The sequence below is a fragment of the Pristiophorus japonicus genome, chromosome 9 (genome assembly GCF_044704955.1).
Source record: "Pristiophorus japonicus isolate sPriJap1 chromosome 9, sPriJap1.hap1, whole genome shotgun sequence".
NCBI classification, from domain to species: Eukaryota; Metazoa; Chordata; class Chondrichthyes; family Pristiophoridae; genus Pristiophorus; species Pristiophorus japonicus.
In genome coordinates, this window is record NC_091985.1 from 179,182,855 (window position 1) to 179,254,943 (window position 72,089).

Below are 72,089 nucleotides of genomic sequence, written 5' to 3' on the forward strand. Positions count from 1 at the left end.
ATCATCAATGGATTGTGAAAGTGAGTGGACAGGGACCATCAATTGATTGGGAAAGTGAATGGAAAGATACCATCAACGTATTGGAAAAGTGAATGGACAGGGACCATCAATGGAATGGGAAAGTGATTGGACAGGGACCATCAATGGATTGGGAAAGTAAATTGACAGGTACCATCAATGGATTGAGAAAGTAAATGGACAGATATCAATGGATAGGGAAAGTTGATGGACAGATACCATCAATGGATTGGGAAAGTGAATGGACAGATACCAGCAATGCATTGGGAAAGAGAATGGACTGGCACCATCAATGGATTGGGAAAGTGAATGAACAGATATCATCAATGGATTGGAAAAGTGAATGGACAGGGACCATCAATTGGTTGGGAAAATGAATGGACAGGCACCATCAATGGATTGGGAAAGTGAATGAACAGATACCATCAATGGATTGGGAAAATGAATGGTCAGATACCATCAATGGATTGGGAAAGTGAATGGACAGGGACTATAAATGGATTGGGAAGGTGAATGGACAGGCACAATCAATGGATTGGGAAAGTGAATGGACAGATACCATCAATGGCTTGGGACAGTGAATGGACAGGGACCATCAATGGAATGGGAAAGTGATTGGACAAGGATCATCAATGGATTGGGAAAGTGAATGGACAGGTACCATCAATGGATTGGGAAATTAAATGGAGAGGGTCCACGAATGGATTGGGAAAGTGAATGGACAGCGACCATCAATGTATTGGGAAAGTGAATGGACAGCGATCATCAATGGATTGTGAAAGTGAGTGGACAGGGACCATCAATTGATTGGGAAAGTGAATGGAAAGATACCATCAACGTATTGGAAAAGTGAATGGACAGGGACCATCAATGGAATGGGAAAGTGATTGGACAGGGACCATCAATGGATTGGGAAAGTAAATCGACAGGTACCATCAAAGGATTGAGAAAGTAAATGGACAGATACCATCAATGGATAGGGAAAGTGAATGGACAGATACCATCAATGGATTGGGAAAGTGAATAGACAGATACCAGCAATGCATTGGGAAAGAGAATGGACATGGACCGTCAATGGATTGGGAAATTGAATGGACAGATACCATCAATGCATTGGGAAAATGAATGGACAGGCACCATCAATGGATTGGGAAAGTGAATGAACAGATAGCATCAATGGATTGGAAAAATGAATGGACAGGGACCATCAATTGATTGGGAAAATGAATGGACAGGCACCATCAATGGATTGGGAAAGTGAATGAACAGATACCATCAATGGATTGGGAAAATGAATGGTCAGATACCATCAATGGATTGGGAAAGTGAATGGACAGGGACTATAAAAGGATTGGGAAAGTGAATGCACAGGGACCATCAATGGAATTGGAAAGTGAATGGACAGGGAACATCAATGGATTGGGAAAGTGAATGGACAGGGTCCATCAATGGAATGGGAAAGTGAATGGACAGGGACCATCAATGGATTGGGAAAGTGAATCCACAGGTACCATCAATGGATTGGGAAATTGAATGGACAGGCACCATCACAGGATTGGGAAAGAGAATGGACAGTGGCCATCAATGTATTGGGAAAGTGAATGGACAGATACCATCAATGGATAAGGAAAGTGAATGGACAGATACCATTTATGGAATGGGGAAGTGAATGGACAGGGACCATCAATGGATTGGGAAAGTGAATGGACAGATACCATCAATGGATTGGAATAGTGATGTGACAGGGACTATCAATGGATTGGGAAAGTGAATTGACAGGGACCATCAATGAATTGGGAAAGTGAATGGACAGCGATCAGCAATGGATTGGGAAAGTGATTAGGACAGGGACCATCAATGTATTGCGAAAGTGAATGGACAGGTACCATCAATGGATTGGGAAAGTAAATGGACAGGGACCATCAATGGAATGGGAAAGTGAATGGACAGGCACCATCAATGGTTTTGGAAAGTGAAAGGCCAGGTACCATCAATTGATTGGGAAAGTGAATGGACAGATACCATCAATGGATTGGAATAGTGATGTGACAGGGACCATCAATGGAATGGGAAAGTGATTGGACAGGGAACATCAATGGATTGGGAAAGTGAATGGACAGGTACCATCAATGGATTGGGAAAGTAAATGGACAGGGACCATCAATGGAATGGGAAAGTGAATGGACAGGCACCATCAATGGTTTGGGAAAGTGAAAGGCCAGGTACCATCAATTGTTTGGGACAGTGAATTGACAGGTACCATCAATGGATTGAGAAAGTAAATGGACAGATACAATCAATGGATAGGGAAAGTGAATGGACAGATACCATCAATGGATTGGGAAAGTGAATGGACAGATACCAGCAATGAATTGGGAAAGTGAATGGACAGGGACCGTCAATGGATTGGGAAATTGAATGGACAGATACCATCAATGGATTGGGAAAGCGAATGGACAGATACCATCAATGGATTGGGAAAGTGAATGGACAGGGGCCATCAAAGGATTGGGAAAATGAATGGACAGGCACCATCAATGGATTGGGATAGTGAATGGACAGATACCATCAATGGATTGGGAAAATGAATGGAAAGGCACCATCAAAGGATTGGGAAAGTGAATGGACAGTGACCATCAATGGAATGGGAAAGTGAATGGACAGTTACCATCAATGGATTGGCAAAATGAATGGACAGGGTCCATTATGGATTGGGAAAGTGAATTGACAGAGACCATCAATGAATTGGGAAAGTGAATGGACAGCAACCAGCAATGGATTGGGATAGTGATTAGAACAGGGACAATCAATGGATTTGTAAAGTGAAAAGACAGGTAACATCAATGGATTGGGAAAGTGAATGGACAGGGACCATCAATGGATTCGGAACGTCAATGGACAGGGACCATCAATGGATTTGGAAAGTGAATGGACAGATACCGTCAATGGATTGAGAAAGTGAACCGACGGATACCATCAATACATTGTCAAAGTGAATGCACAGGGACCATCAATGGAATGGGAAAGTGAATGGAGAGGGATCATGAATGGATTGGGAAAGTGAATGGACAGGTACCATCAATGGATTGGAAAAGTAAATGGACAGATACCATCAATGGATTGGGAAAGTGAATGGACAGGCACCATCAATGGATTGGTAACGTGAATAGACAGGGACCATCAATGGAATGGGAAAGTGAATGGACAGGCACCATCAATGGTTTGGGAAAGTGAATGGACAGGTACCATCAATGGTTTGGGAAAGTGAATTGACAGGTATCATGAATGGATTGAGAAAGTAAATGGACAGAGACCATCAATGGATAGGGAAAGTGAATGGACAGATACCATCAATGGTTTGGGAAAGTGAATGGACAGATACCAGCAATGCATTCGGAAAGTGAATGGACAGGGACCGTCAATGGACTGGGAAATTGAATGGACAGATACCATCAATGGATTGGTAAAGTGAATGGACAGGGACCATCAATGGATTGGGAAAGTAAATGGACATGGACCATCAATGGATTGGGATAATGAATGGACAGGCACCATCAATGGATTGGGAAAGTGAATGGACAGATACCATCAATGGATTGGGAAAATGAATGGACAGATACCATCAATGGATTGGGAAAGTGAATGGACAGGGACCATCAACGGATAGGGAACGTGAATGGACAGGGACCATCAATGGAATGGGAAAGTGAATGGACAGGCAGCATCAATAGATTGGGAATGTGAATGGACAGATATCATCAATGGATTGGGAAAATGAATGGTCAGATACCATCAATGGATTGGAAAAGCAAATGGACAGATAGCAACAATGGATTGGGAAAGTGAATGGACAGGCACCATCAATGGATTGGTAACGTGAATAGACAGGGACCATCAATGGATTGGGAAAGTGAATGGACAGGGATCATCAATGGATTGTGAAAGTGAATGGACAAATACCATCAATGGAAAGGGAAAGTGAATGGACCGATACCATCAATGGATTGGGAAAGTGAATGGACAGGGACCATCAATGGATTGGGAAATTGAATGGACAGATACCATTAATGGAATGGCAAAGTGAATGGACAGATTCCATTCATGGATTGGGGAAGTGAATGGACAGGGACCATCAATGGATTGGGAAAGTGAATGGACAGATATCATCAATAGATTGGTAAAGAGAATTACAGATTCCATTCATGGATTGGGGAAGTGAATGGGCAGGGACCATCAATGGATTGGCAAAGTGAATGGACAGATTCCATTCATGGATTGGGGAAGTGAATGGACAGGGACCATCAATGGATTGGGAAAGTGAATGGACAGGGACCATCAATTGATTGGGAAAGTGAATGGACAGATACCATCAATGGTTTGGGACAGTGAATGGACAGGCACCATCAAAGGATTGGGAAAGAGAATGGACAGTGACCATCAATGGATTGGGAAGGTGAATGGACAGGCACAATCAATGGATTGGGAAAGTGAATGGACAGATATCATCAATAGATTGGTAAAGTGAATTACAGATTCCATTCATGGATTGGGGAAGTGAATGGACAGGGACCATCAATGGATTGGGACAGTGAATGGACAGGGACCATCAATGGAATGGGAAAGTTATTGGACAAGGATCATCAATGGATTGGGAAAGTGAATGGACAGGTACCATCAATGGATTGGGAATTTAAATGGACAGATATCATCAACAGATTGCGAAAGTGAATGGACAGATTCCATTCAAGGATTGGGGAAGTGAATGGACGGGGACCATCAATGGATTGGGAAGGTGAATGGACAGGCACAATCAATGGATTGGGAAAGTGAATGGACAGATATCATCAATAGATTGGGAAAGTGAATTACAGATTCCATTCATGGATTGGGGAAGTGAATGGACAGGGACCATCAATGGATTGGGAAAGTGAATGGACAGGGACCATCAATTGATTGCGAAAGTGAATGGACAGATACCATCAATGGTTTGGGACAGTGAATGGACAGGGACCATCAATGGAATGGGAAAGTGATTGGACAAGGATCATCAATGGATTGGGAAAGTGAATGGACAGGTACCATCAATGGATTGGGAATTTAAATGGAGAGGGTCCATCAATGGATTGGGAAAGTGAATGGACAGCGACCATCAATGTATTGTGAAAGTGAATGGACAGATACCACCAATGGAAAGGGAAAGTGAATGGACAGATACCATCAATGGATTGGGAAAGTGAGTGGACTTGGACCATCAATTGATTGGGAAAGTGAATGGAAAAATACCATCAATGGATTGAAAAGTGAATGGACAGTGACCATCAATGGAATGGGAAAGTGATTGGACAGGGACCATCAATGGATTGAGAAAGTAAATGGACAGATATCAATGGATAGGGAAAGTGAATGGACAGATACCATCAATGGATTGGGAAAGTGAATGGACAGATACCAGCAATGCATTGGGAAAATGAATGGACTGGCACCATCAATGGATTGGGAAAGTGAATGAACAGATATCATCAATGGATTGGAAAAGTGAATGGACAGGGACCATCAATTGATTGGGAAAATGAATGGACAGGCACCATCAATGGATTTGGGAAAGTGAATGAACAGATACCATCAATGGATTTGGAAAATGAATGGTCAGATACCATCAATGGATTGGGAAAGTGAATGGACAGGGACTATAAATGGATTGGGAAGTTGAATGGACAGGCACAATCAATGGATTGGGAAAGTGAATGGACAGATACCATCAATGGCTTGGGACAGTGAATGGACAGGGACCATCATTGGAATGGGAATGTGATTGGACAAGGATCATCAATGGATTGGGAAAGTGAATGGACAGGTACCATCAATGGATTGGGAAATTAAATGGAGAGGGTCCATGAATGGATTGGGAAAGTGAATGGACAGCGACCATCAATGTATTGGGAAAGTGAATGGACAGCGATCATCAATGGATTGTGAAAGTGAGTGGACAGGGACCATCAATTGATTGGGAAAGTGAATGGAAAGATACCATCAACGTATTGGAAAAGTGAATGGACAGGGACCATCAATGGAATGGGAAAGTGATTGGACAGGGACCATCAATGGATTGGGAAAGTAAATTGACAGGTACCATCAATGGATTGAGAAAGTAAATGGACAGATATCAATGGATAGGGAAAGTTGATGGGCAGATACCATCAATGGAATGGGAAAGTGAATGGACAGATACCAGCAATGCATTGGGAAAGAGAATGGACATGGACCGTCAATGGATTGGGAAATTGAATGGACAGATACCATCAATGCATTGGGAAAATGAATGGACTGGCACCATCAATGGATTGGGAAAGTGAATGAACAGATATCATCAATGGATTGGAAAAGTGAATGGACAGGGACCATCAATTGATTGGGAAAATGAATGGACAGGCACCATCAATGGATTGGGAAAGTGAATGAACAGATACCATCAATGGATTGGGAAAATGAATGGTCAGATACCATCAATGGATTGGGAAAGTGAATGGACAGGGACTATAAATGGATTGGGAAGGTGAATGGACAGGCACAATCAATGGATTGGGAAAGTGAATGGACAGATACCATCAATGGCTTGGGACAGTGAATGGACAGGGACCATCAATGGAATGGGAAAGTGATTGGACAAGGATCATCAATGGATTGGGAAAGTGAATGGACAGGTACCATCAATGGATTGGGAAATTAAATGGAGAGGGTCCACGAATGGATTGGGAAAGTGAATGGACAGCGACCATCAATGTATTGGGAAAGTGAATGGACAGCGATCATCAATGGATTGTGAAAGTGAATGGACAGGGACTATAAAAGGATTGGGAAAGTGAATGCACAGGGATCATCAATGGATTGGGAAAGTGAATGGACAGGTACCATCAATGGATTGGGAATTTAAATGGAGAGGGTCCATCAATGGATTGGGAAAGTGAATGGACAGCGACCATCAATGTATTGTGAAAGTGAATGGACAGATACCACCAATGGAAAGGGAAAGTGAATGGACAGATACCATCAATGGATTGGGAAAGTGAGTGGACTTGGACCATCAATTGATTGGGAAAGTGAATGGAAAAATACCATCAATGGATTGAAAAGTGAATGGACAGTGACCATCAATGGAATGGGAAAGTGATTGGACAGGGACCATCAATGGATTGAGAAAGTAAATGGACAGATATCAATGGATAGGGAAAGTGAATGGACAGATACCATCAATGGATTGGGAAAGTGAATGGACAGATACCAGCAATGCATTGGGAAAATGAATGGACTGGCACCATCAATGGATTGGGAAAGTGAATGAACAGATATCATCAATGGATTGGAAAAATGAATGGACAGGGACCATCAATTGATTGGGAAAATGAATGGACAGGCACCATCAATGGATTTGGGAAAGTGAATGAACAGATACCATCAATGGATTTGGAAAATGAATGGTCAGATACCATCAATGGATTGGGAAAGTGAATGGACAGGGACTATAAATGGATTGGGAAGGTGAATGGACAGGCACAATCAATGGATTGGGAAAGTGAATGGACAGATACCATCAATGGCTTGGGACAGTGAATGGACAGGGACCATCATTGGAATGGGAATGTGATTGGACAAGGATCATCAATGGATTGGGAAAGTGAATGGACAGGTACCATCAATGGATTGGGAAATTAAATGGAGAGGGTCCATGAATGGATTGGGAAAGTGAATGGACAGCGACCATCAATGTATTGGGAAAGTGAATGGACAGCGATCATCAATGGATTGTGAAAGTGAGTGGACAGGGATCATCACTTGATTGGGAAAATGAATGGACAGGCACCATCAATGGATTGGGAAAGTGAATGAACAGATACCATCAATGGATTGGGAAAATGAATGGTCAGATACCATCAATGGATTGGGAAAGTGAATGGACAGGGACTATAAAAGGATTGGGAAAGTGAATGCACAGGGACCATCAATGGAATTGGAAAGTGAATGGACAGGGAACATCAATGGATTGGGAAAGTGAATGGACAGGGTCCATCAATGGAATGGGAAAGTGAATGGACAGGGACCATCAATGGATTGGGAAAGTGAATGCACAGGTACCATCAATGGATTGGGAAATTGAATGGACAGGCACCATCAAAGGATTGGGAAAGAGAATGGACAGTGACCATCAATGTATTGGGAAAGTGAATGGACAGATACCATCAATGGATAAGGAAAGTGAATGGACAGATACCATTTATGGAATGGGGAAGTGAATGGACAGGGACCATCAATGGATTGGGAAAGTGAATGGACAGATACCATCAATGGATTGGAATAGTGATGTGACAGGGACTATCAATGGATTGGGAAAGTGAATTGACAGGGACCATCAATGAATTGGGAAAGTGAATGGACAGCGATCAGCAATGGATTGGGAAAGTGATTAGGACAGGGACCATCAATGTATTGCGAAAGTGAATGGACAGGTACCATCAATGGATTGGGAAAGTAAATGGACAGGGACCATCAATGGAATGGGAAAGTGAATGGACAGGCACCATCAATGGTTTTGGAAAGTGAAAGGCCAGGTACCATCAATTGATTGGGAAAGTGAATGGACAGATACCATCAATGGATTGGAATAGTGATGTGACAGGGACCATCAATGGAATGGGAAAGTGATTGGACAGGGAACATCAATGGATTGGGAAAGTGAATGGACAGGTACCATCAATGGATTGGGAAAGTAAATGGACAGGGACCATCAATGGAATGGGAAAGTGAATGGACAGGCACCATCAATGGTTTGGGAAAGTGAAAGGCCAGGTACCATCAATTGTTTGGGACAGTGAATTGACAGGTACCATCAATGGATTGAGAAAGTAAATGGACAGATACAATCAATGGATAGGGAAAGTGAATGGACAGATACCATCAATGGATTGGGAAAGTGAATGGACAGATACCAGCAATGAATTGGGAAAGTGAATGGACAGGGACCGTCAATGGATTGGGAAATTGAATGGACAGATACCATCAATGGATTGGGAAAGCGAATGGACAGATACCATCAATGGATTGGGAAAGTGAATGGACAGGGGCCATCAAAGGATTGGGAAAATGAATGGACAGGCACCATCAATGGATTGGGATAGTGAATGGACAGATACCATCAATGGATTGGGAAAATGAATGGAAAGGCACCATCAAAGGATTGGGAAAGTGAATGGACAGTGACCATCAATGGAATGGGAAAGTGAATGGACAGTTACCATCAATGGATTGGCAAAGTGAATGGACAGGGTCCATTATGGATTGGGAAAGTGAATTGACAGAGACCATCAATGAATTGGGAAAGTGAATGGACAGCAACCAGCAATGGATTGGGATAGTGATTAGAACAGGGACAATCAATGGATTTGTAAAGTGAAAAGACAGGTAACATCAATGGATTGGGAAAGTGAATGGACAGGGACCATCAATGGATTCGGAACGTCAATGGACAGGGACCATCAATGGATTTGGAAAGTGAATGGACAGATACCGTCAATGGATTGAGAAAGTGAACCGACGGATACCATCAATACATTGTCAAAGTGAATGCACAGGGACCATCAATGGAATGGGAAAGTGAATGGAGAGGGATCATGAATGGATTGGGAAAGTGAATGGACAGGTACCATCAATGGATTGGAAAAGTAAATGGACAGATACCATCAATGGATTGGGAAAGTGAATGGACAGGCACCATCAATGGATTGGTAACGTGAATAGACAGGGACCATCAATGGAATGGGAAAGTGAATGGACAGGCACCATCAATGGTTTGGGAAAGTGAATGGACAGGTACCATCAATGGTTTGGGAAAGTGAATTGACAGGTATCATGAATGGATTGAGAAAGTAAATGGACAGAGACCATCAATGGATAGGGAAAGTGAATGGACAGATACCATCAATGGTTTGGGAAAGTGAATGGACAGATACCAGCAATGCATTAGGAAAGTGAATGGACAGGGACCGTCAATGGACTGGGAAATTGAATGGACAGATACCATCAATGGATTGGTAAAGTGAATGGACAGGGACCATCAATGGATTGGGAAAGTAAATGGACATGGACCATCAATGGATTGGGATAATGAATGGACAGGCACCATCAATGGATTGGGAAAGTGAATGGACAGATACCATCAATGGATTGGGAAAATGAATGGACAGATACCATCAATGGATTGGGAAAGTGAATGGACAGGGACCATCAACGGATAGGGAACGTGAATGGACAGGGACCATCAATGGAATGGGAAAGTGAATGGACAGGCAGCATCAATGGATTGGGAATGTGAATGGACAGATATCATCAATGGATTGGGAAAATGAATGGTCAGATACCATCAATGGATTGGAAAAGCAAATGGACAGATAGCAACAATGGATTGGGAAAGTGAATGGACAGGCACCATCAATGGATTGGTAACGTGAATAGACAGGGACCATCAATGGATTGGGAAAGTGAATGGACAGGGATCATCAATGGATTGTGAAAGTGAATGGACAAATACCATCAATGGAAAGGGAAAGTGAATGGACCGATACCATCAATGGATTGGGAAAGTGAATGGACAGGGACCATCAATGGATTGGGAAATTGAATGGACAGATACCATTAATGGATTGGCAAAGTGAATGGACAGATTCCATTCATGGATTGGGGAAGTGAATGGACAGGGACCATCAATGGATTGGGAAAGTGAATGGACAGATATCATCAATAGATTGGTAAAGAGAATTACAGATTCCATTCATGGATTGGGGAAGTGAATGGGCAGGGACCATCAATGGATTGGCAAAGTGAATGGACAGATTCCATTCATGGATTGGGGAAGTGAATGGACAGGGACCATCAATGGATTGGGAAAGTGAATGGACAGGGACCATCAATTGATTGGGAAAGTGAATGGACAGATACCATCAATGGTTTGGGACAGTGAATGGACAGGCACCATCAAAGGATTGGGAAAGAGAATGGACAGTGACCATCAATGGATTGGGAAGGTGAATGGACAGGCACAATCAATGGATTGGGAAAGTGAATGGACAGATATCATCAATAGATTGGTAAAGTGAATTACAGATTCCATTCATGGATTGGGGAAGTGAATGGACAGGGACCATCAATGGATTGGGACAGTGAATGGACAGGGACCATCAATGGAATGGGAAAGTTATTGGACAAGGATCATCAATGGATTGGGAAAGTGAATGGACAGGTACCATCAATGGATTGGGAATTTAAATGGACAGATATCATCAACAGATTGCGAAAGTGAATGGACAGATTCCATTCAAGGATTGGGGAAGTGAATGGACGGGGACCATCAATGGATTGGGAAGGTGAATGGACAGGCACAATCAATGGATTGGGAAAGTGAATGGACAGATATCATCAATAGATTGGGAAAGTGAATTACAGATTCCATTCATGGATTGGGGAAGTGAATGGACAGGGACCATCAATGGATTGGGAAAGTGAATGGACAGGGACCATCAATTGATTGCGAAAGTGAATGGACAGATACCATCAATGGTTTGGGACAGTGAATGGACAGGGACCATCAATGGAATGGGAAAGTGATTGGACAAGGATCATCAATGGATTGGGAAAGTGAATGGACAGGTACCATCAATGGATTGGGAATTTAAATGGAGAGGGTCCATCAATGGATTGGGAAAGTGAATGGACAGCGACCATCAATGTATTGTGAAAGTGAATGGACAGATACCACCAATGGAAAGGGAAAGTGAATGGACAGATACCATCAATGGATTGGGAAAGTGAGTGGACTTGGACCATCAATTGATTGGGAAAGTGAATGGAAAAATACCATCAATGGATTGAAAAGTGAATGGACAGTGACCATCAATGGAATGGGAAAGTGATTGGACAGGGACCATCAATGGATTGAGAAAGTAAATGGACAGATATCAATGGATAGGGAAAGTGAATGGACAGATACCATCAATGGATTGGGAAAGTGAATGGACAGATACCAGCAATGCATTGGGAAAATGAATGGACTGGCACCATCAATGGATTGGGAAAGTGAATGAACAGATATCATCAATGGATTGGAAAAGTGAATGGACAGGGACCATCAATTGATTGGGAAAATGAATGGACAGGCACCATCAATGGATTTGGGAAAGTGAATGAACAGATACCATCAATGGATTTGGAAAATGAATGGTCAGATACCATCAATGGATTGGGAAAGTGAATGGACAGGGACTATAAATGGATTGGGAAGGTGAATGGACAGGCACAATCAATGGATTGGGAAAGTGAATGGACAGATACCATCAATGGCTTGGGACAGTGAATGGACAGGGACCATCATTGGAATGGGAATGTGATTGGACAAGGATCATCAATGGATTGGGAAAGTGAATGGACAGGTACCATCAATGGATTGGGAAATTAAATGGAGAGGGTCCATGAATGGATTGGGAAAGTGAATGGACAGCGACCATCAATGTATTGGGAAAGTGAATGGACAGCGATCATCAATGGATTGTGAAAGTGAGTGGACAGGGACCATCAATTGATTGGGAAAGTGAATGGAAAGATACCATCAACGTATTGGAAAAGTGAATGGACAGGGACCATCAATGGAATGGGAAAGTGATTGGACAGGGACCATCAATGGATTGGGAAAGTAAATTGACAGGTACCATCAATGGATTGAGAAAGTAAATGGACAGATATCAATGGATAGGGAAAGTTGATGGGCAGATACCATCAATGGATTGGGAAAGTGAATGGACAGATACCAGCAATGCATTGGGAAAGAGAATGGACATGGACCGTCAATGGATTGGGAAATTGAATGGACAGATACCATCAATGCATTGGCAAAATGAATGGACTGGCACCATCAATGGATTGGGAAAGTGAATGAACAGATATCATCAATGGATTGGAAAAGTGAATGGACAGGGACCATCAATTGATTGGGAAAATGAATGGACAGGCACCATCAATGGATTGGGAAAGTGAATGAACAGATACCATCAATGGATTGGGAAAATGAATGGTCAGATACCATCAATGGATTGGGAAAGTGAATGGACAGGGACTATAAATGGATTGGGAAGGTGAATGGACAGGCACAATCAATGGATTGGGAAAGTGAATGGACAGACACCATCAATGGCTTGGGACAGTGAATGGACAGGGACCATCAATGGAATGGGAAAGTGATTGGACAAGGATCATCAATGGATTGGGAAAGTGAATGGACAGGTACCATCAATGGATTGGGAAATTAAATGGAGAGGGTCCACGAATGGATTGGGAAAGTGAATGGACAGCGACCATCAATGTATTGGGAAAGTGAATGGACAGGGACTATAAAAGGATTGGGAAAGTGAATGCACAGGGACCATCAATGGATTGGGAAAGTGAATGGACAGGGACCATCAATGGATTGGGAATTTAAATGGAGAGGGTCCATCAATGGATTGGGAAAGTGAATGGACAGCGACCATCAATGTATTGTGAAAGTGAATGGACAGATACCACCAATGGAAAGGGAAAGTGAATGGACAGATACCATCAATGGATTGGGAAAGTGAGTGGACAGGGACCATCAATTGATTGGGAAAGTGAATGGAAAAATACCATCAATGGATTGAAAAGTGAATGGACAGTGACCATCAATGGAATGGGAAAGTGATTGGACAGGGACCATCAATGGATTGAGAAAGTAAATGGACAGATATCAATGGATAGGGAAAGTGAATGGACAGATACCATCAATGGATTGGGAAAGTGAATGGACAGATACCAGCAATGCATTGGGAAAATGAATGGACTGGCACCAACAATGGATTGGGAAAGTGAATGAACAGATATCATCAATGGATTGGAAAAGTGAATGGACAGGGACCATCAATTGATTGGGAAAATGAATGGACAGGCACCATCAATGGATTGGGAAAGTGAATGAACAGATACCATCAATGGATTGGGAAAATGAATGGTCAGATACCATCAATGGATTGGGAAAGTGAATGGACAGGGACTATAAATGGATTGGGAAGGTGAATGGACAGGCACAATCAATGGATTGGGAAAGTGAATGGACAGATACCATCAATGGCTTGGGACAGTGAATGGACAGGGACCATCAATGGAATGGGAATGTGATTGGACAAGGATCATCAATGGATTGGGAAAGTGAATGGACAGGTACCATCAATGGATTGGGAAATTAAATGCAGAGGGTCCATGAATGGATTGGGAAAGTGAATGGACAGCGACCATCAATGTATTGGGAAAGTGAATGGACAGCGATCATCAATGGATTGTGAAAGTGAGTGGACAGGGACCATCAATTGATTGGGAAAGTGAATGGAAAGATACCATCAACGTATTGGAAAAGTGAATGGACAGGGACCATCAATGGAATGGGAAAGTGATTGGACAGGGACCATCAATGGATTGGGAAAGTAAATTGACAGGTACCATCAATGGATTGAGAAAGTAAATGGACAGATATCAATGGATAGGGAAAGTTGATGGACAGATACCATCAATGGATTGGGAAAGTGAATGGACAGATACCAGCAATGCATTGGGAAAGAGAATGGACTGGCACCATCAATGGATTGGGAAAGTGAATGAACAGATATCATCAATGGATTGGAAAAGTGAATGGACAGGGACCATCAATTGATTGGGAAAATGAATGGACAGGCACCATCAATGGATTGGGAAAGTGAATGAACAGATACCATCAATGGATTGGGAAAATGAATGGTCAGATACCATCAATGGATTGGGAAAGTGAATGGACAGGGACTATAAATGGATTGGGAAGGTGAATGGACAGGCACAATCAATGGATTGGGAAAGTGAATGGACAGATACCATCAATGGCTTGGGACAGTGAATGGACAGGGACCATCAATGGAATGGGAAAGTGATTGGACAAGGATCATCAATGGATTGGGAAAGTGAATGGACAGGTACCATCAATGGATTGGGAAATTAAATGGAGAGGGTCCACGAATGGATTGGGAAAGTGAATGGACAGCGACCATCAATGTATTGGGAAAGTGAATGGACAGCGATCATCAATGGATTGTGAAAGTGAGTGGACAGGGACCATCAATTGATTGGGAAAGTGAATGGAAAGATACCATCAACGTATTGGAAAAGTGAATGGACAGGGACCATCAATGGAATGGGAAAGTGATTGGACAGGGACCATCAATGGATTGGGAAAGTAAATCGACAGGTACCATCAAAGGATTGAGAAAGTAAATGGACAGATACCATCAATGGATAGGGAAAGTGAATGGACAGATACCATCAATGGATTGGGAAAGTGAATAGACAGATACCAGCAATGCATTGGGAAAGAGAATGGACATGGACCGTCAATGGATTGGGAAATTGAATGGACAGATACCATCAATGCATTGGGAAAATGAATGGACAGGCACCATCAATGGATTGGGAAAGTGAATGAACAGATAGCATCAATGGATTGGAAAAATGAATGGACAGGGACCATCAATTGATTGGGAAAATGAATGGACAGGCACCATCAATGGATTGGGAAAGTGAATGAACAGATACCATCAATGGATTGGGAAAATGAATGGTCAGATACCATCAATGGATTGGGAAAGTGAATGGACAGGGACTATAAAAGGATTGGGAAAGTGAATGCACAGGGACCATCAATGGAATTGGAAAGTGAATGGACAGGGAACATCAATGGATTGGGAAAGTGAATGGACAGGGTCCATCAATGGAATGGGAAAGTGAATGGACAGGGACCATCAATGGATTGGGAAAGTGAATGCACAGGTACCATCAATGGATTGGGAAATTGAATGGACAGGCACCATCACAGGATTGGGAAAGAGAATGGACAGTGGCCATCAATGTATTGGGAAAGTGAATGGACAGATACCATCAATGGATAAGGAAAGTGAATGGACAGATACCATTTATGGAATGGGGAAGTGAATGGACAGGGACCATCAATGGATTGGGAAAGTGAATGGACAGATACCATCAATGGATTGGAATAGTGATGTGACAGGGACTATCAATGGATTGGGAAAGTGAATTGACAGGGACCATCAATGAATTGGGAAAGTGAATGGACAGCGATCAGCAATGGATTGGGAAAGTGATTAGGACAGGGATCATCAATGTATTGCGAAAGTGAATGGACAGGTACCATCAATGGATTGGGAAAGTAAATGGACAGGGACCATCAATGGATTGGGAAAGTGAATTGACAGGGACCATCAATGAATTGGGAAAGTGAATGGACAGCGATCAGCAATGGATTGGGAAAGTGATTAGGACAGGGACCATCAATGTATTGCGAAAGTGAATGGACAGGTACCATCAATGGATTGGGAAAGTAAATGGACAGGGACCATCAATGGAATGGGAAAGTGAATGGACAGGCACCATCAATGGTTTTGGAAAGTGAAAGGCCAGGTACCATCAATTGATTGGGAAAGTGAATGGACAGATACCATCAATGGATTGGAATAGTGATGTGACAGGGACCATCAATGGAATGGGAAAGTGATTGGACAGGGAACATCAATGGATTGGGAAAGTGAATGGACAGGTACCATCAATGGATTGGGAAAGTAAATGGACAGGGACCATCAATGGAATGGGAAAGTGAATGGACAGGCACCATCAATGGTTTGGGAAAGTGAAAGGCCAGGTACCATCAATTGTTTGGGACAGTGAATTGACAGGTACCATCAATGGATTGAGAAAGTAAATGGACAGATACAATCAATGGATAGGGAAAGTGAATGGACAGATACCATCAATGGATTGGGAAAGTGAATGGACAGATACCAGCAATGAATTGGGAAAGTGAATGGACAGGGACCGTCAATGGATTGGGAAATTGAATGGACAGATACCATCAATGGATTGGGAAAGCGAATGGACAGATACCATCAATGGATTGGGAAAGTGAATGGACAGGGGCCATCAAAGGATTGGGAAAATGAATGGACAGGCACCATCAATGGATTGGGATAGTGAATGGACAGATACCATCAATGGATTGGGAAAATGAATGGAAAGGCACCATCAAAGGATTGGGAAAGTGAATGGACAGTGACCATCAATGGAATGGGAAAGTGAATGGACAGTTACCATCAATGGATTGGCAAAATGAATGGACAGGGTCCATTATGGATTGGGAAAGTGAATTGACAGAGACCATCAATGAATTGGGAAAGTGAATGGACAGCAACCAGCAATGGATTGGGATAGTGATTAGAACAGGGACAATCAATGGATTTGTAAAGTGAAAAGACAGGTAACATCAATGGATTGGGAAAGTGAATGGACAGGGACCATCAATGGATTCGGAACGTCAATGGACAGGGACCATCAATGGATTTGGAAAGTGAATGGACAGATACCGTCAATGGATTGAGAAAGTGAACCGACGGATACCATCAATACATTGTCAAAGTGAATGCACAGGGACCATCAATGGAATGGGAAAGTGAATGGAGAGGGATCATGAATGGATTGGGAAAGTGAATGGACAGGTACCATCAATGGATTGGAAAAGTAAATGGACAGATACCATCAATGGATTGGGAAAGTGAATGGACAGGCACCATCAATGGATTGGTAACGTGAATAGACAGGGACCATCAATGGAATGGGAAAGTGAATGGACAGGCACCATCAATGGTTTGGGAAAGTGAATGGACAGGTACCATCAATGGTTTGGGAAAGTGAATTGACAGGTATCATGAATGGATTGAGAAAGTAAATGGACAGAGACCATCAATGGATAGGGAAAGTGAATGGACAGATACCATCAATGGTTTGGGAAAGTGAATGGACAGATACCAGCAATGCATTCGGAAAGTGAATGGACAGGGACCGTCAATGGACTGGGAAATTGAATGGACAGATACCATCAATGGATTGGTAAAGTGAATGGACAGGGACCATCAATGGATTGGGAAAGTAAATGGACATGGACCATCAATGGATTGGGATAATGAATGGACAGGCACCATCAATGGATTGGGAAAGTGAATGGACAGATACCATCAATGGATTGGGAAAATGAATGGACAGATACCATCAATGGATTGGGAAAGTGAATGGACAGGGACCATCAACGGATAGGGAACGTGAATGGACAGGGACCATCAATGGAATGGGAAAGTGAATGGACAGGCAGCATCAATAGATTGGGAATGTGAATGGACAGATATCATCAATGGATTGGGAAAATGAATGGTCAGATACCATCAATGGATTGGAAAAGCAAATGGACAGATAGCAACAATGGATTGGGAAAGTGAATGGACAGGCACCATCAATGGATTGGTAACGTGAATAGACAGGGACCATCAATGGATTGGGAAAGTGAATGGACAGGGATCATCAATGGATTGTGAAAGTGAATGGACAAATACCATCAATGGAAAGGGAAAGTGAATGGACCGATACCATCAATGGATTGGGAAAGTGAATGGACAGGGACCATCAATGGATTGGGAAATTGAATGGACAGATACCATTAATGGAATGGCAAAGTGAATGGACAGATTCCATTCATGGATTGGGGAAGTGAATGGACAGGGACCATCAATGGATTGGGAAAGTGAATGGACAGATATCATCAATAGATTGGTAAAGAGAATTACAGATTCCATTCATGGATTGGGGAAGTGAATGGGCAGGGACCATCAATGGATTGGCAAAGTGAATGGACAGATTCCATTCATGGATTGGGGAAGTGAATGGACAGGGACCATCAATGGATTGGGAAAGTGAATGGACAGGGACCATCAATTGATTGGGAAAGTGAATGGACAGATACCATCAATGGTTTGGGACAGTGAATGGACAGGCACCATCAAAGGATTGGGAAAGAGAATGGACAGTGACCATCAATGGATTGGGAAGGTGAATGGACAGGCACAATCAATGGATTGGGAAAGTGAATGGACAGATATCATCAATAGATTGGTAAAGTGAATTACAGATTCCATTCATGGATTGGGGAAGTGAATGGACAGGGACCATCAATGGATTGGGACAGTGAATGGACAGGGACCATCAATGGAATGGGAAAGTTATTGGACAAGGATCATCAATGGATTGGGAAAGTGAATGGACAGGTACCATCAATGGATTGGGAATTTAAATGGACAGATATCATCAACAGATTGCGAAAGTGAATGGACAGATTCCATTCAAGGATTGGGGAAGTGAATGGACGGGGACCATCAATGGATTGGGAAGGTGAATGGACAGGCACAATCAATGGATTGGGAAAGTGAATGGACAGATATCATCAATAGATTGGGAAAGTGAATTACAGATTCCATTCATGGATTGGGGAAGTGAATGGACAGGGACCATCAATGGATTGGGAAAGTGAATGGACAGGGACCATCAATTGATTGCGAAAGTGAATGGACAGATACCATCAATGGTTTGGGACAGTGAATGGACAGGGACCATCAATGGAATGGGAAAGTGATTGGACAAGGATCATCAATGGATTGGGAAAGTGAATGGACAGGTACCATCAATGGATTGGGAATTTAAATGGAGAGGGTCCATCAATGGATTGGGAAAGTGAATGGACAGCGACCATCAATGTATTGTGAAAGTGAATGGACAGATACCACCAATGGAAAGGGAAAGTGAATGGACAGATACCATCAATGGATTGGGAAAGTGAGTGGACTTGGACCATCAATTGATTGGGAAAGTGAATGGAAAAATACCATCAATGGATTGAAAAGTGAATGGACAGTGACCATCAATGGAATGGGAAAGTGATTGGACAGGGACCATCAATGGATTGAGAAAGTAAATGGACAGATATCAATGGATAGGGAAAGTGAATGGACAGATACCATCAATGGATTGGGAAAGTGAATGGACAGATACCAGCAATGCATTGGGAAAATGAATGGACTGGCACCATCAATGGATTGGGAAAGTGAATGAACAGATATCATCAATGGATTGGAAAAGTGAATGGACAGGGACCATCAATTGATTGGGAAAATGAATGGACAGGCACCATCAATGGATTTGGGAAAGTGAATGAACAGATACCATCAATGGATTTGGAAAATGAATGGTCAGATACCATCAATGGATTGGGAAAGTGAATGGACAGGGACTATAAATGGATTGGGAAGTTGAATGGACAGGCACAATCAATGGATTGGGAAAGTGAATGGACAGATACCATCAATGGCTTGGGACAGTGAATGGACAGGGACCATCATTGGAATGGGAATGTGATTGGACAAGGATCATCAATGGATTGGGAAAGTGAATGGACAGGTACCATCAATGGATTGGGAAATTAAATGGAGAGGGTCCATGAATGGATTGGGAAAGTGAATGGACAGCGACCATCAATGTATTGGGAAAGTGAATGGACAGCGATCATCAATGGATTGTGAAAGTGAGTGGACAGGGACCATCAATTGATTGGGAAAGTGAATGGAAAGATACCATCAACGTATTGGAAAAGTGAATGGACAGGGACTATCAATGGAATGGGAAAGTGATTGGACAGGGACCATCAATGGATTGGGAAAGTAAATTGACAGGTACCATCAATGGATTGAGAAAGTAAATGGACAGATATCAATGGATAGGGAAAGTTGATGGGCAGATACCATCAATGGAATGGGAAAGTGAATGGACAGATACCAGCAATGCATTGGGAAAGAGAATGGACATGGACCGTCAATGGATTGGGAAATTGAATGGACAGATACCATCAATGCATTGGGAAAATGAATGGACTGGCACCATCAATGGATTGGGAAAGTGAATGAACAGATATCATCAATGGATTGGAAAAGTGAATGGACAGGGACCATCAATTGATTGGGAAAATGAATGGACAGGCACCATCAATGGATTGGGAAAGTGAATGAACAGATACCATCAATGGATTGGGAAAATGAATGGTCAGATACCATCAATGGATTGGGAAAGTGAATGGACAGGGACTATAAATGGATTGGGAAGGTGAATGGACAGGCACAATCAATGGATTGGGAAAGTGAATGGACAGATACCATCAATGGCTTGGGACAGTGAATGGACAGGGACCATCAATGGAATGGGAAAGTGATTGGACAAGGATCATCAATGGATTGGGAAAGTGAATGGACAGGTACCATCAATGGATTGGGAAATTAAATGGAGAGGGTCCACGAATGGATTGGGAAAGTGAATGGACAGCGACCATCAATGTATTGGGAAAGTGAATGGACAGCGATCATCAATGGATTGTGAAAGTGAATGGACAGGGACTATAAAAGGATTGGGAAAGTGAATGCACAGGGATCATCAATGGATTGGGAAAGTGAATGGACAGGTACCATCAATGGATTGGGAATTTAAATGGAGAGGGTCCATCAATGGATTGGGAAAGTGAATGGACAGCGACCATCAATGTATTGTGAAAGTGAATGGACAGATACCACCAATGGAAAGGGAAAGTGAATGGACAGATACCATCAATGGATTGGGAAAGTGAGTGGACTTGGACCATCAATTGATTGGGAAAGTGAATGGAAAAATACCATCAATGGATTGAAAAGTGAATGGACAGTGACCATCAATGGAATGGGAAAGTGATTGGACAGGGACCATCAATGGATTGAGAAAGTAAATGGACAGATATCAATGGATAGGGAAAGTGAATGGACAGATACCATCAATGGATTGGGAAAGTGAATGGACAGATACCAGCAATGCATTGGGAAAATGAATGGACTGGCACCATCAATGGATTGGGAAAGTGAATGAACAGATATCATCAATGGATTGGAAAAATGAATGGACAGGGACCATCAATTGATTGGGAAAATGAATGGACAGGCACCATCAATGGATTTGGGAAAGTGAATGAACAGATACCATCAATGGATTTGGAAAATGAATGGTCAGATACCATCAATGGATTGGGAAAGTGAATGGACAGGGACTATAAATGGATTGGGAAGGTGAATGGACAGGCACAATCAATGGATTGGGAAAGTGAATGGACAGATACCATCAATGGCTTGGGACAGTGAATGGACAGGGACCATCATTGGAATGGGAATGTGATTGGACAAGGATCATCAATGGATTGGGAAAGTGAATGGACAGGTACCATCAATGGATTGGGAAATTAAATGGAGAGGGTCCATGAATGGATTGGGAAAGTGAATGGACAGCGACCATCAATGTATTGGGAAAGTGAATGGACAGCGATCATCAATGGATTGTGAAAGTGAGTGGACAGGGATCATCAATTGATTGGGAAAATGAATGGACAGGCACCATCAATGGATTGGGAAAGTGAATGAACAGATACCATCAATGGATTGGGAAAATGAATGGTCAGATACCATCAATGGATTGGGAAAGTGAATGGACAGGGACTATAAAAGGATTGGGAAAGTGAATGCACAGGGACCATCAATGGAATTGGAAAGTGAATGGACAGGGAACATCAATGGATTGGGAAAGTGAATGGACAGGGTCCATCAATGGAATGGGAAAGTGAATGGACAGGGACCATCAATGGATTGGGAAAGTGAATGCACAGGTACCATCAATGGATTGGGAAATTGAATGGACAGGCACCATCAAAGGATTGGGAAAGAGAATGGACAGTGACCATCAATGTATTGGGAAAGTGAATGGACAGATACCATCAATGGATAAGGAAAGTGAATGGACAGATACCATTTATGGAATGGGGAAGTGAATGGACAGGGACCATCAATGGATTGGGAAAGTGAATGGACAGATACCATCAATGGATTGGAATAGTGATGTGACAGGGACTATCAATGGATTGGGAAAGTGAATTGACAGGGACCATCAATGAATTGGGAAAGTGAATGGACAGCGATCAGCAATGGATTGGGAAAGTGATTAGGACAGGGACCATCAATGTATTGCGAAAGTGAATGGACAGGTACCATCAATGGATTGGGAAAGTAAATGGACAGGGACCATCAATGGAATGGGAAAGTGAATGGACAGGCACCATCAATGGTTTTGGAAAGTGAAAGGCCAGGTACCATCAATTGATTGGGAAAGTGAATGGACAGATACCATCAATGGATTGGAATAGTGATGTGACAGGGACCATCAATGGAATGGGAAAGTGATTGGACAGGGAACATCAATGGATTGGGAAAGTGAATGGACAGGTACCATCAATGGATTGGGAAAGTAAATGGACAGGGACCATCAATGGAATGGGAAAGTGAATGGACAGGCACCATCAATGGTTTGGGAAAGTGAAAGGCCAGGTACCATCAATTGTTTGGGACAGTGAATTGACAGGTACCATCAATGGATTGAGAAAGTAAATGGACAGATACAATCAATGGATAGGGAAAGTGAATGGACAGATACCATCAATGGATTGGGAAAGTGAATGGACAGATACCAGCAATGAATTGGGAAAGTGAATGGACAGGGACCGTCAATGGATTGGGAAATTGAATGGACAGATACCATCAATGGATTGGGAAAGCGAATGGACAGATACCATCAATGGATTGGGAAAGTGAATGGACAGGGGCCATCAAAGGATTGGGAAAATGAATGGACAGGCACCATCAATGGATTGGGATAGTGAATGGACAGATACCATCAATGGATTGGGAAAATGAATGGAAAGGCACCATCAAAGGATTGGGAAAGTGAATGGACAGTGACCATCAATGGAATGGGAAAGTGAATGGACAGTTACCATCAATGGATTGGCAAAGTGAATGGACAGGGTCCATTATGGATTGGGAAAGTGAATTGACAGAGACCATCAATGAATTGGGAAAGTGAATGGACAGCAACCAGCAATGGATTGGGATAGTGATTAGAACAGGGACAATCAATGGATTTGTAAAGTGAAAAAACAGGTAACATCAATGGATTGGGAAAGTGAATGGACAGGGACCATCAATGGATTCGGAACGTCAATGGACAGGGACCATCAATGGATTTGGAAAGTGAATGGACAGATACCGTCAATGGATTGAGAAAGTGAACCGACGGATACCATCAATACATTGTCAAAGTGAATGCACAGGGACCATCAATGGAATGGGAAAGTGAATGGAGAGGGATCATGAATGGATTGGGAAAGTGAATGGACAGGTACCATCAATGGATTGGAAAAGTAAATGGACAGATACCATCAATGGATTGGGAAAGTGAATGGACAGGCACCATCAATGGATTGGTAACGTGAATAGACAGGGACCATCAATGGAATGGGAAAGTGAATGGACAGGCACCATCAATGGTTTGGGAAAGTGAATGGACAGGTACCATCAATGGTTTGGGAAAGTGAATTGACAGGTATCATGAATGGATTGAGAAAGTAAATGGACAGAGACCATCAATGGATAGGGAAAGTGAATGGACAGATACCATCAATGGTTTGGGAAAGTGAATGGACAGATACCAGCAATGCATTAGGAAAGTGAATGGACAGGGACCGTCAATGGACTGGGAAATTGAATGGACAGATACCATCAATGGATTGGTAAAGTGAATGGACAGGGACCATCAATGGATTGGGAAAGTAAATGGACATGGACCATCAATGGATTGGGATAATGAATGGACAGGCACCATCAATGGATTGGGAAAGTGAATGGACAGATACCATCAATGGATTGGGAAAATGAATGGACAGATACCATCAATGGATTGGGAAAGTGAATGGACAGGGACCATCAACGGATAGGGAACGTGAATGGACAGGGACCATCAATGGAATGGGAAAGTGAATGGACAGGCAGCATCAATGGATTGGGAATGTGAATGGACAGATATCATCAATGGATTGGGAAAATGAATGGTCAGATACCATCAATGGATTGGAAAAGCAAATGGACAGATAGCAACAATGGATTGGGAAAGTGAATGGACAGGCACCATCAATGGATTGGTAACGTGAATAGACAGGGACCATCAATGGATTGGGAAAGTGAATGGACAGGGATCATCAATGGATTGTGAAAGTGAATGGACAAATACCATCAATGGAAAGGGAAAGTGAATGGACCGATACCATCAATGGATTGGGAAAGTGAATGGACAGGGACCATCAATGGATTGGGAAATTGAATGGACAGATACCATTAATGGATTGGCAAAGTGAATGGACAGATTCCATTCATGGATTGGGGAAGTGAATGGACAGGGACCATCAATGGATTGGGAAAGTGAATGGACAGATATCATCAATAGATTGGTAAAGAGAATTACAGATTCCATTCATGGATTGGGGAAGTGAATGGGCAGGGACCATCAATGGATTGGCAAAGTGAATGGACAGATTCCATTCATGGATTGGGGAAGTGAATGGACAGGGACCATCAATGGATTGGGAAAGTGAATGGACAGGGACCATCAATTGATTGGGAAAGTGAATGGACAGATACCATCAATGGTTTGGGACAGTGAATGGACAGGCACCATCAAAGGATTGGGAAAGAGAATGGACAGTGACCATCAATGGATTGGGAAGGTGAATGGACAGGCACAATCAATGGATTGGGAAAGTGAATGGACAGATATCATCAATAGATTGGTAAAGTGAATTACAGATTCCATTCATGGATTGGGGAAGTGAATGGACAGGGACCATCAATGGATTGGGACAGTGAATGGACAGGGACCATCAATGGAATGGGAAAGTTATTGGACAAGGATCATCAATGGATTGGGAAAGTGAATGGACAGGTACCATCAATGGATTGGGAATTTAAATGGACAGATATCATCAACAGATTGCGAAAGTGAATGGACAGATTCCATTCAAGGATTGGGGAAGTGAATGGACGGGGACCATCAATGGATTGGGAAGGTGAATGGACAGGCACAATCAATGGATTGGGAAAGTGAATGGACAGATATCATCAATAGATTGGGAAAGTGAATTACAGATTCCATTCATGGATTGGGGAAGTGAATGGACAGGGACCATCAATGGATTGGGAAAGTGAATGGACAGGGACCATCAATTGATTGCGAAAGTGAATGGACAGATACCATCAATGGTTTGGGACAGTGAATGGACAGGGACCATCAATGGAATGGGAAAGTGATTGGACAAGGATCATCAATGGATTGGGAAAGTGAATGGACAGGTACCATCAATGGATTGGGAATTTAAATGGAGAGGGTCCATCAATGGATTGGGAAAGTGAATGGACAGCGACCATCAATGTATTGTGAAAGTGAATGGACAGATACCACCAATGGAAAGGGAAAGTGAATGGACAGATACCATCAATGGATTGGGAAAGTGAGTGGACTTGGACCATCAATTGATTGGGAAAGTGAATGGAAAAATACCATCAATGGATTGAAAAGTGAATGGACAGTGACCATCAATGGAATGGGAAAGTGATTGGACAGGGACCATCAATGGATTGAGAAAGTAAATGGACAGATATCAATGGATAGGGAAAGTGAATGGACAGATACCATCAATGGATTGGGAAAGTGAATGGACAGATACCAGCAATGCATTGGGAAAATGAATGGACTGGCACCATCAATGGATTGGGAAAGTGAATGAACAGATATCATCAATGGATTGGAAAAGTGAATGGACAGGGACCATCAATTGATTGGGAAAATGAATGGACAGGCACCATCAATGGATTTGGGAAAGTGAATGAACAGATACCATCAATGGATTTGGAAAATGAATGGTCAGATACCATCAATGGATTGGGAAAGTGAATGGACAGGGACTATAAATGGATTGGGAAGGTGAATGGACAGGCACAATCAATGGATTGGGAAAGTGAATGGACAGATACCATCAATGGCTTGGGACAGTGAATGGACAGGGACCATCATTGGAATGGGAATGTGATTGGACAAGGATCATCAATGGATTGGGAAAGTGAATGGACAGGTACCATCAATGGATTGGGAAATTAAATGGAGAGGGTCCATGAATGGATTGGGAAAGTGAATGGACAGCGACCATCAATGTATTGGGAAAGTGAATGGACAGCGATCATCAATGGATTGTGAAAGTGAGTGGACAGGGACCATCAATTGATTGGGAAAGTGAATGGAAAGATACCATCAACGTATTGGAAAAGTGAATGGACAGGGACCATCAATGGAATGGGAAAGTGATTGGACAGGGACCATCAATGGATTGGGAAAGTAAATTGACAGGTACCATCAATGGATTGAGAAAGTAAATGGACAGATATCAATGGATAGGGAAAGTTGATGGGCAGATACCATCAATGGATTGGGAAAGTGAATGGACAGATACCAGCAATGCATTGGGAAAGAGAATGGACATGGACCGTCAATGGATTGGGAAATTGAATGGACAGATACCATCAATGCATTGGCAAAATGAATGGACTGGCACCATCAATGGATTGGGAAAGTGAATGAACAGATATCATCAATGGATTGGAAAAGTGAATGGACAGGGACCATCAATTGATTGGGAAAATGAATGGACAGGCACCATCAATGGATTGGGAAAGTGAATGAACAGATACCATCAATGGATTGGGAAAATGAATGGTCAGATACCATCAATGGATTGGGAAAGTGAATGGACAGGGACTATAAATGGATTGGGAAGGTGAATGGACAGGCACAATCAATGGATTGGGAAAGTGAATGGACAGACACCATCAATGGCTTGGGACAGTGAATGGACAGGGACCATCAATGGAATGGGAAAGTGATTGGACAAGGATCATCAATGGATTGGGAAAGTGAATGGACAGGTACCATCAATGGATTGGGAAATTAAATGGAGAGGGTCCACGAATGGATTGGGAAAGTGAATGGACAGCGACCATCAATGTATTGGGAAAGTGAATGGACAGCGATCATCAATGGATTGTGAAAGTGAATGGACAGGGACTATAAAAGGATTGGGAAAGTGAATGCACAGGGACCATCAATGGATTGGGAAAGTGAATGGACAGGTACCATCAATGGATTGGGAATTTAAATGGAGAGGGTCCATCAATGGATTGGGAAAGTGAATGGACAGCGACCATCAATGTATTGTGAAAGTGAATGGACAGATACCACCAATGGAAAGGGAAAGTGAATGGACAGATACCATCAATGGATTGGGAAAGTGAGTGGACTTGGACCATCAATTGATTGGGAAAGTGAATGGAAAAATACCATCAATGGATTGAAAAGTGAATGGACAGTGACCATCAATGGAATGGGAAAGTGATTGGACAGGGACCATCAATGGATTGAGAAAGTAAATGGACAGATATCAATGGATAGGGAAAGTGAATGGACAGACACCATCAATGGATTGGGAAAGTGAATGGACAGATACCAGCAATGCATTGGGAAAATGAATGGACTGGCACCATCAATGGATTGGGAAAGTGAATGAACAGATATCATCAATGGATTGGAAAAGTGAATGGACAGGGACCATCAATTGATTGGGAAAATGAATGGACAGGCACCATCAATGGATTTGGGAAAGTGAATGAACAGATACCATCAATGGATTTGGAAAATGAATGGTCAGATACCATCAATGGATTGGGAAAGTGAATGGACAGGGACTATAAATGGATTGGGAAGGTGAATGGACAGGCACAATCAATGGATTGGGAAAGTGAATGGACAGATACCATCAATGGCTTGGGACAGTGAATGGACAGGGACCATCATTGGAATGGGAATGTGATTGGACAAGGATCATCAATGGATTGGGAAAGTGAATGGACAGGTACCATCAATGGATTGGGAAATTAAATGGAGAGGGTCCATGAATGGATTGGGAAAGTGAATGGACAGCGACCATCAATGTATTGGGAAAGTGAATGGACAGCGATCATCAATGGATTGTGAAAGTGAGTGGACAGGGACCATCAATTGATTGGGAAAGTGAATGGAAAGATACCATCAACGTATTGGAAAAGTGAATGGACAGGGACCATCAATGGAATGGGAAAGTGATTGGACAGGGACCATCAATGGATTGGGAAAGTAAATTGACAGATATCAATGGATAGGGAAAGTTGATGGGCAGATACCATCAATGGATTGGGAAAGTGAATGGACAGATACCAGCAATGCATTGGGAAAGAGAATGGACATGGACCGTCAATGGATTGGGAAATTGAATGGACAGATACCATCAATGCATTGGGAAAATGAATGGACTGGCACCATCAATGGATTGGGAAAGTGAATGAACAGATATCATCAATGGATTGGAAAAGTGAATGGACAGGGACCATCAATTGATTGGGAAAATGAATGGACAGGCACCATCAATGGATTGGGAAAGTGAATGAACAGATACCATCAATGGATTGGGAAAATGAATGGTCAGATACCATCAATGGATTGGGAAAGTGAATGGACAGGGACTATAAATGGATTGGGAAGGTGAATGGACAGGCACAATCAATGGATTGGGAAAGTGAATGGACAGATACCATCAATGGCTTGGGACAGTGAATGGACAGGGACCATCAATGGAATGGGAAAGTGATTGGACAAGGATCATCAATGGATTGGGAAAGTGAATGGACAGGTACCATCAATGGATTGGGAAATTAAATGGAGAGGGTCCACGAATGGATTGGGAAAGTGAATGGACAGCGACCATCAATGTATTGGGAAAGTGAATGGACAGCGATCATCAATGGATTGTGAAAGTGAATGGACAGGGACTATAAAAGGATTGGGAAAGTGAATGCACAGGGACCATCAATGGATTGGGAAAGTGAATGGACAGGTACCATCAATGGATTGGGAATTTAAATGGAGAGGGTCCATCAATGGATTGGGAAAGTGAATGGACAGCGACCATCAATGTATTGTGAAAGTGAATGGACAGATACCACCAATGGAAAGGGAAAGTGAATGGACAGATACCATCAATGGATTGGGAAAGTGAGTGGACTTGGACCATCAATTGATTGGGAAAGTGAATGGAAAAATACCATCAATGGATTGAAAAGTGAATGGACAGTGACCATCAATGGAATGGGAAAGTGATTGGACAGGGACCATCAATGGATTGAGAAAGTAAATGGACAGATATCAATGGATAGGGAAAGTGAATGGACAGATACCATCAATGGATTGGGAAAGTGAATGGACAGATACCAGCAATGCATTGGGAAAATGAATGGACTGGCACCATCAATGGATTGGGAAAGTGAATGAACAGATATCATCAATGGATTGGAAAAGTGAATGGACAGGGACCATCAATTGATTGGGAAAATGAATGGACAGGCACCATCAATGGATTTGGGAAAGTGAATGAACAGATACCATCAATGGATTTGGAAAATGAATGGTCAGATACCATCAATGGATTGGGAAAGTGAATGGACAGGGACTATAAATGGATTGGGAAGGTGAATGGACAGGCACAATCAATGGATTGGGAAAGTGAATGGACAGATACCATCAATGGCTTGGGACAGTGAATGGACAGGGACCATCATTGGAATGGGAATGTGATTGGACAAGGATCATCAATGGATTGGGAAAGTGAATGGACAGGTACCATCAATGGATTGGGAAATTAAATGGAGAGGGTCCATGAATGGATTGGGAAAGTGAATGGACAGCGACCATCAATGTATTGGGAAAGTGAATGGACAGCGATCATCAATGGATTGTGAAAGTGAGTGGACAGGGACCATCAATTGATTGGGAAAGTGAATGGAAAGATACCATCAACGTATTGGAAAAGTGAATGGACAGGGACCATCAATGGAATGGGAAAGTGATTGGACAGGGACCATCAATGGATTGGGAAAGTAAATTGACAGGTACCATCAATGGATTGAGAAAGTAAATGGACAGATATCAATGGATAGGGAAAGTTGATGGGCAGATACCATCAATGGATTGGGAAAGTGAATGGACAGATACCAGCAATGCATTGGGAAAGAGAATGGACATGGACCGTCAATGGATTGGGAAATTGAATGGACAGATACCATCAATGCATTGGGAAAAGTGAATGGACTGGCACCATCAATGGATTGGGAAAGTGAATGAACAGATATCATCAATGGATTGGAAAAGTGAATGGACAGGGACCATCAATTGATTGGGAAAATGAATGGACAGGCACCATCAATGGATTGGGAAAGTGAATGAACAGATACCATCAATGGATTGGGAAAATGAATGGTCAGATACCATCAATGGATTGGGAAAATGAATGGACTGGCACCATCAATGGATTGGGAAAGTGAATGAACAGATATCATCAATGGATTGGAAAAGTGAATGGACAGGGACCATCAATTGATTGGGAAAATGAATGGACAGGCACCATCAATGGATTGGGAAAGTGAATGAACAGATACCATCAATGGATTGGGAAAATGAATGGTCAGATACCATCAATGGATTGGGAAAGTGAATGGACAGGGACTATAAATGGATTGGGAAGGTGAATGGACAGGCACAATCAATGGATTGGGAAAGTGAATGGACAGATACCATCAATGGCTTGGGACAGTGAATGGACAGGGACCATCAATGGAATGGGAAAGTGATTGGACAAGGATCATCAATGGATTGGGAAAGTGAATGGACAGGTACCATCAATGGATTGGGAAATTAAATGGAGAGGGTCCACGAATGGATTGGGAAAGTGAATGGACAGCGACCATCAATGTATTGGGAAAGTGAATGGACAGCGATCATCAATGGATTGTGAAAGTGAATGGACAGGGACTATAAAAGGATTGGGAAAGTGAATGCACAGGGACCATCAATGGAATTGGAAAGTGAATGGACAGGGAACATCAATGCTTTGGGAAAGTGAATGGACAGGTACCATCAACGGATTGGAAAGGTAAATAGACAGATAGCAACAATGGATTGGGAAAGTGAATGGATAGGTACCATCAATGGATTGGGAAAGTAAATGGACATGGACCATCAATGGATTGGGAAAATGAATGGACAGGCACCATCAATGGATTGGGAAAGTGAATGGTCAGATACCATCAATGGATTGGGAAAATGAATGGACAGATACCATCAATGGATTGGGAAATTGAATGGACAGGGACCAACAACGGATAGGGAACGTGAATGGACAGGGACCATCAATGGAATGGGAAAGTGAATGGACAGGCAGCATCAATGGATTGGGAATGTGAATGGACAGATATCATCAATGGATTGGGAAAATGAATGGTCAGATACCATCAATGGATTGGAAAAGCAAATGGACAGATAGCAACAATGGATTACGAAAGTGAATGGACAGGCACCATCAATGGATTGGTAACGTGAATAGACAGGGACCATCAATGGATTGGGAAAGTGAATGGACAGGGATCATCAATGGATTGTGAAAGTGAATGGACAAATACCATCAATGGAAAGGGAAAGTGAATGTACCGATACCATCAATGGATTGGGAAAGTGAATGGACAGGGACCATCAATGGATTGGGAAATTGAATGGACAGATACCATTAATGGATTGGCAAAGTGAATGGACAGATTCCATTCATGGATTGGGGAAGTGAATGGACAGGGACCATCAATGGATTGGGAAAGTGAATGGACAGGGACCATCAATTGGTTGGGAAAGTGAATGGACAGATACCATCAATGGTTTGGGACAGTGAATGGACAGGCACCATCAAAGGATTGGGAAAGAGAATGGACAGTGACCATTAATGGATTGGGAAGGTGAATGGACAGGCACAATCAATGGATTGGGAAAGTGAATGGACAGATATCATCAATAGATTGGTAAAGTGAATTACAAATTCCATTCATGGATTGGGGAAGTGAATGGACAGGGACCATCAATGGATTAGGACAGTGAATGGACAGGGACCATCAATGGAATGGGAAAGTTATTGGACAAGGATCATCAATGGATTGGGAAAGTGAATGGACAGGTACCATCAATGGATTGGGAATTTAAATGGACAGATATCATCAACAGATTGCGAAAGTGAATGGACAGATTCCATTCAAGGATTGGGGAAGTGAATGGACGGGGACCATCAATGGATTGGGAAGGTGAATGGACAGGCACAATCAATGGATTGGGAAAGTGAATGGACAGATATCATCAATAGATTGGGAAAGTGAATTACAGATTCCATTCATGGATTGGGGAAATGAATGGACAGGGACCATCAATGGATTTGGAAAGTGAATGGACAGGGACCATCAATTGATTGCGAAAGTGAATGGACAGATACCATCAATGGTTTGGGACAGTGAATGGACAGGGACCATCAATGGAATGGGAAAGTGATTGGACAAGGATCATCAATGGATTGGGAAAGTGAATGGACAGGTACCATCAATGGATTGGGAATTTAAATGGAGAGGGTCCATCAATGGATTGGGAAAGTGAATGGACAGCGACCATCAATGTATTGTGAAAGTGAATGGACAGATACCACCAATGGAAAGGTTAAGTGAATGGACAGATACCATCAATGGATTGGGAAAGTGAGTGGACAGGGACCATCAATTGATTGGGAAAGTGAATGGAAAAATACCATCAATGGATTGAAAAGTGAATGGACAGTGACCATCAATGGAATGGGAAAGTGATTGGACAGGGACCATCAATGGATTGAGAAAGTAAATGGACAGATATCAATGGATAGGGAAAGTGAATGGACAGATACCATCAATGGATTGGGAAAGTGAATGGACAGATACCAGCAATGCATTGGGAAAATGAATGGACTGGCACCATCAATGGATTGGGAAAGTGAATGAACAGATATCATCAATGGATTGAAAAAGTGAATGGACAGGGACCATCAATTGATTGGGAAAATGAATGGACAGGCACCATCAATGGATTTGGGAAAGTGAATGAACAGATACCATCAATGGATTTGGAAAATGAATGGTCAGATACCATCAATGGATTGGGAAAGTGAATGGACAGGGACTATAAATGGATTGGGAAGGTGAATGGACAGGCACAAGCAATGGATTGGGAAAGTGAATGGACAGATACCATCAATGGCTTGGGACAGTGAATGGACATGGACCATCAATGGAATGGGAATGTGATTGGACAAGGATCATCAATGGATTGGGAAAGTGAATGGACAGGTACCATCAATGGATTGGGAAATTAAATGGAGAGGGTCCATGAATGGATTGGGAAAGTGAATGGACAGCGACCATCAATGTATTGGGAAAGTGAATGGACAGGCACCATCAATGGATTGGGAAAGTGAATGAACAGATACCATCAATGGATTGGGAAAATGAATGGTCAGATACCATCAATGGATTGGGAAAATGAATGGACAGGGACTATAAATGGATTGGGAAGGTGAATGGACAGGCACAATCAATGGATTGGGAAAGTGAATGGACAGATACCATCAATGGCTTGGGACAGTGAATGGACAGGGACCATCAATGGAATGGGAAAGTGATTGGACAAGGATCATCAATGGATTGGTTAAGTGAATGGACAGGTACCATCAATGGATTGGGAAATTAAATGGAGAGGGTCCATGAATGGATCGGGAAAGTGAATGGACAGCGACCATCAATGTATTGGGAAAGTGAATGGACAGCGATCATCAATGGATTGTGAAAGTGAGTGGACAGGGACCATCAATTGATTGGGAAAGTGAATGGAAAGATACCATCAACGTATTGGAAAAGTGAATGGACAGGGACCATCAATGGAATGGGAAAGTGATTGGACAGGGACCATCAATAGATTGGGAATGTAAATTGACAGGTACCATCAATGGATTGAGAAAGTAAATGGACAGATATCAATGGATAGGGAAAGTTGATGGACAGATACCATCAATGGATTGGGAAAGTGAATGGACAGATACCAGCAATGCATTGGAAAAGAGAATGGACATGGACCGTCAATGGATTGGGAAATTGAATGGACAGATACCATCAATGCATTGGGAAAATGAATTGCTGGCACCATCAATGGATTGGGAAAGTGAATGAACAGATATCATCAATGGATTGGAAAAGTGAATGGACAGGGACCATCAATTGATTGGGAAAATGAATGGACAGGCACCATCAATGGATTGGGAAAGTGAATGAACAGATACCATCAATGGATTGGGAAAATGAATGGTCAGATACCATCAATGGATTGGGAAAGTGAATGGACAGGGACTATAAATGGATTGGGAAGGTGAATGGACAGGCACAATCAATGGATTGGGAAAGTGAATGGACAGATACCATCAATGGCTTGGGACAGTGAATGGACAGGGACCATCAATGGAATGGGAAAGTGATTGGACAAGGATCATCAATGGATTGGGAAAGTGAATGGACAGGTACCATCAATGGATTGGGAAATTAAATGGAGAGGGTCCATGAATGGATTGGGAAAGTGAATGGACAGCGACCATCAATGTATTGGGAAAGTGAATGGACAGCGATCATCAATGCATTGTGAAAGTGAATGGACAGGGACTATAAAAGGATTGGGAAAGTGAATGCACAGGGACCATCAATGGAATTGGAAAGTGAATGGACAGGGAACATCAATGGTTTGGGAAAGTGAATGGACAGGTACCATCAACGGATTGGAAAGGTAAATAGACAGATAGCAACAATGGATTGGGAAAGTGAATGGATAGGTACCATCAATGGATTGGTAACGTGAATAGACAGGGACCATCAATGGATTGGAAAAGTGAATGGACAGGGATCATCAATGGATTGTGAAAGTGAATGGACAGATACCATCAATGGAAAGGGAAAGTGAATGAACAGATACCATCAATGGATTGGGAAAATGAATGGTCAGATACCATCAATGGATTGGGAAAGTGAATGGACAGGGACTATAAATGGATTGGGAAGGTGAATGGACAGGCACAATCAATGGATTGGGAAAGTGAATGGACAGATACCATCAATGGCTTGGGACAGTGAATGGACAGGGACCATCAATGGAATGGGAAAGTGATTGGACAAGGATCATCAATGGATTGGTTAAGTGAATGGACAGGTACCATCAATGGATTGGGAAATTAAATGGAGAGGGTCCATGAATGGATTGGGAAAGTGAATGGACAGCGACCATCAATGTATTGTGAAAGTGAATGGACAGCGATCATCAATGGATTGTGAAAGTCAGTGGACAGGGACCATCAATTGATTGGGAAAGTGAATGGAAAGATAGCATCAATGGATTGTGAAAGTGAATGGACAGGGACTATAAAAGGATTGGGAAAGTGAATGCACAGGGACCATCAATGTAATTGGAAAGTGAATGGACAGGGAACATCAATGGTTTGGGAAAGTGAATGGACAGGTACCATCAACGGATTGGAAAGGTAAATAGACAGATAGCAACAATGGATTGGGAAAGTGAATGGATAGGTACCATCAATGGATTGGTAACGTGAATAGACAGGGACCATCAATGGATTGGAAAAGTGAATGGACAGGGATCATCAATGGATTGTGAAAGTGAATGGACAGATACCATCAATGGAAAGGGAAAGTGAAGGGACAGATATCATCAATGGATTGTGAAAGTGAATGGACAGGGACCATCAATGGATTGTGAAATTGAATGGACAGATACCATCAATGGATTGGGAAAGTGAATGGACAGGCACCATCAAAGGATTGGGAAAGAGAATGGACAGTGACCATCAATGGATTGGGAAAGTGAATGGACAGGCACCATCAATGGATTGGGAAAGTGAATGGACAGATATCATCAACAGATTGCGAAAGTGAATGGACAGATTCCATTCAAGGATTGGGGAAGTGAATGGACAGGGACCATCAATGGATTGGGAAGGTGAATGGACAGGCACAATCAATGGATTGGGAAAGTGAATGGACAGATATCATCAATAGATTGGGAAAGTGAATTACAGATTCCATTCATGGATTGGGGAAGTGACTGGACAGGGACCATCAATGGATTGGGAAAGTGAATGGACAGGGACCATCAATTGATTGGGAAAGTGAATGGACAGATACCATCAATGGTTTGGGACAGTGAATGGACAGGGACCATCAATGGAATGGGAAAGTGATTGGACAAGGATCATCAATGGATTGGGAAAGTGAATGGACAGGTACCATCAATGGATTGGGAATTTAAATGGAGAGGGTCCATCAATGGATTGGGAAAGTGAATGGACAGCGACCATCAATGTATTGTGAAAGTGAATGGACAGATACCACCAATGGAAAGGGAAAGTGAATGGACAGATACCATCAATGGAATGGGAAAGTGAGTGGACAGGGACCATCAATTGATTGGGAAAGTGAATGGAAAGATACCATCAATGGATTGAAAAGTGAATGGACAGGGACCATCAATGGAATGGAAAAGTGATTGGACAGGGACCATCAATGGATTGGGAAAGTAAATTGACAGGTACCATCAATGGATTGAGAAAGTAAATGGACAGATATCAATGGATAGGGAAAGTGAATGGACAGATACCATCAATGGATTGGGAAAGTGAATGGACAGATACCAGCAATGCATTGGGAAAGAGAATGGACATGGACCGTCAATGGATTGGGAAATTGAATGGACAGATACCATCAATGCATTGGGAAAATGAATGGACTGGCACCATCAATGGATTGGGAAAGTGAATGAACAGATATCATCAATGGATTGGAAAAGTGAATGGACAGGGACCATCAATTGATTGGGAAAATGAATGGACAGGCACCATCAATGGATTGGGAAAGTGAATGAACAGATACCATCAATGGATTGGGAAAATGAATGGTCAGATACCATCAATGGATTGGGAAAATGAATGGACAGGGACTATAAATGGATTGGGAAGGTGAATGGACAGGCACAATCAATGGATTGGGAAAGTGAATGGACAGATACCATCAATGGCTTGGGACAGTGAATGGACAGGGACCATCAATGGAATGGGAAAGTGATTGGACAAGGATCATCAATGGATTGGTTAAGTGAATGGACAGGTACCATCAATGGATTGGGAAATTAAATGGAGAGGGTCCATGAATGGATCGGGAAAGTGAATGGACAGCGACCATCAATGTATTGGGAAAGTGAATGGACAGCGATCATCAATGGATTGTGAAAGTGAGTGGACAGGGACCATCAATTGATTGGGAAAGTGAATGGAAAGATAGCATCAACGGATTGGAAAAGTGAATGGACAGGGACCATCAATGGAATGGGAAAGTGATTGGACAGGGACCATCAATGGATTGGGAAAGTAAATTGACAGGTACCATCAATGGATTGAGAAAGTAAATGGACAGATACCATCAATGGATAGGGAAAGTGAATGGACAGATACCATCAATGGATTGGGAAAGTGAATAGACAGATACCAGCAATGCATTGGGAAAGAGAATGGACATGGACCGTCAATGGATTGGGAAATTGAATGGACAGATACCATCAATGCATTGGGAAAATGAATGGACAGGCACCATCAATGGATTGGGAAAGTGAATGAACAGATAGCATCAATGGATTGGAAAAGTGAATGGACAGGGACCATCAATTGATTGGGAAAATGAATGGACAGGCACCATCAATGGATTGGGAAAGTGAATGAACAGATACCATCAATGGATTGGGAAAATGAATGGTCAGATACCATCAATGGATTGGGAAAGTGAATGGACAGGCACCATCAATGGATTGGGAAAGTGAATGAACAGATACCATCAATGGATTGGGAAAATGAATGGTCAGATGCCATCAATGGATTGGGAAAGTGAATGGACAGGGACTATAAAAGGATTGGGAAAGTGAATGCACAGGGACCATCAATGGAATTGGAAAGTGAATGGACAGGGAACATCAATGGTTTGGGAAAGTGAATGGACAGGTACCATCAACGGATTGGAAAGGTAAATAGACAGATAGCAACAATGGATTGGGAAAGTGAATGGATAGGTACCATCAATGGATTGGTAACGTGAATAGACAGGGACCATCAATGCATTGGGAAAGTGAATGGACAGGGATCATCAATGGATTGTGAAAGTGAATGGACAGATACCATCAATGGAAAGGGAAAGTGAAGGGACAGATACCATCAATGGATTGTGAAAGTGAATGGACAGGGACCATCAATGGATTGTGAAATTGAATGGACAGATACCATCAATGGATTGGGAAAGTGAATGGACAGGCACCATCAAAGGATTGGGAAAGAGAATGGAAAGTGACCATCAATGGATTGGGAAAGTGAATGGACAGGCACCATCAATGGATTGGGAAAGTGAATGGACAGATATCATCAACAGATTGCGAAAGTGAATGGACAGATTCCATTCAAGGATTGGGGAAGTGAATGGACAGGGACCATCAATGGATTGGGAAAGTGAATGGGCAGCGACCATCAATGGATTGGGAAAATGAATGGACAGGGACCATCAACGGTTTGGGAAACTGAAACGTCAGGCACCAACAATGGATTGGGAAAGTGAATGGACAGATACCATCAATGGATTGGGAAAGTGAATGGACAGGGACCATCAATGGATTGGGAAAGTGAATGGGCAGGGACCATCAATGGATTGGGAAAATGAATGGACAGGGACCATCAACGGTTTGGGAAACTGAAACGTCAGGCACCAACAATGGATTGGGAAAGTGAATGGACAGATACCATCAATGGATTGGGAAAGTGAATGGACAGGGACCATCAATGGATTGGGAAAGTGAATGGACAGGGACCATCAATGGATTGGAAAAGTGAATGGACAGGGACCATCAATTGATTGGGAAAGTGAATGGACAGATACCATCAATGGCTTGGGACAGTGAATGGACAGGGACCATCAATGGAATGGGAAAGTGATTGGACAAGGATCATCAATGGATTGGTTAAGTGAATGGACAGGTACCATCAATGGATTGGGAAATTAAATGGAGAGGTTCCATGAATGGATTGGGAAAGTGAATGGACAGCGACCATCAATGTATTGGGAAAGTGAATGGACAGCGATCATCAATGGATTGTGAAAGTGAGTGGACAGGGACCATCAATTGATTGGGAAAGTGAATGGAAAGATAGCATCAACGGATTGGAAAAGTGAATGGACAGGGACCATCAATGGAATGGGAAAGTGATTGGACAGGGACCATCAATGGATTGGGAAAGTAAATTGACAGGTACCAGCAATGCATTGGGAAAGAGAATGGACATGGACCGTCAATGGATTGGGAAATTGAATGGACAGATACCATCAATGCATTGGGAAAATGAATGGACTGGCACCATCAATGGATTGGGAAAGTGAATGAACAGATATCATCAATGGATTGGAAAAGTGAATGGACAGGGACCATCAATTGATTGGGAAAATGAATGGACAGGCACCATCAATGGATTGGGAAAGTGAATGAACAGATACCATCAATGGATTGGGAAAATGAATGGTCAGATACCATCAATGGATTGGGAAAATGAATGGACAGGGACTATAAATGGATTGGGAAGGTGAATGGACAGGCACAATCAATGGATTGGGAAAGTGAATGGACAGATACCATCAATGGCTTGGGACAGTGAATGGACAGGGACCATCAATGGAATGGGAAAGTGATTGGACAAGGATCATCAATGGATTGGTTAAGTGAATGGACAGGTACCATCAATGGATTGGGAAATTAAATGGAGAGGGTCCATGAATGGATCGGGAAAGTGAATGGACAGCGACCATCAATGTATTGGGAAAGTGAATGGACAGCGATCATCAATGGATTGTGAAAGTGAGTGGACAGGGACCATCAATTGATTGGGAAAGTGAATGGAAAGATAGCATCAACGGATTGGAAAAGTGAATGGACAGGGACCATCAATGGAATGGGAAAGTGATTGGACAGGGACCATCAATGGATTGGGAAAGTAAATTGACAGGTACCATCAATGGATTGAGAAAGTAAATGGACAGATACCATCAATGGATAGGGAAAGTGAATGGACAGATACCATCAATGGATTGGGAAAGTGAATAGACAGATACCAGCAATGCATTGGGAAAGAGAATGGACATGGACCGTCAATGGATTGGGAAATTGAATGGACAGATACCATCAATGCATTGGGAAAATGAATGGACAGGCACCATCAATGGATTGGGAAAGTGAATGAACAGATAGCATCAATGGATTGGAAAAGTGAATGGACAGGGACCATCAATTGATTGGGAAAATGAATGGACAGGCACCATCAATGGATTGGGAAAGTGAATGAACAGATACCATCAATGGATTGGGAAAATGAATGGTCAGATACCATCAATGGATTGGGAAAGTGAATGGACAGGCACCATCAATGGATTGGGAAAGTGAATGAACAGATACCATCAATGGATTGGGAAAATGAATGGTCAGATGCCATCAATGGATTGGGAAAGTGAATGGACAGGGACTATAAAAGATTGGGAAAGTGAATGCACAGGGACCATCAATGGAATTGGAAAGTGAATGGACAGGGAACATCAATGGTTTGGGAAAGTGAATGGACAGGTACCATCAACGGATTGGAAAGGTAAATAGACAGATAGCAACAATGGATTGGGAAAGTGAATGGATAGGTACCATCAATGGATTGGTAACGTGAATAGACAGGGACCATCAATGCATTGGGAAAGTGAATGGACAGGGATCATCAATGGATTGTGAAAGTGAATGGACAGATACCATCAATGGAAAGGGAAAGTGAAGGGACAGATACCATCAATGGATTGTGAAAGTGAATGGACAGGGACCATCAATGGATTGTGAAATTGAATGGACAGATACCATCAATGGATTGGGAAAGTGAATGGACAGGCACCATCAAAGGATTGGGAAAGAGAATGGAAAGTGACCATCAATGGATTGGGAAAGTGAATGGACAGGCACCATCAATGGATTGGGAAAGTGAATGGACAGATATCATCAACAGATTGCGAAAGTGAATGGACAGATTCCATTCAAGGATTGGGGAAGTGAATGGACAGGGACCATCAATGGATTGGGAAAGTGAATGGGCAGGGACCATCAATGGATTGGGAAAATGAATGGACAGGGACCATCAACGGTTTGGGAAACTGAAACGTCAGGCACCAACAATGGATTGGGAAAGTGAATGGACAGATACCATCAATGGATTGGGAAAGTGAATGGACAGGGACCATCAATGGATTGGGAAAGTGAATGGGCAGGGACCATCAATGGATTGGGAAAATGAATGGACAGGGACCATCAACGGTTTGGGAAACTGAAACGTCAGGCACCAACAATGGATTGGGAAAGTGAATGGACAGATACCATCAATGGATTGGGAAAGTGAATGGACAGGGACCATCAATGGATTGGGAAAGTGAATGGACAGGGACCATCAATGGATTGGAAAAGTGAATGGACAGGGACCATCAATTGATTGGGAAAATGAATGGACAGGCACCATCAATGGATTGGGAAAGTGAATGAACAGATACCATCAATGGATTGGGAAAATGAATGGTCAGATACCATCAATGGATTGGGAAAGTGAATGGACAGGGACAATAAATGGATTGGGAAGGTGAATGGACAGGCACAATCAATGGATTGGCAAAGTGAATGGACAGATACCATCAATGGCTTGGGACAGTGAATGGACAGGGACCATCAATGGAATGGGAAAGTGATTGGAAAGATACCATCAATGGATTGAAAAGTGAATGGACAGATATCAATGGATAGGGAAAGTGAATGGACAGATACCATCAATGGATTGGGAAAGAGAATGGACAGATACCAGCAATGCATTGGGAAAGAGAATGGACATGGACCGTCAATGGATTGGGAAATTGAATGGACAGATACCATCAATGCATTGGGAAAATGAATGGACTGGCACCATCAATGGATTGGGAAAGTGAATGAACAGATATCATCAATGGATTGGAAAAGTGAATGGACAGGGACCATCAATTGATTGGGAAAATGAATGGACAGGCACCATCAATGGATTGGGAAAGTGAATGAACAGATACCATCAATGGATTGGGAAAATGAATGGTCAGATACCATCAATGGATTGGGAAAGTGAATGGACAGGGACTATAAATGGATTGGGAAGGTGAATGGACAGGCACAATCAATGGATTGGTTAAGTGAATGGACAGGTACCATCAATGGATTGGGAAATTAAATGGAGAGGGTCCATGAATGGATTGGGAAAGTGAATGGACAGCGACCATCAATGTATTGGGAAAGTGAATGGACAGCGATCATCAATGGATTGTGAAAGTCAGTGGACAGGGACCATCAATTGATTGGGAAAGTGAATGGAAAGATAGCATCAATGGATTGTGAAAGTGAATGGACAGGGACTATAAAATGATTGGGAAAGTGAATGCACAGGGACCATCAATGGAATTGGAAAGTGAATGGACAGGGAACATCAATGGTTTGGGAAAGTGAATGGACAGGTACCATCAACGGATTGGAAAGGTAAATAGACAGATAGCAACAATGGATTGGGAAAGTGAATGGATAGGTACCATCAATGGATTGGTAACGTGAATAGACAGGGACCATCAATGGATTGGAAAAGTGAATGGACAGGGATCATCAATGGATTGTGAAAGTGAATGGACAGATACCATCAATGGAAAGGGAAAGTGAAGGGACAGATACCATCAATGGATTGTGAAAGTGAATGGACAGGGACCATCAATGGATTGTGAAATTGAATGGACAGATACCATCAATGGATTGGGAAAGTGAATGGACAGGCACCATCAAAGGATTGGGAAAGAGAATGGACAGTGACCATCAATGGATTGGGAAAGTGAATGGACAGGCACCATCAATGGATTGGGAAAGTGAATGGACAGATATCATCAACAGATTGCGAAAGTGAATGGACAGATTCCATTCAAGGATTGGGGAAGTGAATGGACAGGGACCATCAATGGATTGGGAAGGTGAATGGACAGGCACAATCAATGGATTGGGAAAGTGAATGGACAGATATCATCAATAGATTGGGAAAGTGAATTACAGATTCCATTCATGGATTGGGGAAGTGACTGGACAGGGACCATCAATGGATTGGGAAAGTAAATGGACAGGGACCATCAATTGATTGGGAAAGTGAATGGACAGATACCATCAATGGTTTGGGACAGTGAATGGACAGGGACCATCAATGGAATGGGAAAGTGATTGGACAAGGATCATCAATGGATTGGGAAAGTGAATGGACAGGTACCATCAATGGATTGGGAATTTAAATGGAGAGGGTCCATCAATGGATTGGGAAAGTGAATGGACAGCGACCATCAATGTATTGTGAAAGTGAATGGACAGATACCACCAATGGAAAGGGAAAGTGAATGGACAGATACCATCAATGGAATGGGAAAGTGAGTGGACAGGGACCATCAATTGATTGGGAAAGTGAATGGAAAGATACCATCAATGGATTGAAAAGTGAATGGACAGGGACCATCAATGGAATGGAAAAGTGATTGGACAGGGACCATCAATGGATTGGGAAAGTAAATTGACAGGTACCATCAATGGATTGAGAAAGTAAATGGACAGATATCAATGGATAGGGAAAGTGAATGGACAGATACCATCAATGGATTGGGAAAGTGAATGGACAGATACCAGCAATGCATTGGGAAAGAGAATGGACATGGACCGTCAATGGATTGGGAAATTGAATGGACAGATACCATCAATGCATTGGGAAAATGAATGGACTGGCACCATCAATGGATTGGGAAAGTGAATGAACAGATATCATCAATGGATTGGAAAAGTGAATGGACAGGGACCATCAATTGATTGGGAAAATGAATGGACAGGGACTATAAATGGATTGGGAAGGTGAATGGACAGATACCATCAATGGATTGGGAAAATGAATGGACAGGCACCATCAATGGATTGGGAAAGTGAATGAACAGATACCATCAATGGATTGGGAAAATGAATGGTCAGATACCATCAATGGATTGGGAAAATGAATGGACAGGGACTATAAATGGATTGGGAAGGTGAATGGACAGGCACAATCAATGGATTGGGAAAGTGAATGGACAGATACCATCAATGGCTTGGGACAGTGAATGGACAGGGACCATCAATGGAATGGGAAAGTGATTGGACAAGGATCATCAATGGATTGGTTAAGTGAATGGACAGGTACCATCAATGGATTGGGAAATTAAATGGAGAGGGTCCATGAATGGATCGGGAAAGTGAATGGACAGCGACCATCAATGTATTGGGAAAGTGAATGGACAGCGATCATCAATGGATTGTGAAAGTGAGTGGACAGGGACCATCAATTGATTGGGAAAGTGAATGGAAAGATAGCATCAACGGATTGGAAAAGTGAATGGACAGGGACCATCAATGGAATGGGAAAGTGATTGGACAGGGACCATCAATGGATTGGGAAAGTAAATTGACAGGTACCATCAATGGATTGAGAAAGTAAATGGACAGATACCATCAATGGATAGGGAAAGTGAATGGACAGATACCATCAATGGATTGGGAAAGTGAATAGACAGATACCAGCAATGCATTGGGAAAGAGAATGGACATGGACCGTCAATGGATTGGGAAATTGAATGGACAAATACCATCAATGCATTGGGAAAATGAATGGTCAGATACCATCAATGGATTGGGAAAGTGAATGGACAGGCACCATCAATGGATTGGGAAAGTGAATGAACAGATACCATCAATGGATTGGGAAAATGAATGGTCAGATGCCATCAATGGATTGGGAAAGTGAATGGACAGGGACTATAAAAGGATTGGGAAAGTGAATGCACAGGGACCATCAATGGAATTGGAAAGTGAATGGACAGGGAACATCAATGGTTTGGGAAAGTGAATGGACAGGTACCATCAACGGATTGGAAAGGTAAATAGACAGATAGCAACAATGGATTGGGAAAGTGAATGGATAGGTACCATCAATGGATTGGTAACGTGAATAGACAGGGACCATCAATGCATTGGGAAAGTGAATGGACAGGGATCATCAATGGATTGTGAAAGTGAATGGACAGATACCATCAATGGAAAGGGAAAGTGAAGGGACAGATACCATCAATGGATTGTGAAAGTGAATGGACAGGGACCATCAATGGATTGTGAAATTGAATGGACAGATACCATCAATGGATTGGGAAAGTGAATGGACAGGCACCATCAAAGGATTGGGAAAGAGAATGGAAAGTGACCATCAATGGATTGGGAAAGTGAATGGACAGGCACCATCAATGGATTGGGAAAGTGAATGGACAGATATCATCAACAGATTGCGAAAGTGAATGGACAGATTCCATTCAAGGATTGGGGAAGTGAATGGACAGGGACCATCAATGGATTGGGAAAGTGAATGGGCAGGGACCATCAATGGATTGGGAAAATGAATGGACAGGGACCATCAACGGTTTGGGAAACTGAAACGTCAGGCACCAACAATGGATTGGGAAAGTGAATGGACAGATACCATCAATGGATTGGGAAAGTGAATGGACAGGGACCATCAATGGATTGGGAAAGTGAATGGGCAGGGACCATCAATGGATTGGGAAAATGAATGGACAGGGACCATCAACGGTTTGGGAAACTGAAACGTCAGGCACCAACAATGGATTGGGAAAGTGAATGGACAGATACCATCAATGGATTGGGAAAGTGAATGGACAGGGACCATCAATGGATTGGGAAAGTGAATGGACAGGGACCATCAATGGATTGGAAAAGTGAATGGACAGGGACCATCAATTGATTGGGAAAATGAATGGACAGGCACCATCAATGGATTGGGAAAGTGAATGAACAGATACCATCAATGGATTGGGAAAATGAATGGTCAGATACCATCAATGGATTGGGAAAGTGAATGGACAGGGACAATAAATGGATTGGGAAGGTGAATGGACAGGCACAATCAATGGATTGGGAAAGTGAATGGACAGATACCATCAATGGCTTGGGACAGTGAATGGACAGGGACCATCAATGGAATGGGAAAGTGATTGGACAAGGATCATCAATGGATTGGTTAAGTGAATGGACAGGTACCATCAATGGATTGGGAAATTAAATGGAGAGGTTCCATGAATGGATTGGGAAAGTGAATGGACAGCGACCATCAATGTATTGGGAAAGTGAATGGACAGCGATCATCAATGGATTGTGAAAGTGAGTGGACAGGGACCATCAATTGATTGGGAAAGTGAATGGAAAGATAGCATCAACGGATTGGAAAAGTGAATGGACAGGGACCATCAATGGAATGGGAAAGTGATTGGACAGGGACCATCAATGGATTGGGAAAGTAAATTGACAGGTACCATCAATGGATTGAGAAAGTAAATGGACAGATACCATCAATGGATAGGGAAAGTAAATGGACAGATACCATCAATGGATTGGGAAAGTGAATAGACAGATACCAGCAATGCATTGGGAAAGTGAATGCACAGGTACCATCAATGGATTGGGAAAGTAAATGGACAGATACCTTCAATGGATTGGGAAAGTGAATGTACAGGCACCATCAAAGGATTGGGAAAGAGAATGGACAGTGACCATCAATGGATTGGGAAAGAGAATGGTCATGGACCGTCAATGGATTGGGAAATTGAATGGACAGATACCATCAATGCATTGGGAAAATGAATGGACAGGCACCATCAATGGATTGGGAAAGTGAATGAACAGATAGCATCAATGGATTGGAAAAGTGAATGGACAGGGACCATCAATTGATTGGGAAAATGAATGGACAGGCACCATCAATGGATTGGGAAAGTGAATGGACAGATACCATCAATGGATTGGGAAAATGAATGATCATATACCATCAATGGTTTGGGAAAGTGAATGGACAGGTACCATCAATGGATTGGGAAAGTGAATGGACAGGAACCATCAATGGAATGGGAAAGTGAATGGACAGGGACCATCAATGAATTGGGAAAGTGAATGCACAGGTACCATCAATGGATTGGGAAAGTAAATGGACAGATACCTTCAATGGATTGGGAAAGTGAATGGACAGGCACCATCAAAGGATTGGGAAAGAGAATGGACAGTGACCATCAATGGATTGGGAAAGTGAATGGACAGATACCATCAATGGATTGGGAAAGTGAATGGACAGATACCATTTATGGAATGGAATAGTGATGTGACAGGGACTATCAATGGATTGGGAAAGTGAATTGACAAGGACCATCAATGAATTGGGAAAGTGAATGGACAGCGATCAGCAATGGATTGGGAAAGTGATTAGGACAGGGACCATCAATGTATTGCGAAAGTGAATGGACAGTGATCATCAATTGATTGTGAAGGTGAATGGACAGATACCATCAATGGATTGGAATAGTGATGTGACAGGGACCATCAATGGAATGGGAAAGTGATTGGACAGGGAACATCAATGGATTGGGAAAGTGAATGGACAGGTACCATCAATGGATTGGGAAAGTGAATGGACAGATACCATCAATGGATTGGGAAAGTGAATGGACAGGGACCATCAATGGATTGGGAAAGTGAATGGACAGGGACCATCAATGAAATGGGAAAGTGAGTGGACAGGCACCATCAATGGATTGGGAAAGTGAATGGACAGATACCATCAATGGATTGGTAAAATGAATGGTCAGAAACCATCAATGGTTTGGGAAAGTGAATGGACAGGGACCATCAATGGATTGGGAAAGTGAATGGACAGGGACCATCAATGGAATGGGAAAGTGAATGGACAGGGACCATCAATGGATTGGGAAAGTGAATGCACAGGTACCATCAATGGATTGGGAAAGTAAATGGACAGGCACCATCAAAGGATTGGGAAAGAGAATGGACAGTGCCCATCAATGGATTGGGAAAGTGAATGGACAGATACCATCAATGGATTGGGAAAGTGAATGGACAGATACCATTAATGGAATGGGGAAGTGAATGGACAGGGACCATCAATGGATTGGGAAAGTGAATGGACAGATACCATCAATGGATTGGAATAGTGATGTGACAGGGACTATCAATGGATTGGGAAAGTGAATTAACAGGGACCATCAATGAATTGGGAAAGTGAATGGACAGCGATCAGCAATGGATTGGGAAAGTGATTAGGACAGGGACCATCAATGTATTGGGAAAGTGAATGGACAGGGATCCTCAATTTATTGTGAAGGTGAATGGACAGATACCATCAATGGAATGGGAAAGTGAATGGACAGATGCCATCAATGGATTGGGAAAGTGATTGAACAGGGACCATCAATTGATTGGGAAAGTGAATGGACAGATACCATCAATGGATTGGAATAGTGATGTGACAGGGACCATCAATGGAATGGGAAAGTGATTGGACAGGGAACATCAATGGATTGGGAAAGTGAATGGACAGGTACCATCAAAGAATTGGGAAAGTAAATGGACAGAGACCATCAATGGAATGGGAAAGTGAATGGACAGGCACCATCAATGGTTTGGGAAAGTGAAAGGACAGGTACCATCAATTGTTTGGGACAGTGAATTGACAGGTACCATCAATGGATTGAGAAAATAAATGGACAGATACCATCAATGGATAGGGAAAGTGAATGGACAGATACCATCAATGGATTGGGGAAAGTGAATGGACATTTACCAGCAATGAATTGGGAAGGTGAATGGACAGGGACCTTCAATGGATTGGGAAATTGTATGGACAGATACCTTCAATGGATTTGGAAAGCGAATGGACAGATACCATCAATGTATTGGGAAAGTGAATGGACAAGGACCATCAATGGATAGGGAAAATGAATGGACAGGCATCATCAATGGATTGGGATAGTAAATGGACAGATACCATCAATGGATTGGGAAAATGAAAGGAAATGCACCATCAAAGGATTGGAAAGTGAATGGACAGTGACCATCAATGGATTGGGAAAGTGAATGGACAGGCACCATCAATGGATTGGGAAAGTGAACGGACAGATACCATCAATGGATTGGCAAAGTGAATGGACAGGGACCATTATTGATTGGGAAAGTGAATTGACAGAAACCATCAATGAATTGGGAAAGTGAATGGACAGCAACCAGCAATGGATTGGGAAAGTGATTAGAACAGGGACAATCAATGGATTGGGAAAGTGAAAAGACAGGTAACATCAATGGATTGGGAAAGTGAATGGACAGGGACCATCAATGGATGCGGAACGTCAATGGACAGGGACCATCAATGGATTTGGAAAGTGAATGGACAGATACCGTCAATGGATTGAGAAAGTGAACCGACAGATACCATCAATGCATTGTCAAAGTGAATGCACAGGGACCATCAATGGAATGGGAAAGTGAATGGAGAGGGATCATCAATGGATTGGGAAAGTGAATGGACAGGTACCATCAATGGATTGGAAAAGTAAATGGACAGATACCATCAATGGAAAGGGAAATTGAATGGACAGATACCATCAATGGATTGGGAAAGTGAATGGACAGGCACCATAAATGGATTTGGAAAGGTAATGGACAGATACCATCAATGGATTGGGAAATTAAATGGACAGGGACAATCAATGGATTGGGGAAGTGAATGGACAGGGACAACCAATGGATTGTGGAAGTGAATGGATAGATGCCATCAATGTATAGGTAAAGTGAATGAACAGATACCATCAATGGATTGGGAAAGTGAATGGACAGGGACCGTCAATGGATTGGGAAAGTTAATTGACAAATACCATCAATGGATTGGGAAATTGAATGGACAGATGCCATCAATGGATTGGGAATGTGAATGGACACATATCATCAGTTGATTGGGAAAGTGAATGGATAGGGACCCTCAATGGATAGGGAAACTGAATGGACAGGGACCATCAATGGATTGGTAAGTGAATTGATAGGGACCACCAATGGATTGGCATAGTGCATGGACAGATAGCATCAATGGATTCGGAAAGTGCATGGACAGATAGCATCAATGGATTGGGAAAAGGAATGGACAGATACCATCAATGGATTGGGAAAGTGAATGGACAGGTACAATCAATGGATTGGGGAAGTGAATGGACAGATGCCATCAATGTATTGGTAAAGTGAATGAACAGATACCATCAATGGAAAGGGAAAGTGAGTGGACAGGGACCATTCATGGATTGGGAACATGAATGGACAGGGAGCATTAATGGATTGGGATAGTGACTGTACAGCGATGAAGAATGGATTGGGAAAGTGAATGTACAGACACCATCAATGGATTGGGAAAGTGAATGGACAGCTACCATGAATGGATTGGGAATGCGTATGGACAGATACCATCAATGGATTGTAAAAGTGCAGGGACATGTACCATCAATGGATTGGGAAAGTGAATGAACAGGTACCATCAGTGGATTGGGAAAGTGAATGGACTGATACCATCAATGGATTGAAAAAGTGAATGGACAGGTACCATCAATGGATTGGGAAAGTGAATGAACAGGTTCCATCAATGGATTGGGAAAGTGAATGGACAGATACCATCAATGGATTGGGAAAGTGAATGTTCAGACACCATCTATGGATTGGAAAAGTGAATGGATAGGTACCATCAATGGATTGGGAAAGTGAATAGACAGATACCACCAATGGAATGGGAAAGTGAATGGACAGATACCATCAATTGATTGGGAAATTGAATGGAGAAGGACTATCAATGGATTGGGAAAGTGAATGGACAGGGACCATCAATGGATTGGGAAAGTGAATGGACAGATACCATCAAATGATTGGGAAAGTTAATGGAATGGGACCATCAATGGATTGGGAATGTGAATGGACAGATACCAGCAATGGATTGGGAATGTGAATGGATAGGGACAATCAATGAGTTGGGAAAGTGAATGAACAGGGGCCATCAATGGATTGGAAAAGGAATTGGACAGGGCCCATCAATGCATTGGGAAAGTGAATGGACAGATACCAGCAATGGACTGGGAATATGAATGGACAGGGACCATCAATGGATTGGGAAAGTGAATGAACAGGGACCATCAATGCACTGGGAAAGTGAATTGACGAATACCATCAGTGGTTTGGGAAAGTGAATGGACAGATGCCATCAATTGTTTGTGTAAGTGAATCAACAGGGACCATCAATGGATTGGGAAAGTGAATGGACAGGGACCATCAAAGGATTGGGAAAGTAAATTGACAAATACCATCAATGGATTGGGAAAGTGAATGGACAGTAACCATCAATGGATTTGGAATGCGTATGGACAGATGCCATCAATGGATTGTAAAAGTGCAGGGACATGTCCCATCATTGGATTGGGAAAGTGAGTGAACAGGTACCATCAATGGATTGGGAAAGTGAATGGACAGATTCGATCAATTGATTGAAAAAGTGAATGGACAGGTACCATCAATGGATTGGGAAAGTGAATGAAAATATACCATGAATAGATTGGGAAAGTGAAAGGAAAGATACCATCAATGGATAGGGAAAGTGAATGAACAGGGTACATCAATGGATTGGTAAAGTGAATGGACAGATGCCATCAATCGATTGGGAAAGTGAATGGACAGATACCATCAATGGATTGGGAAATTGAATGGATAGGGACCGTCAATGGATAGGGAAAGCGAATGGATATGGACTATCAACATATTGGGAAAGTGAATGGACAGACACCATCAATGGATTGGGAAAGCGAATCGACAGATACCAGCAATGGATTGGGAATGTGAATAGACAGGTACAATGAATGGTTTGGGAAAGTGAATGGACAGGGACCATCAATGGATTGGGGAAGTGAATGGACAGATGCCATCAATGTATTGGTAAAGTGAATGAACAGATGCCATCAGTGGATTGGGAATGTGAATGGACAGATACCATGAATGGATTGGGAAAGTGAAAGTATAGGGACCGTCAATGGATAGGGAAATTGAATGGACAGGGGCCATCAATGGATTGGGAAAGTGAATTGATAAGGACCACCAATGGATTGGGAAAGTGCATTGACAGATAGCATCAATGGATTGGGAAAGGTAATGGACAGATACCATCAATGGATTGGGAAATTGAATGGACAGGGACAATCAATGGATTGGGGAAGTGAATGGACAGGGACAACCAATGGATTGGGGAAGTGAATGGACAGATGCCATCAATGTATTCGTAAAGTGAATGAACAGATACCATCAATGGATTGGGAAAGTGAATGGATAGGGCCCGTCAATGGATTGGGAAAGTTAATTGAAAAATACCATCAATGGATTGGGAAAGTGAATGGACAGATGCCATCAATGGATTGGGAATGTGAATGGACACATACCATCAGTTGATTGGGAAAGTGAATGGATAGGGACCCTCAATGGATAGGGAAATTGAATGGACAGGGACCATCAATGGATTGGGATAGTGAATTGATAGGGACCACCAAAGGATTGGGAAAGTGCATGGACAGATAGCATCAATGGATTGGGAATGTGAATGAACAGGGTACATCAATGGATTGGTAAAGTGAATGGACAGATGCCATCAATCGATTGGGAAAGTGAATGGACAGATACCATCAATGGATTGGGAAATTGAATGGATAGGGACTACAATGGATTGGGAAATTGAATGGAAGGGACCACCAATGGATTGGGAAAGTGCATGGACAGATAGCATCAATGGATTGGGAAAGAGCATGGACAGATAGCATCAATGGATTGGGAAAGGGAATGGACAGATACCATCAATGGATTGGGAAAGTGAATGGACAGGTACAATCAATGGATTGGGGAAGTGAATGGACAGATGCCACCAATGTATTGGTAAAGTGAATGAACAGATACCATCAATGGAAAGGGAAAGTGAGTGGACAGGGACCATTCATGGATTGGGAACATGAATGGACAGGGAGCATTAATGGATTGGGAAAGTGACTGTACAGCGATGAAGGATGGATTGGGAAAGTGAATGTACAGACACCATCAATGGATTGGGAAAGTGAATGGACAGCTACCATGAATGGATTGGGAATGCGTATGGACAGATACCATCAATGGATTGTAAAAGTGCAGGGACATGTACCATCAATGGATTGGGAAAGTGAATGAACAGGTACCATCAGTGGATTGGGAAAGTGAATGGACTGATACCATCAATGGATTGAAAAAGTGAATGGACAGGTACCATCAATGGATTGGGAAAGTGAATGAACAGGTTCCATCAATGGATTGGGAAAGTGAAAGGACAGATACAATCAATGGATTGGGAAAGTGAATGTTCAGACACCATCTATGGATTGGGAAAGTGAATGGATAGGTACCATCAATGGATTGGGAAAGTGAATAGACAGATACCACCAATGGAATGGGAAAGTGAATGGACAGATACCATCAATGGATTGGGAAATTGAATGGAGAAGGACTATCAATGGATTGGGAAAGTGAATGGACAGGGACCATCAATGGATTGGGAAAGTGAATGGACAGATACCATCAAATGATTGGGAAAGTTAATGGACAGGGACAATCAATGGATTGGGAAAGTGAATGGACAGATACCAGCAATGGATTGGGAATGTGAATGGATAGGGACAATCAATGAGTTGGGAAAGTGAATGAACAGGGACCATCAATGGATTGGAAAAGGAAATGGACAGGGCCCATCAATGGATTGGGAAAGTGAATGGACATATACCAGCAATGGACTGGGAATGTGAATGGACAGGGACCATCAATGGATTGGGAAAGTGAATGAACAGGGACCATCAATGCACTGGGAAAGTGAATTGACGAACACAATCAGTGGATTGGGAAAGTGAATGGACAGATGCCGTCAATTGTTTGGGTAAGTGAATCAACAGGGACCATCAATGGATTGGGAAAGTGAATGGACAGGGACCATCAAAGGATTGGGAAAGTAAATTGACAAATACCATCAATGGATTGGGAAAGTGAATGGACAGCAACCATCAATGGATTTGGAATGCGTATGGACAGATGCCATCAATGGATTGTAAAAGTGCAGGGACATGTCCCATCATTCGATTGGGAAAGTGAGTGAACAGGTACCATCAATGGATTGGTAAAGTGAATGGACAGATACGATCAATTGATTGAAAATTGAATGGACAGGTACCATCAATGGATTGGGAAAGTGAATGAAAATATACCATGAATAGATTGGGAAAGTGAAAGGACAGATACCATCAATGGATTGGGAAAGTGAATGAACAGGGTACATCAATGGATTGGTAAAGTGAATGGACAGATGCCATCAATGGATTGGGAAAGTGAATTGATAGGGACCACCAATGGATTGGGAAAGTGCATGGACAAATATCATCAATGGATTGGGAAAGGTAATGGACAGATACCATCAATGGATTGGGAAAGTGAATGAAAATATACCATGAATAGATTGGGAAAGTGAAAGGACAGATACCATCAATGGATTGGGAAAATGAATGAACAGGGTACATCAATGGATTGGTAAAGTGAATGGACAGATGCCATCAATGGATTGGGAAAGTGAATTGATAGGGACCACCAATGGATTGGGAAAGTGCATGGACAAATATCATCAATGGATTGGGAAAGGTAATGGACAGATACCATCAATGGTTTGGGAAATTGAATGGACAGGGACAATCAATGGATTGGGGAAGTGAATGGACAAATACCATCAATGGATTGGGAAATTGAATGGACAGATGCCATCAATGGATTGTGAATGTGAATGGACACATACCATCAGTTGATTGGGAAAGTGAATGGATAGCGACCCTCAATGGATAGGGAAATTGAATGGACAGCGACCATCAATGAATTGGGATAGTGAATTGATAGGGACCACCAATGGATTGGGAAAGTGCATGGACGGATAGCATCAATGGATTGGGAAAGTGCATGGACAGATAGCATCAATGGATTGGGAAAGGGAATGGACAGGTACAATCAATGGATTGGGGAAGTGATTGGACAGATGCCATCAATGTATTGGTAAAGTGAATGAACAGATACCATCAATGGAAAGGGAAAGTGAGTGGACAGGGACAATTCATGGATTGGGAACATGAATGGACAGGGAGCATTAATGGATTGGGAAAGTAACTGTCCAACGATGAAGAATGGATTGGGAAAGTGAATGTACAGACACCATCAATGGATTGGGAAAGTGAATGGACAGCTACCATGAATGGATTGGGAATGCGTATAGACAGATACCATCAATGGATTGTAAAAGTGCAGGGACATGTACCATCAATGGATTGGGAAAGTGATTGAACAGGTACCATCAGTGGATTGGGAAAGTGAATGGACTGATACCATCAATGGATTGAAAAAGTGAATGGACAGGTACCATCAATGGATTGGGAAAGTGAATGAACAGGTTCCATCAATGGATTGGGAAGTGGAAGGACAGATACCATCAATGGATTGGGAAAGTGAATGTTCAGACACCATCTATGGATTGGGAAAGTGAATGGATAGGTACCATAAATGGATTGGGAAAGTGAATAGACATATACCACCAATGGAATGGGAAAGTGAATGGACAGATACCATCAATTGATTGGGAAATTGAATGGAGAAGGACTATCAATGGATTGGGAAAGTTAATGGACAGGGACCATCAAAGGATTGGGAATGAGAATGGACAGATACCAGCAATGGATTGGGAATGTGAATGGATAGGGACAATCAATGAGTTGGGAAAGTGAATGAACAGGGTCCATCAATGGATTGGAAAATGAATTGGACAGGGCCCATCAATGGATTGGGAAAGTGAATGGACAGATACCAGCAATGGACTGGGAATGTGAATGGACAGGGACCATCAATGGATTGGGAAAGTGAATGAACAGGGACCATCAATTCACTGGGAAAGTGAATTGACGAATACCATCAGTGGTTTCGGAAAGTGAATGGACAGATGCCGTCAATTGTTTGGGTAAGTGAATCAACAGGGACCATCAATGGATTGGGAAAGTGAATGGACAGGGACCATCAAAGGATTGGGAAAGTAAATTGAAAAATACCATCAATGGATTGGGAAAGTGAATGGACAGCAACCATCAATGGATTTGGAATGCGTATGGACAGATGCCATCAATGGATTGTAAACGTGCAGGGACATGTCCCATCATTGTATTGGGAAAGTGAGTGAACAGGTACCATCAATGGATTGGGAAAGTGAAATGACAGATACGATCAATTGATTGAAAAAGTGAATGGACAGGTACCATCAATGGATTGGGAAAGTGAATGAAAATATACCATGAATAGATTGGGAAAGTGAAAGGACAGATACCATCAATGGATTGGGAAAGTGAATGAACGGGGTACATCAATGGATTGGTAAAGTGAATGGACAGATGCCATCAATCGATTGGGAAAGTGAATGGACAGATACCATCAATGGATTGGGAAATTGAATGGATAGGGACCACAATGGATTGGGAAATTGAATGGATAGGGACCGTCAATGGATAGGGAAAGCGAATGGATATGGACCATCAATATATTGGGAAAGTGAATGGACAGACACCATCAATGGATTGGGAAAGCGAATCGACAGATACCAGCAATGGATTGGGAATGTGAATAGACAGGGACAATGAATGGATTGGGAAAGTGAATTGATAGGGACCACCAATGGATTGGGAAAGTGCATTGACAGATAGCATCAATGGATTGGGAAAGGTAATGGACAGATACCATCAATGGATTGGGAAATTGAATGGACAGGGACAATCAATGGATTGGGGAAGTGAATGGACAGGGACAACCAATGGATTGGGGAAGTGAATGGACAGATGCCATCAATGTATTGGTAAAGTGAATGAACAGATACCATCAATGGATTGGGAAAGTGAATGGACAGGGACCGTCAATGGATTGGGAAAGTTAATTGACAAATACCATCAATGGATTGGGAAAGTGATGGACAGATGCAATCAATGGATTGGGAATGTGAATGGACACATACCATCAGTTGATTGGGAAAGTGAATGGATAGGGACCCTCAATGGATAGGGAAATTGAATGGACAGGGCCCATCAATGGATTGGGATAGTGAATTGATAGGGAACACCAATGGATTGGGAAAGTGCATGGACAGATAGCATCAATGGATTGGGAAAGTGCATGGACAGATAGCATCAATGGATTGGGAAAGGGAATGGACAGATACCATCAATGGATTGGGAAAGTGAATGGACAGGTACAATCAATGGATTGGGGAAGTGAATGGACAGATGCCATCTATGTATTGGTAAAGTGAATGAACAGATACCATCAATGGAAAGGGAAAGTGAGTGGAAAGGGACCATTCATGGATTGGGAACATGAATGGACAGGGAGCATTAATGGATTGGGAAAATGACTGTACAGCGAAGAAGAATGGATTGGGAAAGTGAATGTACAGACACCATCAATGGATTGAGAAAGTGAATGGACAGCTACCATGAATGGATTGGGAATGTGTATGGACAGATACCATCAATGGATTGTAAAAGTGCAGGGACATGTACCATCAATGGATTGGGAATGTGAATGAACAGGTACCATCAGTGGATTTGGAAAGTGAATGGACTGATACCATCAATGGATTGAAAAAGTGAATGGACAGGTACCATCAATGGATTGGGAAAGTGAATGAACAGGTTCCATCAATGGATTGGGAATGTGAAAGGACAGATTCCATCAATGAATTGGGAAAGTGAATGTTCAGACTCCATCTATGGATTGGGAAAGTGAATGGATAGGTACCATCAATGGATTGGGAAAGTGAATAGACAGATACCACCAATGGAATGGGAAATTGAATGGACAGATACCATCAATTGATTGGGAAATTGAATGGAGAAGGACTATCAATGGATTGGGAAAGCGAATGGACAGGGACCATCAATGGATTGGGAAAGTGAATGGACAGATACCATCAAATGATTGGGAAAGATAATGGACAGGGACCATCAATGGATTGGGAATGTGAATGGACAGATACCAGCAATGGATTGTGAATGTGAATGGATAGGGACAATCAATGAGTTGGGAAAGTGAATGAACAGGGACCATCAATGGATTGAAAAAGGAATTGGACAGGGCCCATCAATGGATTGGGAAAGTGAATGGACAGATACCAGCAATGGACTGGGAATGTGAATGGACAGGGACCATCAATGGATTGGGAAAGTGAATGAACAGGGACCATCAATGCACTGGGAAAGTGAATTGACGAATATCATCAGTGGTTTGGGAAAGTGAATGGACAGATGCCGTCAATTGTTTGGGTAAGTGAATCAACAGGGACCATCAATGGATTGCGAAAGTGAATGGACAGGGACCATCAGAGGATTGGGAAAGTAAATTGACAAATACCATCAATGGATTGGGAAAGTGAATGGACAGCAACCATCAATGGATTTGGAATGCGTATGGAGAGATGCCATCAATGGATTGTAAAAGTGCAGGGACATGTCCCATCATTGGATTGGGAAAGTGAGTGAACAGGTACCATCAATGGTTTGGGAAAGTGAATGGACAGATACGATCAATTGATTGAAAAAGTGAATGGACAGGTACCATCAATGGATTGGGAAAGTGAATGAAAATATACCATGAATAGATTGGGAAAGTGAAAGGACAGATACCATCAATGGATTGGGAAAGTGAATGAACAGGGTACATCAATGGATTGGTAAATTGAATGGACAGATGCCATCAATCGATTGGGAAAGTGAATGGACAGATACCATCAATGGATTGGGAAATTGAATGGATAGGGACCACAATGGATTGGGAAATTGAATGGATAGGGACCGTCAATGGATTGGGAAAGCGAATGGATATGGACCATCAATATATTGGGAAAGTGAATGGACAGACAACATCAATTGATTGGGAAAGCGAATCGACAGATACCAGCAATGGATAGGGAATGTGAATAGACAGGGACAATGAATGGTTTGGGAAAGTGAATGGACAGGGACCATCAATGGATTGGGGAAGTGAATGGACAGATACCATCAATGTATTGGTAAAGTGAATGAACAGATGCCATCAATGGATTGGGAATGTGAATGGACACATACCATGAATGGATTGGGAAAGTGAAAGTATAGGGACCGTCAATGGATAGGGAAATTGAATGGACAGGGGCCATCAATGCATTGGGAAAGTGAATTGATAGGGACCACCAATGGATTGGGAAAGTGCACGGACAGATTGCATCAATGGATTGGGAAAGTGAATGAACAGGGTACATCAATGGATTGGTAAAGTGAATGGACAGATGCCATCAATCGATTGGGAAAGTGAATGGACGGATACCATCAATGGATTGGGAAATTGAATGGATAGGGACCACAATGGATTGGGAAATTGAATGGATAGGGACCGTCAATGGATAGGGAAAGCGAATGCATATGGACCATCAATATATTGGGAAAGTGAATGGACAGACACCATCAATGGATTGGGAAAGCGAATCGACAGATACCAGCAATGGATTGGGAATGTGAATAGACAGGGACAATGAATGGTTTGGGAAAGTGAATGGACAGGTACCATCAATGGATTGGGGAAGTGAATGGACAGATGCCATCAATGTATTGGTAAAGTGAATGAACAGATGCCATCAATGGATTGGGAATGTGAATGGACAGATACCATGAATGGATTGGGAAAGTGAAAGTATAGGGACCGTCAATGGATAGGGAAATTGAATGGACAGGGGCCATCAATGGATTGGGAAAGTGAATTGATAGGGACCACCAATGGATTGGGAAAATGCATGGACAGATAGCATCAATGGATTGGGAAAGGTAATGGACAGATACCATCAATGGATTGGGAAATTGAATGGACAGGGACAATCAGTGGATTGGGGAAGTGAATGGACAGGGACAACCAATGGATTGGGGAAGTGAATGGACAGATTCCATCAATGTATTGGTAAAGTGAATGAACAGTTACCTTCAATGGATTGGGAAAGTGAATGGACAGGGACCGTCAATGGATTGGGAAAGTTAATTGACAAATACCATCAATGGATTGGGAAAGTGAATGGACAGATGCCATCAATGGATTGGGAATGTGAATGGACATATACCATCAGTTGATTGGGAAAGTGAATGGATAGGGACCCTCAATGGATAGGGAAATTGAATGGACAGGGACCATCAATGGATTGGGATAGTGAATTGATAGGGACCACCAATGGATTGGGAAAGTGCATGGACAGATAGCATCAATGGATTGGGAAAGTGCATGGACAGATAGCATCAATGGATTGGGAAAGGGAATGGACAGATACCATCAATAGAAAGGGAAAGTGAGTGGACAGGGACCATTCATGGATTGGGAACATGAATGGACAGGGAGCATTAATGGATTGGGAAAGTGACTGTACAGCGAGGAAGAATGGATTGGGAAAGTCAATGTACAGACACCGTCAATGGATTGGGAAAGTTAATAGACAGCTACCATGAATGGATTGGGAATGCGTATGGACAGATACCATCCATGGATTGTGAAAGTGCAGGGACATGTACCATCAATGGATTGGGAAAGTGAATGAACAGGTACCATCAGTAGATTGGGAAAGTGAATGGACTGGTACCATCAATGGACTGAAAAAGTGAATGGACAGGTACCATCAATGGATTGGGAAAGTGAATGAACAGGTTCCATCAATGGATTGGGAAAGTGAAAGGAAAGATACCATCTATGGATTGGGAAAGTGATTGAACAGGGACCATCAATGAATATGGAAATTGAATGGACAGATACCATCAATGGATTGGGAAAGTAAATGGACAGGGTGCATCATTGGTTTGGGAAATTGAATGGACAGGAACCATCAATGGATTGGGAATGTGAATGGACCGGGGCCAACAATGGATTGGGAAAGTGAATGGATAGTTATCATCAATTAATTGGGAAAGTGGATGGACATGGACCATCAATGGATTGGGAAAGCTAATTGACAAATACCATCAATGGATTGGTAAAGTGAATGGACAGATGCCATCAATGGATTGGGAATGTGAATGGACAGATACCATCAACGGATTGGGAAAGTGAATGGACAGGTACGATCAACTGATTGAAAAAGTGAATGGACAGGTACCATCAATGGATTGGGAAAGTGAATGAAAATATACCATGAATAGATTGGTAAAGTGAAAGGACAGATACCATCAATGGATTGGGAAAGTGAATGAACAGGGTCCATAAATGGATTGGGAAAGTGAATGGACAGATGCCATCAATCGATTGGGAAAGTGAATGGACAGATACCATCAATGGATTGGGAAATTGAATGGATAGGGACCACAATGGATTGGGAAATTGAATGGAGAGGGACCATCACTGAATTGGGAAAGCGAATGGATAAGGAACATCAATATATTAGGAAAGTGAATGGACAGACACCATCAATGGATTGGGAAAGCGAATGGACAGATACAATCAATGGCTTGGGAAAGTGAATGAAAAGGGTACATCAATGAATTTGGAAATTGAATGGACAGATAACATCAATGGATTGGGAAAGTAAATGGATAGGGACCATCAATGGTTTGGGAAATTTAATGGACAGGGACCATCAATGGATTGGGATTGTGAATGGACAGATACCATCAACGGATTGGGAAAATGAATGGATAGGGACTGTCAATGGATAGGGAAATTGAATGGACAGGGCCATCAATGAATTGGGAAAGTAAATGGACAGACACCATCAATGGATTGGGAAAGTGAATGAACAGGGAGCATCAATGGATTGGGAAAGTGAATGTATAGACACCATCAATGGATTGGGATAGTAAAAGGACAGATACCAGCAATGGATTGGGAAAGTGAATGGACAGGTACAATCAAAGGATTGGGAAAGTGAATGGATGGATACCACCATGGAATTGGGAAGTGAATGGACAGTGGCCAGCAATAGATTGGGAACGTGAATGGACAGATACCATCAATTGATTAGAAAAGTGAATGGACAGGGACCATCAATGGATTGGGAAAGTGATTGGACAGGGACCGGCAATGGATTGGGAAAGTGAATGGACAGATGCCATCAATGAATTGGGAAAGTGAATTGATAGGGACCACCAATGGATTGGGAAAGTGCATGGACAGATAGCATCAATGGATTGGGAAAGGTAATGGACAGACACCATCAATGGATTGGGAAATTGAATGGACAGGGACAATCAGTGGATTGGGGAAGTGAATGGACAGGGACAACCAATGGATTGGGGAAGTGAATGGACAGATTCCATCAATGTATTGGTAAAGTGAATGAACAGTTACCTTCAATGGATTGGGAAAGTGAATGGACAGGGACCGTCAATGGATTGGGAAAGTTAATTGACAAATACCATCAATGGATTGGGAAAGTGAATGGACAGATGCCATCAATGGATTGGGAATGTGAATGGACATATACCATCAGTTGATTGGGAAAGTGAATGGATAGGGACCCTCAATGGATAGGGAAATTGAATGGACAGGGACCATCAATGGATTGGGATAGTGAATTGATAGGGACCACCAATGGATTGGGAAAGTGCATGGACAGATAGCATCAATGGATTGGGAAAGTGCATGGACAGATAGCATCAATGGATTGGGAAAGGGAATGGACAGATACCATCAATAGAAAGGGAAAGTGAGTGGACAGGGACCATTCATGGATTGGGAACATGAATGGACAGGGAGCATTAATGGATTGGGAAAGTGACTGTACAGCGAGGAAGAATGGATTGGGAAAGTCAATGTACAGACACCGTCAATGGATTGGGAAAGTTAATGGACAGCTACCATGAATGGATTGGGAATGCGTATGGACAGATACCATCCATGGATTGTGAAAGTGCAGGGACATGTACCATCAATGGATTGGGAAAGTGAATGAACAGGTACCATCAGTAGATTGGGAAAGTGAATGGACTGGTACCATCAATGGACTGAAAAAGTGAATGGACAGGTACCATCAATGGATTGGGAAAGTGAATGAACAGGTTCCATCAATGGATTGGGAAAGTGAAAGGAAAGATACCATCTATGGATTGGGAAAGTGATTGAACAGGGACCATCAATGAATATGGAAATTGAATGGACAGATACCATCAATGGATTGGGAAAGTAAATGGACAGGGTGCATCATTGGTTTGGGAAATTGAATGGACAGGAACCATCAATGGATTGGGAATGTGAATGGACCGGGGCCAACAATGGATTGGGAAAGTGAATGGATAGTTATCATCAATTAATTGGGAAAGTGGATGGACATGGACCATCAATGGATTGGGAAAGCTAATTGACAAATACCATCAATGGATTGGTAAAGTGAATGGACAGATGCCATCAATGGATTGGGAATGTGAATGGACAGATACCATCAACGGATTGGGAAAGTGAATGGACAGGTACGATCAACTGATTGAAAAAGTGAATGGACAGGTACCATCAATGGATTGGGAAAGTGAATGAAAATATACCATGAATAGATTGGTAAAGTGAAAGGACAGATACCATCAATGGATTGGGAAAGTGAATGAACAGGGTCCATAAATGGATTGGGAAAGTGAATGGACAGATGCCATCAATCGATTGGGAAAGTGAATGGACAGATACCATCAATGGATTGGGAAATTGAATGGATAGGGACCACAATGGATTGGGAAATTGAATGGAGAGGGACCATCACTGAATTGGGAAAGCGAATGGATAAGGAACATCAATATATTAGGAAAGTGAATGGACAGACACCATCAATAGATTGGGAAAGCGAATGGACAGATACAATCAATGGCTTGGGAAAGTGAATGAAAAGGGTACATCAATGAATTTGGAAATTGAATGGACAGATAACATCAATGGATTGGGAAAGTAAATGGATAGGGACCATCAATGGTTTGGGAAATTTAATGGACAGGGACCATCAATGGATTGGGATTGTGAATGGACAGATACCATCAACGGATTGGGAAAATGAATGGATAGGGACTGTCAATGGATAGGGAAATTGAATGGACAGGGCCATCAATGAATTGGGAAAGTAAATGGACAGACACCATCAATGGATTGGGAAAGTGAATGAACAGGGAGCATCAATGGATTGGGAAAGTGAATGTATAGACACCATCAATGGATTGGGATAGTAAAAGCACAGATACCAGCAATGGATTGGGAAAGTGAATGGACAGGTACAATCAAAGGATTGGGAAAGTGAATGGAGGGATACCACCATGGAATTGGGAAGTGAATGGACAGTGGCCAGCAATAGATTGGGAACGTGAATGGACAGATACCATCAATTGATTAGAAAAGTGAATGGACAGGGACCATCAATGGATTGGGAAAGTGATTGGACAGGGACCGGCAATGGATTGGGAAAGTGAATGGACAGATGCCATCAATGAATTGGGAAAGTGAATGGACAGATACCATTAATGGATTGGAAATTGAATGGATACGGACCACAATGGATAGGGAAATTGAATGGAGAGGGACCATCAATGAATTGGGAAAGCGAATGGATAGGGACCATCAATGTATTGGGAAAGTGAATGGATAGACACCATCAATGGATTGGGAAAGCGAATGGACAGATACCAGCAATGGATTGGGAATGTGAATGGACAGGGACCATCAATGGATTGGGGACGTGAATGCACAAATGCCATCAATGTATTGGTAAAGTGAATGAACAGATGCCATCAATGGATAGGGAAATTGAATGGACAGGGACCATCAATGGATTGGGAAATTGAATTGATAGGGGCCACCAATGGATTGGGAAAGTGCATGGACAGATAGCATCAATGGATTGGGAAAGGTAATGGACAGATGCCATCAATGGATTGGGAAAGTGAATGGACAGGGACAATCAATGGATGGGGAAGTGAATGGACAGGGACAACCAATGGATTAGGGAAGTGAATGGACAGATGCCATCAATGTATTGGTAAAGTGAATGAACAGATATCATCGATGGATTGGGAAAGTGAATGGCCAGGGACCATCAATGGATTGGGAAAGGTAATTGACAAATACCATAAATGGATTGGGAAAGTGAATGGACAGATGCCATCAATGGATTGGGAATGTGAATGGACAGATACCATCAACGGATTGGGAAAGTGAATGGATCGGGACCGTCAATGGTTAGGGAAATTGAATGGACAGGGACCATCAATGGATTGGGAAAGTGAATTGATAGGGACCACAAATGGATTGGGAAAGTGCATGGACAGATAGCATCAATGGATTGGGAAAGTGCATGGACAGATAGCATCAATAGATTGGGAAAGGGAATGGACAGATACCATCAATGGATTGGGAAAGTGAATGGACTGGGACAATCAATGGATTGGGGAAGTGAATGGACAGATGCCATCAATGCATTGGTAAAGTGAATGAACAGATACCATCAATGGAAAGGGAAAGTGAATGGACATGGACCATCCATGGATTGGGAACATGAATGGACGGGGAGCATTAATGGATTGGGAAAGTGACTGTACAGCGATGAACAATGGATGGGGAAAGTGAATGTACAGACACCATCAATGGATTGGGAAAGTGAATGGACAGCTACCATGAATGGATTGGGAATGCGTATGGACAGATACCATCAATGGATTGTAAAAATGCAGGGAAATATAGCATCAATGGATTTGGAAAGTGAATGAACAGGTACCATCAATGGATTGGGAAAGTGAATGGACAGATGCCATCAATGGATTGGGAATGTGAATGGACACATACCATCAGTTGATTGGAAAAGTGAATGGATAGGGACCCTCAATGGATAGTGAAATTGTATGGACAGGGACCATCAATGGATTGGGATAGTGAATTGATTGGGGTCACCAATGGATTGGGAAAGTGCATGGACAGATAGCATCAATGGATTGGGAAAGTGCATGGACAGATAGCATCAATGGATTGGGAAAGGGAATGGACAGATACCATCAATGGAAAGGAAAAGTGAGTGGACAGGGACCATTCATGGATTGGGAACATGAATGGACAGGGAGCATTAATGGATTGGGAAAGTGAATCGACAGCTACCATGAATGGATTGGGAATGCGTATGGACAGATACCATCAATGGATTGTAAAAGTGCAGGGACATGTACCATCAATGGATTGGGAAAGTGAATGAACAGGTACCATCAGTGGATTGGGAAAGTGAATGGACTGGTACCATCAATGTATTGAAAAAGTGAATGGACAGGTACCATCAATGGATTGGGAAAGTGAATGAACAGGTTCCATCAATGGATTGGGAAAGTGAAAGGACAGATACCATCTATGGATTGGGAAAGTGAATGAACAGGGACCATCAATGAATATGGAAATTGGATGGACAGATACCATCAATGGATTGGGAAAGTAAATGGATAGGGTGCATCATTGGTTTGGGAAATTGAATGGACAGGAACCATCAATGGATTGGGAATGTGAATGGACCGGGACCAACAATGGATTGGGAAAGTGAATGGATAGTTATCATCAATTAATTGGGAAAGTGGATGGACAGGGGCCATCAATGGGTCGGGAAATTGAATGAACAGGGACGATCAATGGATTGGGAAAGTGGATGGACAGGGACCATCAATGGATTGGGAAAGTGGATGGACAGGGACCATCAATGGATTGGGAAAGCTAATTGACAAATACCATCAATGGATTGGTAAAGTGAATGGACAGATGCCATCAATGGATTGGGAATGTGAATGGACAGATACCATCAACGGATTGGGAAAGTGAATGGATAGGGACCGTCAATGGATAGGGAAATTGAATGGACAGGGGCCATCAATGGATTGGGAAAGTGAATGGACAGATACGATCAATTTATTGAAAAAGTGAATGGACAGGTACCATCAATGGATTGGGAAAGTGAATGAAAATATACCATGAATAGATTGGGAAAGTGAAAGGACAGATACCATCAATGGATTGGGAAAGTGAATGAACAGGGTCCATAAATGGATTGGGAAAGTGAATGGACAGATGCCATCAATCGATTGGGAAAGTGAATGGACAGATACCATCAATGGATTGGGAAATTGAATGGATAGGGACCACAATGGATTGGGAAATTGAATGGAGAGGGACCATCAATGAATTGGGAAAGCGAATGGATAAGGACCATCAATATATTAGGAAAGTGAATGGACAGACACCATCAATGGATTGGGAAAGCGAATGGACAGATACCATCAATGGATTGGGAAAGTGAATGAAAAGGGTACATCAATGAATTTGGAAATTGAATGGACAGATACCATCAATGGATTGGGAAAGTAAATGGATCGGGACCATCAATGGTTTGCGAAATTTAATGGACAGGGACCATCAATGGATTGGAAATGTGAATGGACAGATACCATCAACGGATTGGGAAAATGAATGGATAGGGACTGTCAATGGATAGGGAAATTGAATGGACAGGGCCATCAATGAATTGGGAAAGTAAATGGACAGACACCATCAATGGATTGGGAAAGTGAATGAACAGGGAGCATCAATGGATTGGGAAAGTGAATGGATAGTTATCATCAATGGATTGGGTAAGTGAATGGACTGGGACCATCAATAGATTGGGAAAGTTAATTGACAAATAACATCAATGGATTGTGAAAGTGAATGGACAGATGCAATCAATGGATTGTGAATGTGAATGGACAGATACCATCAATGGATTGGGAAAGTGAATGGATAGGGACCATCAATGGATAGGGAAATTGAATGGACAGGGACCATCAATGGATTGGGAAAGTGAATTGATAGGGACCATCAATGGACTGCGAAAATGCATGGACAGATAGCATCAATGGATTGGGAAAGGGAATGGACAGGGACAATCAATGGATTGGGGAAGTGAATGGACAAATGCCATCAATGTATTGGTAAAGTGAATGAACAGATGCCATCAATGGATTGGGAATGTGAATGGACAGATACCATCAATGGATTCGGAAAGTGAATGTTCAGACACCATCAATGGATTGGGAAAGTGAATGGATAGGTACCATCAATGGATTGGGAAAGTGAATAGACAGATACCACCAATCGAATGGGAAAGTGAATGGACAGATTCCATCAATGGATTGGGAAATTGAATGGACAAGGACTATCAATGGATTGGGAAAGTGAATGGACAGGGACCATCAATGGATTGGGAAAGTGAATGGACAGATACCATCAAATGATTGGGAAAGTTAGTGGACAGGGACCATCAATGGATTGGGAATGTGAATGGACAGATGCCAGCAATGGATTGGGAATGTGAATGGATAGGGACGATCAATGGATTGGGAAAGTGAATGAACAGGGACCATCAATGGATTGGAAAAGGAAATGGACAGGGTCCATCAATGGATTGGGAAATTGAATGGTCAAGGACTATCAATGCATTGGGAAAATGAATGGACAGGGACCATCAATGGATTGGGAATGTGAATGTAAAGATACCAGCAATGGATTGGGAATGTGAATGGATAGGGACCATCAATGGTTTGGGAAAGTGAATGAACAGCTACCATCAATGGATTGGAAAAGGAAATGGACAGGGCCCATGAATGTATTGGGAAAGTGAATGGACAGGGACCATCAATGGATTCGGAAAGTGAATGGACAGATACCAGAAATGGACTGGGAATGTGAATAGACAGGGACCATCAATGGATTGGGAAAGTGAATGAACAGGGACCATCAATGCACTGGGAAAGTGAATAGACAGGGAACATCAATGGATTGGGAAAGTAAATTGACGAATACCATCAGTGGAATGCGAAAGTGAATGGATAGGGACCATCAATGGGTTGAGAAAGTGAATGAACAGGGACCATCAATGGATTGGAAAAGGAAATGGACAGGTCCCATCAATGGATTGGGAAAGTGAATGGACAGATACCATCAAATGATGGGGAAAGCTAATGGATAGGGACCATCAATGGATTGGGTATGTGAATGGACAGATACCAGCAATGGATTGGGAAAGTTGAATTGACGAATACCATCAGTGGATTGGGAAAGTGAATGGACAGATGCCGTCAATTGTTTGGGAAAGTAAATCAACAGTGACCATCAATAGATTGGGAAAGTGAATGGAATGGGTCCATCAAAGGATTGGGAACGTGGATGGACAGGGGCCATCAATAGATTCGGACCGTGAATGGATAGATACAATCAATGGATTGGGAAAGTGAATGGACAGGGACAACAATGGATTGGTAAAGTGAATGAACAGATGCCATCAATGGATTGTGAAAGTGAATGGAGAGATACCATCAATGGATTGGGAAGGTGAATGTTCAGACACTATCAATGGATTGGCAAAGTCAATGGACAGGTACCATCAATGGATTGGGAAAGTGAATAGACAGATACCACCAATGGAATGGGAATGTGAATGGACAGATGCCATCAATGGATTGTAAAAGTGCAGGGACATGTACCATCAATGGATTTGGAAAGTGAATGGACAGATACGATCAATTGATTGAAAAAGTGAATGGACAGGTACCATCAATGGATTGGGAAAGTGAATGAAAATATACCATGAATAGATTGAGAAAGTGAAAGGACAGATACCATCAATGGATTGGGAAAGTGAAGGAACAGGGTCAATCAAAGGATTGGGAAAGTGAATGGACAGATACCATCAATTGATTGGGAAAGTGAATGGATCGGGACCATCAATGGTTTGGGAAATTGAATGGACAGGGACCAGCAATGGATTGGGAATGTGAATGGACAGGGTCCATCAATGGATTGGGAATGTGAATGGATAGTTATCATCAATGGATTGGGTAAGTGAATGGACTGGGACCATCAATAGATTGGGAAAGTTAATTGACAAATAACATCAATGGATTGTGAAAGTGAATGGACAGATGCAATCAATGGATTGTGAATGTGAATGGACAGATACCATCAGTGGATTGGGAAAGTGAATGGATAGGGACCATTAATGGATAGGGAAATTGAATGGACAGGGACCATCAATGGATTGGGAAAGTGAATTGATAGGGACCATCAATGGACTGCGAAAATGCATGGACAGATAGCATCAATGGATTGGGAAAGGGAATGGACAGGGACAATCAATGGATTGGGGAAGTGAATGGACAAATGCCATCAATGTATTGGTAAAGTGAATGAACAGATGCCATCAATGGATTGGGAATGTGAATGGACAGATACCATCAATGGATTAGGAAAGTGAATGTTCAGACACCATCAATGGATTGGGAAAGTGAATGGACAGGGGCCATCAATGGATTAGGACAGTGAAATGACAGATACCAGCAATGGATTGGGAAAGTGAATGGACAGGGGCCATCAATAGATTCGGACCGTGAATGGATAGATACAATCAATGGATTGGGAAAGTGAATGGACAGGGACAACAATGGATTGGTAAAGTGAATGAACAGATGCCATCAATGGATTGTGAAAGTGAATGGAGAGATACCATCAATGGATTGGGAAGGTGAATGTTCAGACACTATCAATGGATTGGCAAAGTCAATGGACAGGTACCATCAATGGATTGGGAAAGTGAATAGACAGATACCACCAATGGAATGGGAATGTGAATGGAGAGATACCATCAAATGATTGGGAAAGTTAATGGACAGGGACCACCAATGGACTGGGAATGTGAATGGATAGGTACCATAAATGGATTGGGAAAGTGAATGTTCAGACACCATCAATGGATTGGGAAAGTGAATGGATAGGTACCATCAATGGATTGGGAAAGTGAATAGACAGCTACCACCAATGGAATGGGAAAGTGAATGGACAGATACCATCAATGGATTGGGAAATTGAATGGACAAGGACTATCAATGGATTGGGAAAGTTAATGGACAGGGACCATCAATGGATTGGGAAAGTGAATGGACAGATACCATCAA